This window comes from Schistocerca serialis, chromosome 8, assembly GCF_023864345.2.
Source record: "Schistocerca serialis cubense isolate TAMUIC-IGC-003099 chromosome 8, iqSchSeri2.2, whole genome shotgun sequence".
Lineage (NCBI taxonomy): Eukaryota > Metazoa > Arthropoda > Insecta > Orthoptera > Acrididae > Schistocerca > Schistocerca serialis.
In genome coordinates this window covers 65,237,744-65,309,832 of record NC_064645.1, presented here as the reverse complement: position 1 = coordinate 65,309,832, position 72,089 = coordinate 65,237,744, and positions in this window count along the sequence as shown.

Below are 72,089 nucleotides of genomic sequence, written 5' to 3'. Positions count from 1 at the left end.
AATATTGGAACACGTGAGGGAATACTGACCCTACGGCTTATCTTAGAAGCTAGATTAAGGAAAGGCAAACCTACGTTTCTAGCATTTGTAGACTTAGAGCTACCTTTTGACAATGTTGACTGGAATACTCTCTTTCAAATTCAGAGGGTGGCAGGGGTAATATACAGGGAGAGAAAGGCTATTTACAATTTGTACAGAAACCAGATGGCAGTTATAAGAGTCGAGGGACATGAAAGGGAAGCAGTGGTTGGGAAGGAAGTGAGACATGGTTGTAGCCTCTCCCCGATGTTATTCAACCCGTATATTGAGCAAGCAGTGAGGGAAACAAAAGAAAAATTCGGAGTAGGAATTAAAATCCGTGGAGAAGAAATAAAAACTTGGATGTTCGCCGATGACATTGTAATTCTGTCAGAGACAGCAGAGGATTTGGATGAGCAGTTGAACGGAATGGATAGTGTCTTGAAGGGAGCATATAAGATGAACATCAACAAAAGCAAAGTCAGATTAATGGAATGTAGTCGAGTTAAGTCGGGTGAAGCTGAGGAAATTAGATTAGGAAATGAGACACTTAAAGTAGTAAAGGAGTTTTGCTATTTGGGGAGCAAAATAACTGATGATGTTCGAGTAGAGAGGATATAAAACGTAGACTGGCAATGGCAAGGAAAGCCTTTCTGAAGAAGAGAAATTTGTTAACATCGAGTACAGATTTGAGTGTCAGGAAGTCGTTTCTGAAAGTATTTGTGTGGAATGTAGCCATGTATGGAAGTGAAACAAGGACGATACATAGTTTATACAAGAAGAGAATAGAAGCTTTCGAAATGTGGTGCTACAGTATAATGCTGAAGATTAGATGGGTAGAGCACATAACTAATGAGGAGGTATTGAATAGGATTGGGGAGAAGAGAAGTTTGTGGCACAACTTGACTAGAAGAGGGGATCGGTTGGTAGGACATGTTCTGAGGCATCAAGGGATCACCAATTTAGTATTGGATGGCAACGTGGAGGGTAAAAATCGTAGAGGGACACCAAGAGATGAATATACCAAGCAGATTCAGAAGGATGTAGGTTGCAGTAGGTACTGGCACATGAAGAAGCTCCCACAGGATAGAGTAGCATGGAGAGCTGCATCAAATCAGTTTCAGTACTGAAGACCACAACAACAACAACATAGGATCCGAAAGCCAAAATTTGAGTGTTACATCCCCAAGTCGTTCATTTTGGAAACAAGGTCAAATGGAATAAATCTAAAATTTTATCCTAGTAGTAGATACTTTGCCAGTTAAAAAGCACAATAAGTTAAACAGGAACATCTATACAACGAAACGTAGCTGTGGAAATAAAGAATAAGACACTATATTACTGTAGTTAAATATTAATGTAGTTAAATATTCTTTACGTACATGTGAATTCTTATTTTCGGTTACTAACACTGAAACACTAAATACACTTCAAAGGAAGGTAGTGGGAAATGTTATGAGTGAGCTGCAGAAATGAAAATAAATGAAATACGAAAAGTAATAAACGAACATACCAAATTATATGTAAATGTCAGAAGTAATGTAAAAATGTGATTTTTTGTCCATCTTTACTCTAGGATTCAGGATAGATTAACGAAAAAAATATTAACAGTAGTTTGGATTATATAAATAAAAAATCTAAAAAATTTTATTACAATAGTTAGTAGATAAAATGATTTCATTATATATTCCTGAATAGAGGTACACGCTGATGTTTGCTTGCTACAGCTTTCCCTACTCTTAATAGAAGCTACTTTCTGACGTCTTACCATGGTCTAGGGGTAGCGTCTTTGATTCATAATCAAAACGTTTTCGGTCCCGGGTTCAACCCCCGCCACTGTCTAAATTTTGATAAATAATCAGCATTGGCGGCCGAAGACTTCCGGCATAGGAAGTCAGCCTCATTCTGCCAATGGCCTTGTCAAAGAGAGCGGAGCAGCGGACAGAGGTTCAGGGCACTCTCTTGTCCTAGGGGTGGGAAATTGCCCCTAAAGGCGGAAGAATCAGCAATGATCAACGACATGAGGATGCAGAAGGCAATGGAAACCACTGCGTTAAAGACACGTAACGTGTATCCACAGGACATGTGGCCCGTAATTGAAGAAGTATCATGATGATCTCTCCATTGGCAAAAGATTCCGGAATAGTCCCCCATTCGGATCTCCGGGAAGGGACTGCCAGGGGGGGAGGTTACCATGAGAAAAAGATTGAATAATCAACGAAAGGATAACGTTCTACGAGTCGGGGCGTGGAATGTCAGAAGCTTGAACGTTGTAGGGAAACTAGAAAATCTGAAAAGGGAAATGCAAAGGCTCAATCTACATATAGTAGGGGTCAGTGAAGTGAAGTGGAAGGAAGACAAGGATTCCTGGTCAGATGAGTATCGGGTAATATCAACATCTGCAGAAAATGGTATAACAGGTGTAGGATTCTTTATGAATAGTAAGGTAGGGCAGAGGGTGTGTTACTGTGAACAGTTCAGTGACCGTGTTGTTCTAATCAGAATCGACAGCAGACCAACACCGACAACGAAAGTTCAGGCATACATGCCGACGTCGCAAGCTGAAGATGAACAGATAGAGAAAGTGCATGAGGATATTGAAAGGGTAGTGCAGTATGTAAAGGGAGACGAAAATCTAATAGTCATGGGTGACTGGAATGCAGTTGTAGGGGAAGGAGTAGAAGAAAAGGTTACAGGAGAATATGGGTTTGGGACAAGGAATGAAAGAGGAGAAAGACTAATTGAGTTCTGTAACAAGTTTAAGTTAGTAATAGCGAGTACCCTGTTCAAGAATCACAAGAGGAGGAGGTATACTTGGAGAAGGCCGGGAGATACGGGAAGATTTCAATTAGATTACATCATGGTCAGACAGAGATTCCGAAATCAGATACTGAATTGCAAGGCTTACCCAGGAGCAGATATAAACTCAGATCAGTAGTGATGAAGAGTAGGCTCAAGTTCAAGACATTGGTCAGGAAGAATCAATACGCAAAGAAGTGGGATACGGAAGTACTAAGGAATGACGAGTTACGTTTGAAGTTCTCTAACGCTATAGATACAGCAATAAGGAATAGCGCAGTAGGCAGTACAGTTGAAGAGGAATGGACATCTCTAAAAAGGGCCATAACAGAAGTTGGGAAGGAAAACATAGGTACAAAGAAGGTAGCTGCGAAGAAACCATGGGTAAAAGAAGAAATAGTTCAGTTGATTGATGAAAGGAGGAAGTACAAACATGTTCCGGGAAAATCAGGAATACAGAAATACAAGTCGCTGAGGAATGAAATGAATAGGAAGTGCAGGGAAGCTAAGACGAAATGGCTGCAGGAAAAATGTGAAGACATCGAAAAAGATATGATTGTCGGAAGGACAGACTCAGCATACAGGAAAGTCAAAACAACCTTTGGTGACATTAAAAGCAACGGTGGTAACATTAAGAGTGCAACGGGAATTCCACTGTTAAATGCAGAGGAGAGAGCAGATAGATGGAAAGAATACATTGAAAGCCTCTATGAGGGCGACGATTTGTCTCATGTGATAGAAGAAGAAACAGGAGTCGATTTAGAAGAGATAGGGGATTCAGTATTAGAATCGGAATTTAAAAGAGCTTTGGTGGACATACGGTCAAATAAGGCAGAAGGGATAGATAACATTCCGTCAGAATTTCTAAAATCATTGGGGGAAGTGGCAAAAAAACGACTATTCACGTTGGTGTGTAGAATATATGAGTCCGGCGATGTACCATCTGACTTTCGGAAAAGCATCATCCACACAATTCCGAAGACGGCAAGAGCTGACAAGTGCGAGAATTATCGCAGAATCAGCTTAACAGCTCATGCATCGAAGCTACTTACAAGAATAATACATAGATGAATTGAAAAGAAAATTGAGAATGCGCTAGGTGACGATCAGATTGGCTTCAGGAAAAGTAAAGGGACGACAGAGGCAATTCTGACGTTACGGCTAATAATGGAAGCAAGGCTAAAGAAAAATCAAGACACTTTCATGGGATTTGTCGACCTGGAAAAAGCATTCGACAATATAAAATGGTGCAAGCTGTTCGAGATTCTGAAAAAAAGTAGGGGTAAGCTATAGGGAGGGACGGGTCATAAACAATATGTACAACAACCAAGAGGAAATAATAAGAGTGGACGATCAAGAGCGAAGTGCTCGTATTAAGAAGGGTGTAAGACAAGGCTGCAGCCTTTCGCCACTACTCTTCAATCTGTACATCGAGGAAGCAATGATGGAAATAAAAGAAAGGTTCAGGAGTGGAATTGAAATACAAGGTGAAAGGATATCAATGATACGATTCGCTGATGACATTGCTATCCTGAGTGAAAGTGAAGAAGAATTAAATGATCTGCTGAACGGAATGAACAGTCTAATGAGTACACAGTATGGTTTGACAGTAAATCGGAGAAAGACGAAGGTAAGGAGAAGTAGTAGAAATGAGAACAGCGAGTAACTTAACATCAGGATTGATGGTCTCGAAGTCAATGAAGTTAAGGAATTCTGCTACCTAGGCAGTAAAATAAACAATGACGGACGGAGCAAGGAGGACATCAAAAGCAGACTCGCTATGGCAAAAAAGGCATTTCTGGCCAAGAGAAGTCTACTAATATGAAATACCGGCCTTAATTTGAGGAAGAAATTTCTGAGGATGTACGTCTGGAGTACAGCATTGTATGGTAGCGAAACATGGACTGTGGGGAAACCGGAACAGAAGAGAATTGAAGCATTTTAGATGTGGTGCTATAGACGAATGTTGAAAATTAGGTGGCTTGATAGGGTAAGGAATGAGGAGGTTCTACGCAGAATCGGAGAGGAAAGGAATATGAGGAAAACACTGATAAGGAGAAGGGACAGGATGATAGGACATCTGCTAAGACATGAGGAAATGACTTCCATGGTACTAGAGGGAGCTGTAGAGGGCAAAAACTGTAGAGGAAGACAGAGATTGGAATACGTCAAGCAAATAACTGAGGACGTAGGTCGCAAGTGCTACTCTGAGATGAAGAGGTTAGCACAGGAAAGGAATTCGTGGCGGGCCGCATCAAACCAGCCAGTAGACAAAAAAAAAAAAAAAAAAAAAAAAAAAAAAAAAAAAAAAAAAAAAAAAAAAACCCATACATATAATCTTTTGTGGACTTGCCAGATAGCCAATCCACAAGGACGGGAGGACGAAGGGCACGCGTTTAAGCTCACGCAGGATGGCGTGAGGTCTGGAACAGGCAAGGTCCTTATAGTAGCAAAAATAGTACGTAGCTTCTGGAATACTTAACTTTAATCCATAATTGATGAACATCGGTCTGACGATACATGCATCACAAGATAAATAGCAATTGATAATGGCGCCCTGCTAGGTCGTAGCAAATGAAGTAGCTGAAAGCTATGCTAACTATCGTCTCGGCAAATGAGAGTATAATTTGTCAGTGAACCATCGCTAGCAAAGTCGGCTGTACAACTGAGGCGAGTGCTAGGAAGTCTCTCTAGACCTGCCGTGTGGCGGCGCTCGGTCTGCAATCACTGATAGTGGCGACACGCGGGTCCGACGTATACTAACGGACCGCGGCCGATTTAAAGGCTACCACCTAGCAAGTGTGGTGTCTGGCGGTGACACCACATAATTCTCATGTCCCTTCTTCTAACAATGTTTTCCGTATAGTTCCAAACTCTCCCAGCCTGTCTAAATCTTCTTCACTTCTTATTTTATTGCTCGATTTTATATTATGGAGAGCTTCCTTTTGATTGACAAACTCAAGAAAGCCTTTTGGTTTTCTTTAATATTTGGACAACCATTTCATTCCGTGCTAAGAAATCAGTAACATACAATAGTAAACTAGTTTGGTGGCCTTAAAGAGGCGATGTAACAAGTCCTGTTCTAACGATTCCAGTTGCAGACGCCTAATCGGTTATTTCCATCGCTCGTAATGACCACAGCGTTCACACACGCACACGCAAAAGCACATATGCTAGAATAACGTATGGAAGGAAGAAGGAATATACAGTCAAAGAACAGATACAAGTTGATAGGGAATTTTCAGAACATTGTTGCGACCGGCCAGAAACTTCAGACGGAGAGAATGTCCCCGGATCCACTGATGTTTAATTAATGAATTGTTTCGCCGTTGAAACACAGCGTACTCGACTGAGTAACGGACGTTTCCATTCACCGCTCAATAATTCATTGACGAGGAATGTGAAATTCGGTTTAATAATTCCCACTGAGTGTACTTCATTAGTCTCAAGCATCGGAAGAACGTAATTATTAAAATCTCAGTGGCGGAGGCGGTGAAAACGGGGTAGGCATTTGAGGGCGGGGTAGGAAGGACATGGCGGGGTGGGGGTGTGGCGGGGGGGGGGGAGAAGAGGAGGAAGGATAGGTTATTTTTGCCTGGATGTCATTCCCTTAGCGCTCTTTACGACAAGAGACAGTATACATAACACGAAATGTGGCCTGTATCGTATCCTACTGCGTTCGATACACATAAAATGTCATACAAACAAAATGTTGTCCTTGAAATATTGCCTTATTTTGACAACGTCAAATTTATGCTTAAACGACACACATTTTTATGTTTTTCGATAGAGAGGATAGGGTTGCATATTATAAATCTGAAAAATTTACGAGATGTATCACACAGTAAATTTCCCGTCGTATTTCCAATCAGCGTCCGTTCCCCACTGTGGAATAAATCATATGGAAATCTGCATCTGTACGTTTTTTGTAAAAACATGATTAATGATTGATGTTCAGTCATGAATGGCATTTTAGCTAAAAACTTATTCCGCGTGAAAGCGTACTACAATTAATCAGTTTCTGATACCACCGATCTTCAGAAATGGGAACGATGTGAAGAAACACATTAGTATCAGTTCACAGCAGAGAAAATCATTAATTCCTTTTAGTTTTCTATTTTCAATAAACGCAACCGGAATTTATAATTGAGTTATGCAACGACGAGGTAATAATCGCAGACCGTTGCCTGAGTATGATCGTAATTGGACTGATTGGACTGTGCGATTGTATTCACGTATCCGGGTTTCCTCTTTTGTTAGTCGTATCAGCGAAGATAAATATAAGTATTGAAAGCTTTCCCATTAATTTTTCCTTGGAGTTCACAAGAAACGTGAGCCCGGTTTTTAATGTCCTCACACTTTACCAGTTTATATAAAATGTGACCGATGCATGAATAAACGCAATCCAATCTTGTTTACAAGTTTCGTAGTGCCAAAAACTTTCGGATAGCGCAACGGAATATTGAAAGGTGCTTTTAATAAGAGTTAAAGCTAGACAAACATGAAACAAAAATTCTTACAACAGACCTCGTGAAGCTGATGACTATACATGTGTATGAACCACACCTTAGAGATGAAATTCATGTGATGCAAATGATTTTGCATCATTTTGACTTGTGATTTCATAAGAAACCATGACCACGGTTTTTAATGACATCACACATTACAAATTTACTAATATGTATCCCATGTGTGAATAAACGCAATCTAACCATGTTTTCAAGTTTCTTAGCGGCAAGAACTTTCGGATAGGGTATCGGAATAACGAAAGGTGATTTTAACGAGGGTTAAGGCTAGAAAAAAATGAAACCATAGTCCTTACAACAGAACTCGCACAGCTCTTCATTATATATAGTCCTATGTATGAATGGCACCTCAGAGATGAAAATCATGTGATGCAAATGATTTAGATAGCGCAGTGCTGCATAACGGTTCAGATCCACGACCGGTCATTCTGATTTAGGTTTTTCGTGATTTCCCCGTATCGGTGAAGGCCAACGCCGGAATGGTTCCCTTGAAAGGCACGTCCAGTCCCGTTACCAGCCCTTCCTTAAACCGTGCCTGTGCTTCATCTCTAATGACTTCAACATCAACGGGACGCTAAATACTCACCTTCCTTCCTCCCTTCCTTCAAATCATTTTGCACTCTGTATTCTGCAGCATTTAATAAATCGAAATCATTTGGGGTAGTGTGATAGAATTGTATCTCTAATCCTCTGTCTCCACAAGCTGCAACGGACAGGCGGCGTACATGCAAATTTAAAAACTCGGTTCTCGGACTGAATCAGCAAAGATAACACACACACTGAACACTAGTGCCACCAAAGATAACCAAAGTCAGAGCTATCGATAGTGAGACTATGAATACGCAGGTGAGGCGGCATTGACTCTGTTCCTCTGTTTTTTGACAAGGGAGAGAGCCAGATTCCAAACAGAGTTTAAACAGAAATCTCCATCCCTGTTAACGGGGTTGCTCGCTAATTTAATCTCAACTGCCTCCCTAATAACACTGTCCCAATAGCTGGACGTGCATGCCAATATCTCGGTGTTATTATATAACACGGGGTGACCAGTATCCAAGAAATATTCGGCAATAGCAGATCTACTTGGCTACTGTAATCGTGTGTGCCGTTTATGCTCAGTACATCGGTACTCCACGGTCCTGATAGTTTGACCAATATATGCCGTGCCGCAGCTACAAGGAATACGATATACACCCGCGTTACGCAATCCAAGATCATCCTTAACGGAACTCAAAAATGCTATAATTTTACATGGAGGTCGGAAAACACATTTCACATCGTGTTTCCGTAAAATACGGCCGATCTTTGTTGGACGTGTTTCCTACGTAAGGCAAAAAGGCAGTAGACTTAGGTGTTGACTCAGAATTATCAGCAATCACCCGATGTACAGTTGGTCGATAGCGCAACGCACGTTCAATCTGTCTATCACTACAACCATTATGACGAAATGTAACTTCAAGATGGGACAGCTCAGCTGGCAAAGTCTCAGCGTCAGAAACGACATGCGCCTTGTGTACCAAGGTACGAAGTAATTTAATTTCTGTGTGAATTAAAACTAGTATCAGAGAACTAAATTCATGGACAACGACAATTGTAATCTTCTTTTGTTATCTGTGATGATTGTTCTTCCTGTGCTAACCAATGAACTGTCCGGACGTGAGACGTGTGAGGCCTGTAAAGAGAAGAACCTGTTACTATATAATGTTAATTATTATTTGAAAAATAGAGTTGCTATTGTCAAGACGTGGATTAGTATTTATTTCAACTGTAATCCAATCTAATTAATGTTTTAAGTGTTAATTTTCAGCTCCGCGAATAGGAGCGCAGCCGTTAGCTCTAGTAACTTGCAGCACAGTTTACTAGTTGCTGGTATAAAAAATATGACGGTATTTATCATTGAGCATAATTTTAAATGCTAAAGAACAGAGAACAAGAGACTTTTATCTAAATATAGTAACATGATATAAAATAAATCGGGAATAACTATCAGACTATCGTCTGTCTGCCACCATCTCAACAAAAATATGTCCGCGGCAGTTTTGAATCGAGAATTTCAACAAATATAAATGTTGTTAGATATAAATGAATGGAAATAAATGTGCACCGGTGGTCCCGAATCCACTTTAATAGACACAATTCAGCTCAGACTGAAACTTTAAAAATAGTGTTCAAAAATAGTTCAAATGGCTCTGACCACTATGGGACTTAACTTCTGAGGTCATCAGTCGCATAGAACTTAGAACTACTTAAACCTAACTAACCTAAGGACATCAGATACATGCATGCCGGAAGCAGGATTCGAACCTGCGGCCGTAGCAGCAGCGCGGTTTCAGACTGTGGCGCCTTAGTACCACTCGGCCACTTCGGCCGGCAAAAATAGTGTTCACAGGACATTACGTAATATTAATTTCTTATTTACTGATATATGAAGCCTAATTATTTCTGACGATTTACATGAAATATTTTAATAGGATACATACGTCAGTGTTGTACGCGGGTAGTATTTTGTGACTAAAGAGAAAAGTGCTTCCATCTTAAGTAACAGTTGTGTAAAATCTGATAAATGATATGCAATTTAGTGCCACTCACACGGCTTTACAGACAACATTTCTACACAACGTCAAGTGGAGATGTCTTTAGCAGAGTGACAAATAGTAGCCGGATAATCATTTTTGAGATCAAACGAATTTTTACGCTGACAATATGTAACGGGTTTTATATTTTTTTGATGTACCTGAAATATCATTTATAAGTAATTAATGTCACGAAATACTATAAACCGGTTCCGGCACACTAAGTCTCCACGATCATGTTCGTTCTCATATGGGGAGTTGTGGCAACACGTATTGTAACCACAGACATTGCCGAAAATGTTCGTTTTGAAGGTCCAGGTGTTATTGTGCGGGAAAGCATAATGTGGGAAGATGTACTGACATCCCAGTCTTTGTAGGCGGGCCGCTCAGCGTTATAGTGACACTGTACTCCTTCCCCAAGCGTTTCTTTTCAGGGGTGCATTTCGCCTTGATTTAATTTTTATGAATGATAATGCACAATTGCGTTGAACAGTACAGGTGATAGAGCTCTTGGAATGAAGGGACATTCGGCGAATGGACTGACCTGCCTGTTCCCTCTACTTAAGCCACATCTGATACGTGCTGGATGCTTTGGGGTGACGTACTGCAATACGTCCACGACCAACCATTATCCAGCAGTTGCCACCCGCAGTGATGGAGGAATCGAACTCCCTACCACAAGAACATTTTATCGTCCCGTTTTTTAATGTCTAGGGGGACCATCATTAATCACAATGACATTAATATATAATTGTCTCTGAATAAAAATATTGCGTTTCTTGTACTATACTGTACCAGCTCTTTCTATGTGAGGTCCAAGTTTCATGGAGCTACGTTACTTAGCAGTGACGCACCATGTGGAAGTTCATTTCGTCCATAAGTGTCGCATACCAGTGAATGTTGCTATATTCTAATCGCAGTTGGCCTTTTGTATATGTCCATACTACTTCTCGTTCCAGTTCTTAGTATCTGTAAATGGCTTATAAGCTGTCGTACTTGTTCTGGTAAAGATGTTTCACCATTCCTTCCTCAATACCCTTCCCTCTACGGTTCTATGTACAAACGTTTTCAGCAGTTACTCGTGTCATAACACAATTCCCATTGTGCTACCTATTCCATTCGTTGTGTTCTCTACCATTTGACTCGTAGCAGAACGTCTTCATTTGTTACCGAAACAATGAGTCTCACATTCAACGGTGTGCTGTAACTCCACATTTCGAAAGCATGCAGTGATTTCATTTTGTCATCCACATTCTCGGCGTTTTGCACCCATTGAGGACTTGCACCAAACACAGCCTTTTGCGAAACTTTTTCTCGCATCAAAGTTCATGTTCGTGGTTGTTGGTAACTGTTACACGTTACAGGAAACCTTTTATGCTTCTGCAGTCCTTACAAAGAAGTACAGCTGCGAGGACGCGTCGTACTTAGGCAACTCAGTCGGTAAAGCACATTCCCGCGAAAGGCAAACTTCCCGAGCTCGAGTCTCGGTCCGGCACACGGTCTTAATCGGTCAGGAAGTTTCATTCCAAAAGTATGTTCGGCAATTTTTTTGAAAGAGAAAATGATACGCCAGACGTATCAAACAAACGCCATATTAACTGACACTAGTTGCTGGTTGATCGGCGGAAAGGGCGTCAGCAGAGGTGGAATGACGCGTGCACAGTGAGCTGAACAAGATAAGAGTGGCGTAAGATCGGCGCGCCCGAGATTCATCAAGTACGCCTCACGATGGCAGCACTTACAACGTGCTCGCCATTGGAAGTGGGTGCTGTTAACTAGTATGAATGGGCACGTGGGAACTTCATGTCCGTCATTGATGAACGTGTTTGGTGAAGAGGTCATGTCTTGTCAAATGGCTGGTCGCTTGTGTTACATGTTCAGGGAGGCAACCTGCCCTGCGTTGAAAGTCCCACTGCCGGGACATCAGTTCCAAACCAACTCTGAGCTTGGGCTGGCTGTGCGACAATTTCTTGCATCGCAGGGCACAGAGTTTTACCTTAGTGGTTTTATTTCAAACTGATTGCATGATATAACTAATTTGTTAATGTCGGTTCCAACTATGTCAGAAACATTGCAGGAAGTTTAGATCATGATGTCATGGCGCATTTTTAATTTTGGGAGTACAGTTTCCATGCGAGAAACACTGACGAAACTTACTTTCGGAACATCCCTTGTGCAGTGAAGAGAGAAATTGGTACACCTGCCTAATACTGTGTAGGGCCCCCGCGAGCACGCAGAAGTGCCGCAACACGACGTGGCATGTACTCGACCAATGTCTGAAGTAGTGCTGGAGGGAACCGACACCATGAATCCTGCAGGGTCGATAATCCGTAAGAGTACGAGGAGGGAGAGGGGGGGGGGGAGGGGGAGATCTCTTCCGAACAGCACGTTGCAAAGCGTCCCAGACACGCTCAATAGTGTTCATGTCTGGGGAGTTCGGTGGCCAGCGGAAGCGTTTAGACTTAGAAGAGTGTTCCTGGGTCGAATCTGAAGCAATTCTGGACGTGTGGGGTGTCCCTCTGCCCTCCTGTAATTTCCCAACTCCGTCGCAATGCACAATGGACATGAATGGATGCAGGTGACCAGACAGGATGCTTACGTACGTATCTCCTATCAGAGTCGTATCTAGACGTATCGGGGGTCCCATACCTCTCCAACTGCACAAGCCCCACACAATTACAAGGCGACCACCAGCTTGAACAGTGCCCTGCTGACATGCGGGGTCCATGGATTCATGAGGGTCTCTCCATACCCGTACACGTCGATCCGCTCGATACAATTTGAAACGTGTGTCGTCCGACAAGGCAACATGTTTCCAGCCATCAATAGTCCAATGTCGGTGTTGACGGGTCCAGGTGAGGCGTAAATCTTTGCGTCGTGCAGTCATCAAAGGTGAAAGAGTGGACCTTTGGCTCCGAAAGACCCTATCGATGATGTTTTGTTAAATGGTTCGCACGCTGACACTTAATGAGAGGGCAGCACTGAAATCTGCAGCAATTTGAGGAGGAGTTGCACGTCTGCCACGTTGAACGATTCTCTTCAGTCGTCGTTGGTCCTGTTCTTGTAGGATCTTTTTCCGGCGACGTCGGTTGTTTTACCGGATTCCTGATATTCACGGTACACTCATGAAATGCTATCTCGGAGATGCTGTGTCTCATCGCTTGTGTGCCGACTATAACACCACGTTCAAACTCACTTCAGTCTTGATAACCTGCCACTGTAGCATCAGTAACCGAACTAACAACTGTGCCAGACACTTGTCTTACATAGGCGTTGTCGACCGCAGTGCCATACTGTACCTGTTTACACATATCTGCAATTGAATACGCATGCGTATTCCAGTCTCTTTGGTGCTGAAGTGTATGGTAGCAGGACTGTTCGTCTGTACGCCCCACAGGCACCGCAACCCACCTGCCAGTCGGTGACCAGCGAGTTACCGAATAATAGACGCTTCGGAAATGGACGTTCGTGGCATCTGCAGCGGCCACACAACAACAAACCTGCTTTGGCACGTATAAACACTGTCCGTCTTGCGAGGCTGGTCATTCAGTAAAGGCCTAATGGGCATTTCGTGTACCCGTGTGGATATCTGTTGCGAGGTTGCCACCAGTCAACCCTAACCCTGACAGGAGCCCCTTATTTTCTCCGTCATCTGTTTACATATGTGTGGCGTTCAGTGCGTAACGTAATGCATTTTTTTTTCTGAAACCAGGTTGGTTTCATTCAGGAATCCAGTGAACCTTAGGCCTCCTTACTGGGAAGCCCAATTCGCCCGCATGCTACCGCTCTATTGGTCGACGTTGGAGCCAACGTCTTGGTGCATTAATAATCCCCCCTCCCCCTTTTCCAACCATCGACGTACTGCCGCGAGATGCATTCAGCGAAATGGCTGGAAGCCGGAAAGTGTCGCTTCCTGGTTGTAGGGTGGATGCGGAAGCACGGTCCAATGAAGTTTTGTGAGCTCCTCTCAGGTGCACAGACTCCTGTGAGACCTTGCGTTGTCGTGGAGAAGGAGAAGCTCGTTTGCATTTCTGTGGCGATGAACGCGCTGAAGTTGTTTCTTCAGAGTATTGATGGCATCATAGCACACTTCAGAGATAATAGTTGCACCGTGAGTGGAAGACGTCCAGCAGAGTAACACCTTCCGAGTCCCAGAAAACCGTCGCCGGGACTTTACCGGCTGTGGGTGCGGCTCTGCACTTCTTCTTCGGAGGAGAGGTGGTGTGGCACCACTCCGAGGATTGTTGTTTTGTCTCCAGCACGAAGTGATGAACCCATTTTTCGTCGGCCGTGACAATGTCTCACAAAAAATTGTCACGATCGGCTTCGTGACGGGCAGGCAATTACTATTCTTCGTTGCTGTTTACGGTCTTCCTGTAAGGCGGCGAGGAGCCCAGGGGGCACAAACAGTTACCTCAACTGGTGGACGAGTGTGTTAGCTCTAGTACCAGAGACGTCCTACTGTGCAGTGATTGAGATCCGTCGATCAGCTCGAATGAGAGTGTCTCAGCAAGAATCTCAGCCGTGTGCGGCTGGCCAGCAAACGGCGGGAGATCGGACACGTCTGAGCGGACTTGCGATGATAACGGACGTCTCACTCAACGACTCACCGTGCTTTTGTTCACTGCCAGGAATCCGTAGACCTTCTGAAGGAGTCTACGAACACCTGCGATGCTCTGGTTTCCCTTCGAAAAGAAAAAAAAATTAATAACAGCTTTGTGCTTTTAACGCACCTCAGTTCCAGACGCCACTTTAAAGGCCACATATAGCGTCGCCCCTTCTCGGAACTTCATGAAGCTACAGGGGTTGAAGCTGTTACATTCCGCGATGTCCTGCAAGAAACTGTACATTTTCTTAAACTGAAATTGGGTGACAAAAAAAATGTGTTCCATTTAATATTGAACCTACCTCGTTTTTCTTAGTATCCTATACTACCACTGTCAACCAATTTCACTCTCCGTCTCTTCGGTTTTATCACACTCAACAAAGTATTACCAATCAGTATACCAATCCTAACGCACAACAGTTTATGTAGTATCTTCTTGATATCTTATAAAATTTTGGAGATGGTATCAAATAAGGTCAAAATCTCTGCCGGAAAGATCAAGGTAATGTTTTCCTTAGGGTGCTCTCCGATATAATGCTAGCAAATCCCCTACAAATTATCATTTGCTGTTTAAAAGTTGCTTCTTTCTGGTTTAGGATCCTGATTCGTATAAGAAAAAAATGGAAAGAGATAATATTTAAAAATTGGAAACGTTTGTGGACCATTTAAAGATTACCAGAAACACATCTACATTGACATCGAGAAGAAAGAATATACGCATGCTCTCAGTGTCGTTACCTCTGGGTGGTAGACTGGGTGAATAATGAATATTCAAGAAAGACGATTTTATTACAACGGGAGTAGAATAGAGAAAGAAGAAAAGGTACACAAGAGACAGAGTAGTGCAACAGGTGTGAGGGTTCTCCGTTGGTGGCTTAGCGTGAATGGATAACAATTTATTGACAGCAGAAATCTTCATTTACTTCCCACACTTGTGTGCTGGTGTACATGTGCACATCATGCGAGTCCTGCATGGTGGGAATCATGCAGAAGGACGTCAGCGCACAACGTGCAGTGATGAGACTGCCGGCTGCTGGTATGTCTGGTTCCGCACGGCGGCGAAAAGATTCTGTGACGTGTGCATACTCAGCTGGCTGGCAGTGCTGGCTCAGTTGCAGGTTGGAAAGCCGCTGCCACTCTCGGTCATACACGAGCCTGCCTGGCTGGTGGTCAGATCTGAGGGACAGAGGCATCTGGGAGGCAGCATCTGGTGTTGGTGGGCGACCAGTAGGTCGGTGGCTGGGAGAGAGACAGTTAGACTCTCAGCTCACCAATGCTACAGCTACGACCACAGCTGAGTGGCAGCACCCTCACAACAGTAGCCCATACCATGGGTCAGTGACCGGACTGGGCAAACGGCCACCATTTATAAGCATCAAAGTGGGTTTTTCGTGTTGCTGCCTCCTCAGATGTCACATATATTGTGTGTCAAAGCGTCCCTGGTTTTTGTTACTCGCTGGTCAGCGACTGGCAGGTGGATTATGGCGCATAGGCGACCGATGTGCTGCAGTACGTGCCAGAATATTATAACAAGTGCCCTCCTTACAGCGACGAGATCCCTTGCCTTGGGCTGACGCCATTACAGTAGCATCTACTGCCCAAGGCAAACAGGCTCTCTATAACGACAAACAGTAACTACCACTGACGTAAAACAGAAATATTCAGGAAAGGTTGCGTTTAACTCACAGCTGGATCATTGTGAACTGCAGACAGCGTGGAAGACAGTAATGAAGTTACGGGAAGCCTTCGAAATCTGGAAATGAACCAGAGTGCTGGAGGTGAGGTGGATTGATTGAGTAACAAATGAAGATGTCCTACGACGAACCAGTGAGAAAATACCGTCCGTTGAAGAACATTATGAAAACAGATCATACGATGGTGAAAATGTAACGACTTAGGTCATTGTTCAAAAGTGTAGTTGCTGTAATGGTAGCTGATGAGGCAGTGCTAGACATGAGTACCTGATGCAGATGGTCGAAGATTTGGAGTTGCAACAGCTATACTGAAAAGGAGGGGTTTGCACGCAGGTGGTAGGAACACTGACAAGTTGTATCAGTTTAACTTTAGAGAACATTTATGTTACCACCTCGCGGGTCGATTCTCCCTGGCATGACCCGCTGACTATGAAAAAAGCCCACTGAGTATTATTGGCTGATTTTACCTGCTCGCCCAACTGCTCCTCGCCAGGCGATGGATTCAAGCTGGTTTATAGTTCGCCCCTTGACCACTGGCGCATATCCTGAAACTTGAGCCATGATTTGGCGCCTCAAGTTCACTCTAGCACGTAGCAAGTATGTTTCTGCTGGCACTCTGCTACCAATGTGAACAGCTGCAGTGTAAATGTGACAAGGTTCCTAGGGAGCAGCGAGACGTGATGTAGCAGTGGGGGGGCAGCAATTTATCGGCAGCAAGTAAAGGGGCGCCAGCAATGGGATTGCAGCTTAGATATACCCATACGATTGCACTCGATAGCAACTGCAGAGATCATAAACTTGGAACGATATTTAACAGTACAGAATGTTGCAGTTGTTGGCAGAGCCATACTGAAAGAACTCTGTAACCATGGCAGAACCTCGTTCCCTCTGCCTTCTGTAAAACTACTTCTCTTGTAATTTTTGTGTAGAGGCTTAGCAGATTCTACGACCTCATCAATAGGTTTAACGAAAATAAAGCATTGTTTAAAAATAACACTTAGATCAACTGTATTAATATAAAAAATAGCTCCTAACAAATTAAATTGCATTATGCAAATAACAAATTGTATAAACCTTACAAAAAGTTTAGGAAATAAAAACAAAATCAGTATCTATTAGTTTTCATACGATGTATAACAGAGAATGATTATATTTCTTCCTAATAAACTAGAGATAATTTATAAATTACTAATTAGAAATACAACAAAGAGAGTTATAATGAAGGGTTCAGTGAATATCTCTTTACTGGAACTTTTTTACTACAACATTGCACTGCATTTCCATTCTTTGAGCGATGCAGACTCATTAACTATGCAGCTAAAATCAAGTTTAGAAGCTGCGTGGTGTTCTATTGACAAGGCAGCTAAACTTTACTGCATTTACCCACACTCCAATTTTAGTAGTTTTTTACTGTTTTTTAATTTGATAGAAACTTCGGTCTCAAAACACTGCAGACATTGGCATTGAATTAAATATGCTGAAAGCTATTTCACTGTTTGGATAGTGATCTTCTAACCCACACTTTGAAGACGGTCTTCATTGTATCCAAATGGAAATCTGTTTCAACGCTCTTCATCAGCTTCTTCAAGTGGAATTGGAAAGCAGCTACTCCGTAACTCCGCCGCTGTGTGAATATATTTTCTGTGGCGCGAAAATCAGTTGCCCCTTTTCCTTAGCAATATAAAAATCCTTCTTTTAAGACGTTTCCTGATGTGGAATTGAACTCAGATGAAATGTTGTGATAGCCGGCCGATGTGACCGAGCGGTTCTAGGCGCTTCAGTCTGGAACCGCCCGTTCACTACGGTCGCAGGTTCGAATCCAGCCTCGGGCATGGATGTGTGTGATGTCCTTAGGTTAGTTAGGTTTAAGTAGTTCTAAGTTCCAGGGGACAGATGACCTCAGATGTTAAGTCTCATAGTGCTCGGAGCCATTTTGAATGTTGCGATACACGACAGATATGATTTCCATTCAAGGAATTATCCTTTTCAGTACTTCGAAGCACTGATTCCTTACAGCCCACAGTCAGCAGTAACCGGAAAAAGCGGAAACCTTCAGTCAAATAGCATATTTGGTTCAGCATCTGTTAGCCGACTTTTATATATCACAATGCGGCGACGAAGTAGCAATAAGAATGCTCTTATTGAGAATGACAATTGTGTTGATGGCAGCAGTGTGAACCAAAAGCACTGTTGGCATATAAAGCACCTTAGTGACAGCGGAAATCTCTTAAAGACGCTACACGGACGAAATGACACTGTAAAAATTAATGGCACACTGTAAAAATGAATGGCACAGTAGAAATTATGCAATGTGTGGAAGGAAAAGTTTCTTCTCGTAGGCATAAGAGATGAACACAAGATGTGGGAGAAATCATCTAGAATGAGGTATATCTCAGCCACCTTTCATGAAATTACTACGATACCCGGCATCGCTCAGGGAGCTGATATGAGATTGTGTGCTAGTTGGAATAAAAGGATAAACTGAGAAGTATAAGGAGTAAAAAAATTTATTGAAAATATATTCCAACTATTTTAGCCGGCCGGAGTGGCCGTGCAGTTCTAGGCGCTACAGTCCGGAGGCGAGCGACCGCTCCGGTTGCAGGTTCGAATCCTGCCTCGGGCATGGATGTGTGTGATGTCCTTAGGTTAGTTAGGTTTAGGCGACTGATGACCTCAGAAATTAAGTCGCATAGTGCTCAGAGTCATTTGAACCAACTATTTTTAATACTTGTTAAGGCGTACGAGGTAATTTTTTTTTAGTGGAAACACGTTCTAGCTGTTTACAATACTTGTTTATAAACAAAATTTTTCATTTTGTTATCAGGGGTGCATATGCACAATTCTTTTTCGAATTTCCTACTCGAGAGAAAGCTACGTATAGTTGACCGTGAGAGAACCAGGAGTCTTTGAGGTTGATGCCGCAATGTTTTAAAGTTTGCCCATGCGCTTTGTTAATTGTAGAGCTGTAGGCTAATTTGATTGGAAATTGCAGCCTCTTAAACTGGAATGGCAGTTCAGGAGAGATCAGTAGTATTCTAGGGATAAATAGTTTGTATCCTTTGCACTTTCCAGTCGTAAGTTCGTCTTCGATTATGTTTGACAGTCATGCTTGTTCCATTACACAGTTTTGGTGAATTGAGATTTCTGAATAGTATGATCGGAGGTCCTATTTTAAGTCGAAGGCATTCCTGGTACTTGCAAAGAGTTTCGAAACTCTGTAGGGATGTTTACACTTTCTTCAACGTTTACCATCGTGTCGATCGATTTGTATATTCTCCCTTTTTTCTTTTGAATATTAAAGTTGATATCATCGACAGTATTACTTTTAGTTGCCAGAATTTCTCTTTCAAATAGCCAGTCCGGATTTCCATAGTAGTGAACATGTTTCGATAAATTTGGTTGATGATTTCGTTTTCGGCAGTGACTATGTTGCAGAAATCACTGTTGAGTTTAATGAGGTCGGTCGTCTAGTCAGTAGGATAAGGCCTTCGCCTATTTTTGAAATTTGTTGAGCAAAAAGTGCTGTTGTTTCGTTTTACGGTACTTAAATTCTCACATGACTTATTAGACTAAGTATTTGTATGTGTTACCAGAGATGTGATTTTTCAAGCAAGCATTGATCTCGTCTGCTGGTGTTGACTTTAGGATAACTGGAAGTGTTCGTCCAAAATCTCCTGAGAGTATGAGTAGAGCTCCTCCCATCACTTCAGAGTTTCCTCGCAAGTCTCCCAATGTTCTGTCCATGGCTTCAAGTCGTTTTTTGTGGGACTTTCTCCATTCGTCCCAGAAGATAATTTTAGCTTGCTTTAGAAGTTCACCCCGTCCAGATGCTCTTGAGATTTCACATACGGGAATTGTTTTTCGGGTATATTCAATGGTAGCTAAAGGACGAAATGGGCATTTCATCGTCCTTCCAGAAGTATGGTTGCAATGTCGGATGACTGCAGTGCAAATGCGATGTGTTGTTTAGCACGTATTTCAGCCAGCAATAGATATGTTAGACACGGTTTCCCCTCACTGCCTGGAGCATCCAAGTAGATAATTCCGCCATTGTTGTTGTCGATCCTCTCCGTAATAATGATGTAAATTTCCTTTTGATTGTCACAGAGCAGTGGTTTGTTGTCAGCAATCTATTGAAGTAGTTCGTTGAAGCGACTGATTAGTTGACCCTATACCTGGTTCAAATGGTTCAAATGGCTCTGAGCACTATGGGACTCAACTGCTGAGGTCATAAGTCCCATAGAACTTAGAACTACTTAAACCTAACTAACCTAAGGACAACACACACATCCATGCCCGAGGCAGGATTCGAACCTGCGATCGTAGCGGTCGCGCGGTTCCAGACTGTAGCGCCAGAACCGCTCGGCCACCAGCGGCCGGCTGACCCTATACCTGTCTACACCCCTTATCTTATGGGACTCAACTGCTAAGGTTATCAGCTTACACTCTACTTAACCTAAATTACCCTAAGGACAAACACACACTCCCATGACCGAGGTAGGACTCGAACTTCCGCCGAGACCAGCCGCACAATCCATGACTGCAGCGCCCCAGACCGCTCGGCTAATCCCGCGTGGCGATATCATCAGCATTCGTAAAAGTAATTTCCTGTTTTTCATGTAACCTCCCTGTTTCACTTTTTACATTAGCCCATAGAGATTTTAAATTGTTGAGCGAAGTCCTTATCATATCATCATTTCTAAGACTGCTTGCGTTTCCAATTAGCTGTAGATATATTTGCCTATAAGTATTTACATATTCTATAAGCTGGTGACCGATGAGTCTTTTCATTTGAGGACTGGGCGTCTTTGAAGTCCTACAGGAAATCATAGTACCTGACGTGGCCCAGGAACTAGAAATAGTGTTCCAGCATGAACGGGTTCTAGTCAGTTTCCTAGGAAAACCGATTTCAAACTTGGACATGAATATCGAAGATAAAGCATCATAAGCATTGTTAGTATTAGACTGTGGAAGTACTTCTAACCAAGAGTCACTACTTGGACTACCAACAAAAGTAGACAATTTGCCACAGGAAGATTTCTTTTGTAAGAAAGATGTACTTTGCTTTCCTTCGCAGACATAGCTGGAATTGTAAGCATGAGGTCATTATGCCGAGATGGACCTAAGTTAGTATTAGTAATTTCTATCTCTGTGGTATCAGTATTTGAATTATGTTTTCTATAAAACTTTCCGTTCTGTACAGTAAATTAAGAAGCAGCTTCTTAGATGCCAATGTCAGTATTGAATTCACCACAGACAATTATGGTGGCTTTTTCACTAATCACAATGTTCAGAACAGGCTTCAGTTTATTATAGAATGTGTCTGTGTCCCACTAGATGGTCTATAAACTGTTATAATTACTTTATTATCCAGATACCAATGCAACTGAACATCAATAGCTTCAAACTGCTTTTCGGTACTCAAACCTCCTGCCTCACACATATCTTTTATATTCCACGTTAGATTTAAGGAAAGTACAGTCTCCACCACTTTTGACATCCTTTCTACAAAACTGAATAGCCAATTAGTAAAAATTAATTTTAACAAAACCCACTGATTCTTAATCTCTGCACCAATGATCCATGATACAGGAGGAGGAGGAGGTTTAAGTGGTTAACGTCCCGTCGACAACGAGGTCATTAGAGACGGAGCGCAAGCTCGGGTTAGGGAAGGACGGGGAAGGAAATCGGCCGTGCCCTTTCAAAGGAACCATCCCGGCATTTGCCTAAAAGGATTTAGGGAAATCACGGAAAACCTAAATCAGGATGGCCGGAGGCGGGATTGAACCGTCGTCCTCCCGAATGTATCCATGATACACATTCAGTAAATATCGACATCCTTAACAGCACCTTCAGGTTCAAAAGATTCATTGATCACACTCTGGATAGTGTAGTTTAAATTATGACAATCATTAGAGCAGAGATTGGTGACAGTTGTACTTACACTTTGCTGAGTCAAAACTGATGCTGTATTGAGGCGAGGCACCAAAAATGTTTGAGAACTATCGGTTTTCTGCGCCTCCAGGTCTTCCTTTGGGCGAGCGGCCTACGGCGCTGCAGTCATGGACTGTGCGGTTGATCCCGGCGGAGGTTCGATCCTCCCTCGGGCATGGGTGTGTGTGTTTGTCCTTAGGATAATTTACGTTAAGCAGTGTGTAAGCCTAGGGACTGATGACCTTAGCAGTTAAGTCCCATAAGAATTCACACACATTTGGACATTTCTTCCTTTGGGCTGCGTAGTGGTGGTGGTGGTGCTGAATCAACAGCTGTGAGCAAGGAGACTCCAACTATTACAGTTGTCCGCTCTCCAAGTGCTGGAGCAAGGACGTCTGCTGCCCGTGAAGGTTCACTCACTGCTAACGACGTCTTCCCTGCCACCAGTGAGGTGTTCTCTGGTGCCAGTGAGATGTCCTCCGCATGCAATTTAGGCCCCTCCACCGCTCCTGTTACGCTCAACGACAGCTCGCTTGGTGCAATTAACAAGGAAATTCAGCAAATAAAAGAGTCATACATCAATTCGCTATGCATACTCAAAACGACCACAAACAGCCTAACACTACTAATTGACGAGGGCACTCTCGCCCGGCTGTATGCAAAATATAGTTACACTTGCAAGGTGTGACATAACAAGGATGGCGTTGCCTCAAAGACACTTGGTTAACAAGTTTAAATCGCTGCCCAATGATGGAGGTAGATGCCCACTATAAATATTCCAAAAGATTTCAGGTCAGAAGAAATTCCAGGCCATATTTCCATCTGTTAAGTGGCTGAGGGGCTAGTGACTGGAATGCAGATAATGTAGTCAGCACCAACAGTCCACCGGCCCGGATGGCGCTTCTGCCACACTGAACACTCCCGCTGGGCGGGAAAACATGTCTGTAACAACAGAAAGCAACGAACAGTTTACTCCGCATCCAATAAACCAACTCTCAGCAGCATGCCGGGTTTGCACGTACATCGCCAATCAGTACACCATAGCCGCAAACTTGCAGAAGCGCTTCCACCGGTTACGCACAGACTATGGAAAGATATTCTTGTAGAGCAGCTGCTGTAGGTACCGCAAGTGTGTGGCTCAGATATGGCTCTCATGTGGCTCACTCACGAATGACCCATATCAACTTATATGGCTGGATCAATCACCCAAAGCATTGCCCACGTCTTCGTTCCACCTTTTGAAGAAGAATTTCATTTTTGGACATTTACGAGAAATTGTGGCCGCGAGAATGTGCTTAATAATGACGTTCTGTATGCATTTCTGCATTGCTTCCGGTGTAGGAGTACACAGGACTGATAAGAGTGAGCATATTGATGAAAGTCAAGTGAATTAATGAGAGTCAAATTATAGTAATCTAATCCAGTACCAGCAAGCAAGAATGGTTTAGAGATACTGTCTTTGATTCGTAATCAAAACGCACTTGGTCCCGAATTCGAACCCTGCCACTGCATAAGTATTGAATAAAAATCGTCAACATTGGCGGTAGAAGGCTTCCCCACAAACTTATTCAGCCAACGGGCTTGTCAAAGAGGACGTACGAGCAGATAGAGCTTCAGGACACTCTCTTGTCCTTGAGACAGGAAACTGCCCACAAAGGTGGAAGAATCAGAAATTCAACAGCATGAGGGCGCAGAAGGCAATGGAAATCACAGCATTAAAGATACAATGTATGTCCACAGAACAGTAGGGGGTTGGAATGTCAGATGTTTGAACGTGGTAGGGAAGCTAGAGCATCTGTAAAGGGATATGCTAGGGCCCAACCTAGATATAACGAGGTGGAGGAGGGAAGTGAAGCGAAATGGAAATAAGAAAAAGATTTCTGTTTCAATAAAAATTGGGTAATACCAGAAGCTGCAAAAACTAGTATAATGCTGGAACAGCAAGCTAGGACAGAGAGTGAGTTACTGTGAACAGTTCAGTGACAGGATTATTCTCGTCGGAAACGACGACAAACCAACACCGACATCAATAGTTCCGGTATACTTGCCGAAGTCACTAGCAGAAGATGAGGAGATTGAGAAAGCATATGAGGGCATTGAATGGGTAATTCAGTAAGTGAAGGGAGATGAATATCTAATAGTCATGGGGTATCAGAATGTGGTTATAAGACAGGGAGCAGAAGAACGGGTTACGGGATAATATGGGCTTGATAGTAGGAACGAGACAGAAGAAAGAGTAATTGAGTTCTGCAATAAATAAAAATTATTAATAGCGAATACTCTGTACAAGAATCACAGGAGGAGGAGGTATACTTGGAAACGGCTGAGAGATGTGGGAAGATGCAGTTACATTATGTCATGGTCACGCAGAGATTCAGAATTCAGATGCTGGACTGTAAGTACCCAGGAGCAGATACAGACTCAGATCACAATTTAGTAGTAATGAACAGTCTAAAGCCTAAGAAACTAGTCAGAAAAATTAACGCACAGAGAAGTTTGATACGAAAGTGCTAAGAAATGAAGAGGTATGTCTGAAGTTCTGTGAGCCTATATACACTATAGACATTACGAATAGCTCAGTAGGCAATACATTTGACAAGGGATGGACATCTCTAGAGAGGTCACTCACAGCACCACAGGTACGAGGAAGACAACTCTGAAGAAACGAGAAGATACGCTTCAGCTGATCGACGAAAGGAGGAAATACAAAAATGTTCACGGAAAAATAGGATTACAGGAATATAAGTCATTTGGATACGAAATAAATAGCAAGTGCAAGAAAGTTAACGAAAAGTGGCTGCATGAGAAATTTGATGACATCGAAAAAGAAATAATTGTCGGAAGAACGGATTCAGGATACGGGAAAGTCAAAATAACTTTCCGTCAAATTAAAAGCAAGAGTGGTAATAATAAGAGTTCAGTGGGAATTCCACTGTTAAATGCAGAGGAGAGAACGGGTAAGTGGAAGGAGTACATCGAATGCATCTACGGAAAAGGGGGGGCGGGGGTCGTACCTGACGACTTTATAGAAGAAGAAAGTGGAGTCTTTAGGGAAGAGTTAGGGAATCCAGAATTACAATCAGAATTAGAGCTTTGCAAGACTTAAGAACAAATAATGTACAAGGAAAAGGTAACACTTCATAGGAATTTCTAAAACCGTTGAGGGAAGTGGCAACAAAACGACAATTCACGTTGGTGCGTCGAATGTATGACGCTGGCGATATACCATCAGACTTTCGGAGAAACGTCATCCTCACAATTCCGAAGATAGCAAGAACTCACAAGTGCGAGAATTATCACACAATCGTAATAAGAGCTCACACATCCAAGTTTCAGACAGGAATAATATACAGAAGAATGGAAAAGAAACTGAAGCATCTATTAGATGACTATCAGTTTGGCTTTAGGAAAGGTAAAGTTATCATAAAGGCAGTTCAGACGTTGCGGTTGATAATGGAAGCCAGATTGAAGGAAACTTGCATTTATCGACCTGGAAAAAGCGTTCGACAACGTAAAGTGGTGTAAGATGTTCGAAATTCTGAAAAACGTAGGTGTAAGCGATAGGGAAAGGCGGGTAATATCCAGTATGTATTAGAACCAAGCGCGAACAAAAAACTGGAAGACCAAGAACGAATTACTAGAATTAGAAACGGTGTAAGACGAATTCAGCCTTTCGTCCCTACTGTTCAGTCTATACATCGAAAAAGCAATGATGGAAATAAAAAGAGGTTCAAGACTGGGGTTAAATGCAGCGTGAGGGGATATCGATGATAAGATTCGATGGTGACGTCACTGTCCTCAGTGATAGTGAAGAAGAACTGCAGTATATGTTGAATGGAATGAACAGTCTAATGAGTACAGAATACGGATTGAGAGTAAATCGAAGAAAGACCAGAGCAATGAGAAGTAGCAGAAATGACAACAATGAGAAACTTAACGTTACAATTGTTGATCACGAAGTAGAAGAAATTAAGAAATTTTGCTACCTAGGCAGCAAAATAACCTATGACGGACGGAGCAACGAGGACATAAAAAGATAATTAGACCTGACAACAAGTGCATTCCTCGCCAAGAGAAGTCTGCGAGTATGAACATACGTGAGGAAGAAATTCTTGAGAATGTACGTCTGGAGTACATCATTGTATGGTAGTAAGACATGGATCAGATAAGAATCGAAGCATTTGAGATGTGCTGCTACAGAAGAACGTTGAAAATTAGGTGGACTATATGGTAAGGAATGAGGAGGTTCTCCGTAGAATCGGCGATGAAAGGAACATGTGGAAAACAATAACAAGAAAAAAGGGCCAGGATGATAGGATATTTCTTAAGGCATCAGGGGGTAACTAACATGATACTAGAAGGAGCTGTAGATGGTAAAAACTGTAGAGGAAGACAGAGAATGGAATACATCCGTCAAGTAGCTGAGAACGTACTGTGCAAGTGCTATCCTGGGATGAAAAGTTTGGAACAGAAATGCAAGAGTGAAATTCGTGGAGAGATGAGTTCGATTTCAAAGAAATAGTGAAGCTATTGTTTTAATTATGTGTATTATCCAGTAGAGCTAGTAAGACTATGTTTGGCCAAGGCACCTCATGGTCTCCATACTGGTCAGCTGGGAGGTGTAAAAACAAAGTCATCTAATGTCTCCTCAAAGAGACGAGCTGTGACCGTGGCATCGAAGCCTGAGCGTCAGTGCAGAAAGCTGAAAATATATCTATTTGGCAATCATTCAGAGAAACGGAGATGTTGGCAACCTCGCTATGAATCGGACAGGATTGGTAACAGGTGTAACTGTGGTTCCAGAAGAGGCTGCAGGTCTGCGAGTCGCTCTTACAACGGTGGGTGTGACTTTGAGAGATATGAGAGAGAAGAGGGACGTGATGTACCAGCGGAACTTGTAGAATTGTGGATGGTCGGTTCAAGAAATAATGGACTGTGTGCGAATGAAACCACAATGCAAGTAATTGGTAGGTTGAGGGCAGATTGGATAGCAGTGTAAGTAATGAATAGCTGCTTGTGACAATGTACATTAATTTTACAGTGTTAATGGAAGTACTGCTAGGAGAGAAAAATGACGGGGAGTTTCAGGTTTTCCTGTACTTAGAGTGAGGATTAGCAGTGAGGAAACTGAGTGTGATCCTGACACTGGCAGTAATAGTGTTTATGAGAGCTGTCTGCGGAAGAATGTACGGCCTGAACTGACGATGCAGAAGGAGACTTGCATGTATTATCATGCTCAACAAATGAATACAGATATCTTCTTAGAAGATATCCAGGGAGTAGTTAATGAAATGATGCTTTGGGAAACAGGGGAGGAACCCGTCTCAGTCTTGAAGAACAAGTAGCCAGGTGTTAAGAGCACAGTAGTATCCAATTTTGCACCCATAGAGAGCGACAGACACCCTGTAATAGTACAGAAGGCAATGAGAGAATACGAAGGGCAGCGGAAAGGCGAAGAGCAAATCATAAAGGCGAACTTCATGATATAAGTTTGACTTCAGTGGCTAAGGTACTGAGTAAAGCTCATCATTTATCCAGGAAGCAAAATTGTAATAAACTTTTTAATGTATATAGTGGACCACTTTGAATCAGAAAAGTGCCTCATACAAACGTGATGAAGTGGAGACGCTATGCACGAAAAGATTTCGTGGTGTACACCATGCACGAAGTATTAAGAAATTTCGGGAGTAGTCTGATCAGACACAATCTGAAAGGTAAATTCTAAGATAGGCATAACATATACAGCCGATTCGACTGATGGGATGTAAATCTCCTACAATGTGCTATTGGAATTACTTTTTAAAAATATATGTACACTAATTTATCTTCATGTATTAGTCACGTTGTCGATAATGGAATGCTCTTATGACTTGTTTTCATTTCTGTGATGGATTGAAGGAGATTATTTTTCTGATGTCGAAAGAAGGATACACGAAGTGAAATTATGACTGACAAGACTCGCAGAAAAGGTTTTCTCGATTTTTCGTTGCCAATATAGAAAAGTCCGTAGTGCTGGTTTTTTGCGCGAGTTCCTACCTCTTGATGCAGAGGTGAATATAATTGTGTAGATGTCGTGATCACTTTCCTCCCAGAGCAGAGGATATTTTTTGAGCTCTACACAGAACGACCATTTGTAATGGGCCCATGGAAATACACAACTGAATTGAGAGATGTAAGCCTACATAGCTAAGGCTATGCAGACGAGAAGGTATCGTGGAGGGACAAAGAAGAAACATCGAAACAAGTAGCATATTACAAACAACAGTCGGGCATTTCGCCATTCTATAGTCAGATATGTGTTAACAGTGGTTATGTCACTATGGAATTTATTACTGAATTTCTTGTTTTACGCTTTGTTTCATCGTGTACGCCGTCACAAGTCCGGGAGTAAAATACAGGAAAGGTCACGACAACGAATACAATTCCTTAAAGTGTTTCTTAATGGTTGTGTCAAGAGTTGCAGTTATTTATTAGGCGACTAGTTTGGAACCCTTACAGGTTCATTTCCAAGCCTGGCCTACTGAGGCTGCACTGACAGTGCCTGATCTTAATAACCAACATTGAGTGGCAACACATACTCTATAAATGTTGGCAGGATGAATGCCACAATCCACAGTTCCCAGGTACCAAGTCAAAATCAAACTGAAAATGAACTGTAAGGGTTCGAAACTAGTCACCTAATAAATTACTGAACTGTTGACGGAGTCATTAATAAACGCTTCAAGGAATTCATATAAAGTTGCTGTTCTCTGTCAATGAAATGTTGAAATTGAAGAACTGAATACAATGTTTCCTTTTCGTTTATGCGTGCGTGTGTTTGTGTGTTTGTGTGTGTGTCTGTGCGTGTGTGTGTGTGTGTGTGTGTGTGTGTGTGTGTGTGTGTGTGTGTGTATAACTGTTATTGATGTGAAGTGGTAATTAGCTGTGTCAGTATGTGCATTGTTAGACAAATCTGTTATGTATTGATTTTGTATATCTATTAGAGGGTAAAGAATCAATAATAGTAGTGATGAGGACGTAGGTATTATACAGTTGACAGTGTTGTCTAGATATCAGGTTAGCGTGAAAGCTGCAACGAAAAGATGACCCAGTCCTGTACCAGAGGAAGTCAAGCATGATGCAATCGTAGAGGCTGTAGGTAGGTTTGTTTTACTTACATGAGTTGCATGTTAGTACTAGAGTTAGTACTTATGTTCAGAATTAAACAGAACAGGTGACAGTTTTAATGTGAAACGGTAAACCTACTTGAAAGTTTAACCTAATTCTCCCAGTTAACACTTAGATAGTTTCCTTTGTGTTTTCTGGTCATTTACTGCGCCCCCTCCCGGCTTCGACTGAGCCTTTAGCGGACCCTATGTCGTAGCCACCTCGGTAGGCCTTGCCCAGACTGTACGACTTATTACGTCTTTCCTGTGCTCGGTTACTGGACTCGATCCTTGAGTGCTGCGCCAATCGTAACGTCCGTGTTATAGGCCACATGTGTGTATTTGTGTGCGTGTGTGAGCACTCACGCCGAAGTTTCGAGGTCTGCATCGAGAAGAATCCCGCACGACGGTGGTGGGTGTGGGCCAACTCTGGCAAGGCCGCAATAAGACCGGCGGTCTCTGGCCGCCGGCCAAGTGGATTTACTACCCTCGAGGTTTACGGTGGACGGGGCCCCCGCCGTCTCCAAATTCAGGGGGCGTGCGCGATCAGCGGTACATCGTGCCGTAGCGGACAGAATACAGAGAATCCGCTGCCCCACATGTTTGGTCTCGCACTAATCTCTTCCACCAAAAGCATTCTAAGTCACCAACAAAAACGGAAGACCTTCAAGTACTATCAAATCTACTCACTAAGTCTGATTCTGTGCACAAAAATGTCTCCACAGTACGAATATTCAGTACGTTACTGACGGTACCCTATGCAATAAGATCAGTGAACTGCTGTATGCGAATAAACCGATGCAGATGATCGGAAAGTAGGTAACAGTACAAAAAAAAAATGGCTCTGAGCACTATGGGACTCAACATCTTAGGTCATAAGTCCCTAGAACTTAGAACTACTTAAACCTAACTAACCTAAAGACATCACACACACCCATGCCTGAGGCAGGATTCGAACCTGCGACCGTAGCAGTCCCGCGGTTCCGGACTGCAGCGCCAGAACCGCACGGCCACCGCGGCCGGCGGTAACATTACAGTTCGATTGTGTGAGAAGATATCTGGTGAATCAGGATTCCAGTTTTATAAGCTAGGTATACACGTGGGAAGTTTTCACCTTCAGACAATCTTTGCTAGTAATACGTGCCGTGTAAAGAACGCCGTGAATCAGCTCTCAGGCAGTGTTTGAGAAAGTGTGGCAAGATTACAGATAGAGTTTGCTTCCGTAGGGATCCACACCCTCAAAGTGTTTAATGAAAGAATACATTGTCCATTGCAGGCAGTACTGTGCTTTATTAAAGTCTTGCTATTAGCTAATTCCGGCCCTGAGTCATTATCATGCAACCCAACGTAGAAGAGAGTCGCATGTCTGCATATATTGGCATGCATAAATACAGCATTCCGTTACTCAGATCAACGTTACCAGATTTACAGTGCAATAACAGTACTTACATTTACAACTGTGGTGTATTACATATCGTACTCGTCACATACTTTCATCACATAAACAAAACCAGGCGTCGTACTCCATCGTAACGTACTCAAAGTGCTGCAGCCTGACAAGTGATATAGCTGCTACGATGTTGTCAAAGATGCACTTATTGCCAAACACAGTAAACCTATCGAAAGCTATGCGCAATAACATTATATTTACAGCTGGGTCGGGCGGAGTGTCCGAGCGGTTCTAGGCGCTACAGTCTGGAACCGTGCGACAGCTACGGTCGCAGGTTCGAATCCTGCCTCGGGCATGGATGTGTGTGCTGTCCTTAGGTAGGTTAGGTTTAAGTAGTTCTAAGTTGTAGGGGACTGATGACCTCAGAAGTTAAGTCCCATAGTGCTCAGAGCCATTTTTTACAGCTGGCGGGCCGGACTTACTTGAAGTATTGTATTACTCGATGATCTGTGCCTAAAGTTCGCTTAAGGGCATACACATCATTTACAGTACATTAAAATCATATAAGAAGACATAAATAAAGCGAAATATTGACAGAAAAAGAATCTGTTTATTAATGGCGTACCAGACTTAAAGAAACTATTGTAGCATAGATCATCAATGACGTGAAGTTACTTATACGGAGACTAGCTTACTGACATACTCTACAGGTGAATGATCCATAATTTTAAAAATATTTTAAATTTATGTTATCAGTGATAGATTAGTGGGATCAGATGACAATTAATGACAAGCAAATCTGTGCCTATAGGACAGCAAGATTGAAACCTCGTTTCGACGGCATTCTTCACCTCTCGAGAGCTGCTCGTGGTTCCTCCAGTACAAGAAAAATTGTTCTGGTACTGGCAAGAGCTAAGTGGTCATATTGCGTCCAGAATTCGTGTAGTATTGTACAGTTTACGCGCTACCACAACTTGGTAACATATTTTTCCGTACTCGTGCACGTATTACATGAAAGTACTCACAAGACTGCGTGTTCAGAGTCGTAATTTGTGGCAGTGGCATGTTTCTGAGCGAATGAATCACCCGTTTTACCTCATACACGAACATCACCAGCAGCCAGCCTGTTTCGAAAGTTCTAGACTTGAACAATGCACCGCATGGAAGACCTGAAAAAACCATCACACATACATAATATATAGAACTAATGCCAGAGACTTCATTCAGACGTTCAAATCGAATATGAAAGAATACCAAGCCCCTAGTCTTTGATTTAGAGACGAAAATGGAAATCTCGGCCTGACCAACAATGAAACCTGCACCATCATGTCTTGTTATTTTTAAAACCTACTTAATTGTGATGAACGGAAAGGAAGATTTCCTGTATGTGCCCCGATCCACAAACTACCCAACTCATCTCCACCTGGTAAAGAAGAGATCAAAGAGATCATCAACAACCTTAAGAATAATAAGGCAGCTGGAGAGGATTCAATAGTGGAGGAGATACTGAAGGTAGTTAATGACACTCTAGATGCACTAGTCCAACTTTTTGAGGAGATCTGGAGAACTGGCATGATACCAGCTGAATGGCAGTCAGCGTTAACCCATCCTCTAAACAAAATGGCGATAAAAGATTGTCAATAACTGTAGGGGCATCTCATTAGTATCTGTTGCATAACAGATTCTCTCCAAAGCGATACAGAACAGAATAGTAGGTCATATTGACCAACGTATTGGAGAATATCAAGCCGGTTTCATGAAGAGTCGTTCTTGCCCAGAACAGATCTTTAACCTGAAGCACATCATCAGGTACAAAAAATTTGGAGGAAATAATTACGTGGTCGTGTTTGTTGATTTTCAAAAGGCATATGACTCCATCTACCGACATGCATTAATGAATAATTTGGAAGAGTTTGGGGTAGATGATACATCAAGAAAGCTGATCAAACATACTCTCACTAGCACAGTGTCAAAAATAAAATTTATGGGTGGGATATCAGAATCCTTTACAATTAGAACGGGCGTAAGACAAGGAGACGGACTATCCCAACTCCTTTACAACTGCGTCTTGGAAAAGGTCATTCGAGAGTGGAGGAAGTTGTTAGCCCAAGAAGAAACAAATGAAGAGCGGTTCAGACTTGGTTCTAAGAACAGAGGGGTGTACATTGACTACTTGGTCTTTGCGGATGGCCTGGCCATTTTTGCTAACAACATAGAGTCAGCAGTCAACAAGATCAATAGGCTGTCAGGAATTGCTGAAAAAGTTGGACTCCAGATCTCTATTCAAAAGACAAAATATAAGACGAACATCTGTGATGGACCTGAATGGATGATCAACAGTCTGGGAAAAATCGGACGAGTTAAGAATTTCAGGTATCTCGGTGAAGGCATCCACGAGAATGGATTAGAAGAAGAAGCAATTAATGCCATGATGAAGAAGTTAGACTAGGCATACCAACTGACAAAGAATACCTATAGCAGAGAGTCTGTGAATATAGGGGCCAAGTTACGACGTAATAATGTTGTTGTTGTTGGTGTGGTCTTCAGTCCTGAGACTGGTTTGATGCAGCTCTCCATGCTACTCTATGTGCAAGCTTCTTCATCTCCCAGTACCTACGGCAACCTACATCCTTCTGAATCTGCTTAGTGTATACATCTCTTGGTCTCCCTTTGCGATTTTTACCCTCCACACTGCCCTCCAATACTAAATTGGTGGTCCCTTGATGCGTCAACACATGTCCTACCAACCGATCCCTTCTTCTAGTCAAGTTGTGCCACAAACTTCTCTTCTCCCCAATCCTATTCAACACTTCCTCATTAGTTATGTGATCGACCCATCTAATCTTCAGCATTCTTCTGTAGCACCACATTTCGAAAGCTTCTATTCTCTTCTTGTCCAAACTATTTACCGTCCATGTTTCACTTCCATACATGGCTACACTCCATACAAATACTTTCAGAAACGACTTCCTGACACTTAAATCCATACTTGATGTTAACAAATTTCTCTTCTTCAGAAACGCTTTCCTTGCCATTGCCAGTCTACATTTTATATCCTCTCTACTTCGACCATCATCAGTTATTTTGCTCCCCAAATAGCAAAACTTCTTTACTACTTTAAGTGTCTCATTTCCTAATCTAATACCCTCAACATCACCCGACTTAATTCGACTACATTCCATTATCCTCGTTTTGCTTTTGTTCATGTTCATCTTATATCCTCCCTTCAAGACACCATCCATTCCATTCAACTGCTCTTCCAAGTCCTTTGCTGTCTCTGACAGAATTACAATGTTATCAGCGAACCACAAAGTTTTTATTTCTTCTCCATGAATTTTAATACCTACTCCGAATTTTTATTTTGTTTCCTTTACTGCTTGCCCAATATACAGATTGAATAACATCGGGGAGAGGCTACAACCCTGTCTTACTCCCTTCCCAACCACTGCCTCCCTTTCATGTCCATCGACTCTTATAACTGCCATCTGGTTTCTGTACAAATTGTAAATAGCCTTTCGCTCCCTGTATTTTACACCTGCCACCTTCAGAATTTGAAAGAGAATCTTCCAGTCAACATTGTCAAAAGCTTTCTCTAAGTCTACAAATGCTAGAAACGTAGGTTTGCCTTTCCTTAATCTAGCTTCTAAGATAAGTTGTTGTTGGTTGTTTTTGGGGGGAAGGAGACCAGACAGCGAGGGCATCGGTCTCATCGGATTAGGGAAGGAAGTCGGCCGTGCCCTTTGAAGGGAACCATCCCGGCATTTGCCTGGAGCGATTTAGGGAAATCACGGAAAACCTAAATCAGGATGGCCGGACGCGGGATTGAACCGTCGTCCTTCCGAATGCGAGTCCAGTGTGCTAACCACTGCGCCACCTCGCTTCTAAGATAAGTCGTAACGTCAGTATTGCCTCACGTGTTCCAGTATTTCTACGGAATCCAAACTGATCTTCCCCGAGGTCGGCTTCTATAAGTTTTTCCATTCGTCTGTAAAGAATTCGTGTTAGTATTTTGCAGCTGTGGCTTATTAAACTGATAGTTCGGTAATTTTCACATCTGTCAACACCTGCTTTCTTTGGGATTGGAATTATTATATTCTTCTTGAAGTCTGAGGTTATTTCGTCTGTTTCATACATCCTGCTCACCAGATGGTAGAGTTTTGTCAGGACTGGCTCTCCCAAGGCTGTCAGTAGTTCCAATGGAATGTTGTCTACTCTGGGGGCCTTGTTTCGACCTAGGTCTTTCAGTGCTCTGTCAAACTCTTCACGCAATATCGTATCTCCCATTTCATCTTCATCTACATCCTCTTCCATTTCCATAATATTGTCCTCAAGTACATCGCCCTTGTATCAACCCTCTATATACTCCTTCCACCTTTCTGCCTTCCCTTCTTTGCTTAGAACTGGGTTTCCATCTGAGCTCTTGATATTTATACAAGTGGTTCTCTCATCTCCAAAGGTCTCTTTAGTTTTCCTGTAGGCAGTATCTATCTTACCCCTAGTGAGATAAGCCTCTACATCCTTACATTTGTCCTCTAGCCATCCCTGCTTAGCCATTTTGCACTTCCTGCCGATCTCATTTTTGAGACGTTTGTATTCGTTTTTGCCTGCTTCATTTACTGCATTATTATATTTTCTCCTTTCATCAATTAAATTCAATATTTGTTCTGTTACCCAAGGATTTCTACTAGCCCTCGTCTTTTTACCTACTTCATCCTCTGCTGCCTTCACTACTTCATCTCTCAAAGCTACCCATTCTACTTCTACTGTATTTCTTTCCCTCATTCCTGTCAATTGTTCCCTTATGCTCTCCCTGAAACTCTGTACAACCTCTGGTTCTTTCAGTTTATCCAGGTCCCATCTCCTTAAATTCCCACCTTTTTGCAGTTTCTTCAGTTTTAATCTACAGTTCAGAACCAATAGATTGTGGTCAGAGTCCACATCTGCCCCTGGAAATGTCTTACAATTTAAAACCTGGTTCCTAACTCTCTGTCTTACCATTATATAATCTATCTGATACCTTTTAGTATCTCCAGGGTCCTTCCATGTATACAACCTTCTTTCATGATTCTTGAACCAAGTGTTAGCTATGATTAAGTTATGCTCTGCACAACATTCTACCAGGCGGCTTCCTCTTTCATTTCTTACCCCCAATCTATATTCACCTACTACGTTTCCTTCTCTCCCTTTTCCTACTACCGAATTCCAGTCACCCATGACTATTAAATTTTCGTCTCCCTTCACTATCTGAATAATTTCTTTTATTTCATCATACATTTCTTCAATGTCTTCATGATCTGCAGAGCTAGTTGGCATATAAACTTGTACTACTGTAGTAGGCGTGGGCTTCGTGTCTGTATTGACCGCAATAATGCGTTCACTATGCTGTTTGTCGTAGCTTACCCGCATTCCTATTTTTTTATTCATTATTAAACCTACTCCTGCATTACCCCTATTTGACTTTGTATTTATAACCCTGTATTCGCCTGACCAAAAGTCTTGTTCCTCCTGCCACCGAACTTCACTAATTCCCACTATATCTAACTTTAAGCTATCCATTTCCCTTTTTAAATTTTCTAACCTACCTGCCTGATTAATACAGTTATAATACAGTTGTAAAATCTGAGGGCTTATATGCGTCCAAATGACCATCAACAGACAAGGTCAAGCTGAGCGGCTGGAAAAGCGAGAGTGTGGGATACTAAGGAAAATCCTAGGTAATAGATGGGATGGTGGAAAATGGCGAATGAGAGCAAATAAGTACCTGTACAGCAAGACAGAACCTATCACAGCATCCATTAAGAAGAGACGATTGTTATTTTACGGTCATCTCATGGACGGTGAGCAACTAACTAAAAGAACATGGAGTTTCATCCAAACTAAGAAAACATGGCCAAGATGGTTCGAAGAATGTGAAAAAGATCTTAGGCAGGTTGGTATTTCAGAAAGAGAAATTCCTGACAGGAACAAATTTAGAAGATTGGTGAACAACTACCAAGGTTTTAAAATGGCATCAACGTCCAGAAGACAGAGAGCACCGTTATCCGAAGAGCATAAAAAGGCACTTCTTGGTGGGCTCAGAAGGTACTGGCAGGAAGTCAAAACTGGAACGAGAACAAGACCTATAGACTAAAATGAATTTGGTTGTTGCCACGCAGTCCATAGAGTCTCAACCCCATAATAAAAAAAATAGAACTAATAAACGGAAAAAGATGTATTCACATAGAAGACTCGATCCCACCTCATATAAACGGAAGACTAGGGCGCCATCCAGTGGGCCACGTAGACACGGCCATTAGGCTGTGTATAAACGCTTTAGCTGACACTGCTGCCGCTGTGAAGTGAGTGTCAGGGGGCGTGACGGCAAAAACTGATAAAGGAAGCTGCCATGAAGTGGACTTCGGACACAGTCGTCCATTTAATTCGTTTGTACGAGGAAAGGCAACCGCTGTACAATGTGCAATTACCGGGCCACAGGAGACGAGATAAGAAGCAAGGTTTGTTGGTTCCAATGACCACAATTTTTAACAGCTCCTCACAAGAAATTTACCAGAACGTCCGTAGTTTTTCAGGAGGAAGGAAAGTTTTTCTTTATGTATTAATGTTCTTAGGTGATTTTTAATGATTTTAAATGCGAAATTTATACAGAAATATGTACCCATTTTCAAAATGTACCTAGTACACTGGGCTTCATTTTATGAACTAAAATAATTAATTATGAAATATTCTCTATTGTAGTAAATAAAACGGTCATTCAAAAGTTACCATGAAAAATAGCAATTCAGTTATACAGTGGAATACAGCGAAGCAACCACAACCGTGTATTCTGGCGGTCATGGGCTGTTGCCCACTGCTGCCTTGATTTGCTGATAGTTTCATAGTGATGCCCAACAGTTGGCAGCACTTGTGCATGACGAAGGCGTGGAACAATCACAACTGTGCGTTTCAGGTTTCCATTGGAGAAAAATATTTCTGTTGCAGGTAAGACATAGTAAAAGTTAATGTAGACAATTGTAGTCAGTCGGTCTGAAAGGATTAAGAACTCAGGTAAAGTAGTTTTATAAGATTATTACTGTAGAGAAACAAGCGACGTTATGTTTGAAATGTCTGAAAGTAATTACTCTGGAACACGGAAACCTGCTGCTTAACGTCAAGTAATACAGATGCGTCGATATTTTTTCATTACATGGTATTTATTGATTGTATTGTGTGTATGGAAGACTTTCGGGAATTTGCAAGTGGTTTCCTAATTTAATATAAGTAAATATGGTAAAAAAACGTGTGTCCCAGGAAGCTTGGTTTATCAGATATCTACCCTATTTGGTTTCTGAACGAGTATGGTTATCAAGATGGAAAATAAACATGTCGAATGCTAGAAATCTTAGCGTCACGATCACTCAATCTTTAACAGTACAGTCTTCATACACAACAGCGTGCTGTTTGACCGCCTTGCGTCCAATAATAAGGAGTATTTCTTCCATATCCGTTGCTATCATTCTCGTAAAGTGTCGATATTGCTATGGATTTTTCACCAAGAGCACGTTCCAAAATCATCCCGCCGACTAATCCACTCTCTCTCTTATCCCACACGAAAACAGCCGTTTACGCTTTTGTTTGCCACCAAAATTTCTAACACTGCAGCTGCACACCGAAGCTCTTCCAACTTCTCTACCTTCACGCACGAAATTGCGACTGAAAAATCTCGAAGAGGGTGATCTCTGTGTCCTCGTACACCCTCTCAGCCGGCCGGAGTGGCCGTGCGGTTCTAGGCGCTACAGTCTGGAACCGCGGGACCACTACGGTCGCAGGTTCGAATCCTGCCTCGGGCATGGATGTGTGTGATGTCCATAGGTTAGTTAGGTTTAAGTAATTCTAAGTTCTAGGGGACTGATGACCTCAGATGTTAAGTCCCAAAGTGCTCAGAGCCATGTGAACCATTTTTGAACACCCTCTCACCCTGTTGTGTATGAAAGCTTCCTACATCTGCTCTGTCAAGAGTCTCAGACACTTACATAAATTAGTTGTAAGTAACTATCAGGCAGTAGCTTTCAGCGAAAATTCGCCACTAGTGGAAACAGTTAGTCGACTACTGTATTAGAGTACCAAAGGGCCTGACAGCAAAAGACTCTCACATGTGTCCGAGCCCTTACAATGTTATCATTAGCAACACGAGAACGTCACCTGCATCACTGATGAGACACAACATTACGAAAAGTGCCCACCTCTAAATTGAATACCTGGTCTTGTTGAGGGCACATGTCGCGCTATGGAAAGTATATAAGCGCAACAGCTACGAATTGGGGAATCATCCTAGTGGCGCTACGGACAGAAAATACAGAAATCCACTGTCATACGCGTGTTTATCAAACACCTGGCCCAGCACCACATCTGGAATAAGCCGAAGCTTCTCGACTGTGGTGAACATCTATGGAAAGTGGTTGAAGGAAAAAGCAACCCTTCACACTTGACGTCTCCATCAGTTGCGACGGCATCTTCCAGTAGGATCACTTATCTACCACAAGAACATAATCGGTCTACAGAGATTTCAGAAGGTTGATAGCGAACTTACATTGATGTCCTGGTCACCAAAATCACTTGCCACTGCGTGACCCGTGCACAGACGTCTGGTGCCGCATACCTTCGGGAATCTACAAACGACATACTGAATCCACGCCACGCAATACTGCTGCATTTCATCCAAAGGTATACCAACAGGCTATTAAGAACGTGGCTCATCATGGTATGTCGCAAAGTGACGGCAGTCACTTGTAATGATCACACATTTGGTGTAGTGATCCAGAACACACTACTGAATGCCACAACTGGTTCTGAAAGCCACAACAATGAGGCATGGTGAATTCGTTTATAGAATAATATGTCCATAAGAATGTAATTTATGTTGTAGACATTATGTAAGGCATTCAAAACTGCGTCTGCACAACTTATAATTTCTTCGTTTCATGAGCGAATTGCGTCTTCACAGCCGCGAGAACTCAAAAAAAAAAAAAAAAACCAACTAGACAGTTTCGTCTTCTAGTCGGCGGCTATAGGTTGAAAGAAGATACCTGGGACCCTGAGTTCCTTCCGTGGCATTTACACACTGGCAATAAAAATAAGAGTTTAGAATCTATGTTTTGCAAAGTTCAGTTTCGTACACACTCTTGACGTCTCAATATTTATACATGAAACGTGTCCTATGTACACCTATACGGTGTACGTGTTACGTCAAAAAAATTGTGATAAAAAGTGTTTATTTTAAATCTGCCATTACCGGAATTTTGAAAATATAATATCGGAGAAATTTGTCGCCAAATGGAAATACAGTTCAAACTTAATTTTGTGTGACTGAAAATGTACAAGAACATCCTTGGCGCTAGGATATTCCGCAGTCTAGTGAGCAAATACTAAAGTTTTTCTGTGGGAACGTAAGTAAGTTTATGAGAGGCCACTTTAACGTTAAAAAGGGGACAGTGACGCGGAATTAACGATAAACAGTCTCTTAGCAAGTGGATTTAATTTTAAATTTAAATTTACTCATCAAATATTTTGGATATGTGGTGCACAGGTAACAGAATTTAACGGCTATGAAATGAAGGTTATCGCTGGTGCGCTAGATTTACGATAGTATTTTTTTTTTTTTTTTGAGAAGTTTGAATGCTATAAAAAGACTGTGCTACCGTTCATATTGTAATCGAGACGAGCAAACACGTTTAAAGTTATCGTATGATGATAAGTTAAAGTGGATGTATAACAGAAAGGCATAATTTATTTATTTTCTAAACTCTACCGAATGAACAGCATTGCTTCTCAGAGATAGCAATTGTCAACGAAGCCATCAGGCTGTAACATCTCTGATGACATGAAATTATGCCTGCGAGTGTGCCAGCTAGCTTTTAAGTGAATTTAACGGACACGAATCACTTAATTTCGGAATGCAATGGACGAAATAAGATACTTGAAAAGATTTATTGTATCAATTAGACCTCGACCACTAACACATTGAAACTTGGTTGAGAAGAGGTCTCTGCTCGTAGACATAGCAACGGCAATCAACGTAATACATAGAATATTGGTTTGCTACATTATTTTAGCATACGAGAGGTATCTGGCACTGTAGTGAAATTTGTTGCCCACATTCAGGTCTGCACCGACAGAACGGAATCTGCTATGCCCAAAATTACTTCGGAAACAGCAGCAGTATGACTTAATACAAATAACTTGCAACTAACGCGAAAACTAAGGCAAACAGACTACAGCAGCTACCTGCTACGTGGTCAACAAATCGTAGCCATGATAATGTGGCGACCGTCAACGAGGACCAGTAGTGCGGGAAAGAAAAATAAATGGAATACCAGAATAAAGTAATCTCGAAAGAAAAATCCATCCAGAAGATATTTGGAAGAAACAAGGCGGCAAGAAAGAAGTAGAATATCAAGAGATCTACGAAGACTCAAGGAAAGAACACGAAGAATTTGGGGGGAGAGAATTCCGTTTGTGCAGACGGAAATCGAGACGGCCATCAGCTGCCTGCGATGTGGGTCGGATCTGGCGCAGTTCACCGTGCAGCACTTAGAAGGGGTCGCAACGCCGCGAGTTCGTGGTAATGCAGTCTCCCCACCACCTGGAGGTTGAGGTAGCGGACTCATCAAGCTGCCGTTGCCCACCGGGAGTTGCTGTATCACCTCGCCGGCGCGATCCTATTACCTTCGGCCCTGACTACAATTGGCGAAATACGTTCAGAGTGCATTCCCTTCGTGCGTCCGTTCTTGTGGGCATTAGTGTTTTGTGTCTTTCTGTACAACAGACGGTATTAGGGAAACGGTAAATGGTATAAGTAACTGAAACTATAAACAACTGAGTAGAATTATAGAGTTGTACCACAAGGTTTGGAAAGACGGATAGACGTTAAATAGGGATTCGCTAGCAATAATTATAGTGAATATTATAATACAAGTAGTAGATTTAAATTGTTATAACGGAGATCATAGGCTTAGTGCACGATTATATTCGCAAGACGAAGAAAGTCAGAGAAATGTTGGCCCCAACAAATGGTGGTTTACAAGAAATGCAGAGCAGTTCATAAGAGACAGAAGGTACAATGAGTAATATTAATGTAGGTTGATTCTTACACATAAGAAGACAGCAACCGGCCACTATTAATATTGCTATTTGTTTAAGTAAATAGCGCCGTAACCGGTTTCGAACTGACAAGTTCATCATCAGACGGCTGTTCACAAGGTTTGCAAGATACACTTTACATAATCGTCAGTTTTCGATTTTTATTCTTCCACTGTGGCGAAATATTGTTCGTGTGTTGGTGCCCTACGGTAGAAAACAGTGTTAGAAGCGCCCCATGTGAACACAAACCTCCAAACGATGAAATACAGAGTAAACAGATATGTGAGGTTAAGTGGTTATGGTACTTACATCGAAAATTCTGCGCGACTTTGTTGAGAAGTTGCAGGATTGTATTTTTTAAATATTCCAAAATATATGTAACTTCGCAACAAAATCGCACGGAATTTTCGAAGTAAGTACCATACCCACTTAACCTCATTACTTGTTTACTCTGTATTTCATCGTTTGGAGGTTATTTATGTTCACATATGGCGCTTCTAACACTGTTTTCTACCGTAGGGCACCAACACACCAACAATGTTTCGCCACAGTGGAAGAATAAAAATCGAAAACTGACGATTATGTAAAGTGTATCTTGCAAACCTTGTGAACAGCCGTCTGATGATGAACTTGTCAGTTCGAAACCGGTTACGGCGCTATTTACTTAAATAAATACCAGTATTAATAGTGGCTGGTTGCTGTCTTCTTCTTTGTAAGAATCAACCTACATTAATTGTACACAGCCACGGTCTCACCATGTCAGTTTTAGACAAAATAGCAATGGGTAATAATTTTCTACAATTAAACAGTAGAACAGATACTTGTAACACTAAGCATGAAACAATGAACCGGAGATTACAAGAGATGGAGCACAAACTAAATAGTAGTCTGCAAGAAATAACTCAGAATTTATCCATAATTAACGGTATCTGTCAAAACAGAGTACGAGAAGGAAACCATATCAGTGAGTTAAAGTTACAAGCGATTAGAGATCAGTTAGCATAAGTTTGAAAGGGAACACTCAGAGAAAATATACACTAACACTGCAAGGTTAAACGTACACATTCATGACTCTAAAGTGTAAAAGGAGCTCATGAACCACAAAACTGATAGATTTCCAGAAGAACTTGAAAGATATATACACATGTAAAATTTTGTAAAGCAAATTTTATATTGAACCAGAGATAGTCAAATGTAGTATCGATTGTGTAGTAGTGTCGGTGCTCAATACCGACCGCTGGTTCAAGGTGTTACGGGTAATGTGTTAGAGAAACTTTAGACAGACAGATGCATGGAGGACTCTCAAGTGTAAAGACTTGTTGTATCTGCTACAGGCAATAATGATTTTTTTCTTTGCAAGATAACACACTGGAAATAACTAGGGTAAAGGAAGTTGTTTTGTTACCAATGCAATGCGCGTATTCGTTAGTGATGATTGAGACAATGTATAGCACCCACATCCAATAATTCTGAAAAGCTAATTGTTAATGTAGAATCAGTTTATTGTGTGTTAATTGTGAGCATTATTAATTTTCAAAGAGTCAAAATACAAGTTCTAAAGTCAGTGCCATATTGTTACTTTCCACAAGTCAATACCACTTCCCAGATCCATGTCGTTTTGATTAACTATTTTGCTCAAGAAGTTATTATCTCAGTCACATTCGGTTTAGTTAAAATGTATGCTAAGCAACACCCTTGCACATTAGCTGTATGCTAACTATATAATTTAAAGAACTAACAGAGAGCAGTGCGAAGAGAGTCACCATTGCGCAGATAAAGGTAAGAAATTTTATTATTTCAGGGATGGCATTGATTGAGCACAGGGACCATTATTTTCAAATTCATCAAGGTTTTCTTCATGTCAATTTCAAATAAATAGTGTTGCATCAAATTCAGTTTTTGTGGTAGGTAAATTCATGCAATTTTGGTCTGGTTTAAAGTTATTTCAGTTTACATTCTCGCAGTCAGGAAAGTTCAGTACAGGGCAAAGCGCATAAGAGACGAGATAAAATACACGTTCGCATGCCATTTCCATTCTAACAGTTGGGTTTCAGATTACTCTCAGTTACGTTACTACAAACGTTCATGTTCCAAAGCTGATGATTTTAAGATGTCTTCGGAGGAAAATGTAAAAGAAAAACTTAATCAATTATAACGATCAGTACATGATAGAGTTCAAGATTTGATGGAAGGAATCCAGGCGATTACAGACAATGTGAAAATCAAATGTACCTAGGAACAAGAATCCAACATGGAGAAAATACGGACGGTTTTAATCAGTTACATGGAGAAGATGAAAATTTAAAACTACAAATGAAAATTGACAGGCTTGAGTTTGAAGCCACGCAATATCAAGTGAAGAATATGCATTGCTCGCAAGGACAAGGAGAAGCTCTTAGACAACCAAAGGGTTTTAATAGAAAATAAAGTAGGTATAGAAGACTGGGAAAAATTGAATGTATAGAGTACAACTCGAAAAAGTAATGTCTGTACGTCTCACAATACGTTTGGCGAAAGTGGGACAATAGTTGAGAAACAATAGCTCTTACGCTCAATAAAGGATTTCTTGGAGGAATGGCGGATCGGATGGGCTAAAAAGATACTAGCCTTCAAACCAGTTAACGTGGTTCATCTTGTCTTGATTTTAAAATATTTTGATGCCGGTATGCCTTCGTCATGGAATGATGATAAGGAAATATATGTCGCTGCAGGTAAGTTTAAGGAAGAGGCACGGGAATGTCGAATTCTTAGTAAGAAGGAGACTGTAAATTAGTAAGAGTTTTGTAGAGTATTTAAGGAAGAATATTGGAAGCAGACGACCAGTAGAAACTGTACTTTGAATCGGATCCGAAACTGTATAGCTGGAGATGGGACCGCTAGAATTGATATTTTAAATGTGCTTTAAACCGAGCTAAGTTCTTGGATAAGCCAGTAGATGAAGAGAAATTAGAGTTTTGACCAGTCGCCTACCTATTTCCGTGCAGGTAGAATTGTTGTCTAAAGAATGTAAAAAAAAAAATTCGTTGGTTATGGTATTATTTAGGACAGGGAAAGGAAGAGAAGGAATGGCCCCTTAGGAATAGAAATGGGATTCGAGATAATAAAGAAAATTATAATACGGGACTGGAAGTGGTTAACTGTCAGTTCTTTGAGACCAAAATAAGAAGATAGAAGATTTCAGAATAAGAGCAACGGGGATCAGAATCTTGAGCAACGGCAAGATTAAGATGGATGTAGACCTCCAGTAATCAGCTACAAGTCGTTAGAGCGATCACTGAACATGTGGGAAATGAGGAATGTCCTATGTAGGGGCCTTTCCATAGGACCAAGGCTTAAACAGGCTTATGAGACTAGCTAGGCTTATAATACGACAAGAACGGCAACTTATTAGCAGAAGAAGGCTGTCCAGTGCAGGAAAATACAAATATAACTTTTGGTGAGCTAGGGAAAGGGGGGGGGGGGGGGAGGGGGCATGAAGCAAGGATAATACTGGATTCTGGAAGTGTCATTAGTACAATAATTCGGAAGTTTTACGAAAGATTAAAGAAGGAGATAAAATATCCTGCATGCCATGTAAAGGAAGTGTATGTAGTTGGTATTATGGGATTAAGGGTAAGTATCTTAGGGAGAAAGTTGTATTGCCTGTGGTAATCAAATGGTGGGAATGTGATCGAAAGTTTTTGTTTCACTGTATCGGTTCTATTGGGACTCGACTGGTTAGGAAAAAAATACGCCATGTTAGATTTTTGCAACCATCGATTAATTATATCTTAGCAAAACAGGGTACCAACAGTTCTTTTCCTACTGCATGAAACAGAGGAGAAGGCCAGTGGAAAACAATGAGAAGTTCTTTCCAATTCATGCGTGTGGACACAGCGTGACACTAACGCCAGTAACCAAGTTAACGAGTTAGAGGAGGAGGAAATGGAACAGCAGTTACAGGAAAAGCTACAAAGTTGTTGATTGCCAAGTCACTGGGAAAAGGAAGAATCTTTGACGTCCCTTAAAACCTTACTCGGAACATACTTGTCTCACGCACATTGAACGATGCCTTTGAATTTTTTCCATTTTTTCTCCACATCTTCATCCTCATCACCGAACATTTGATGCTGACTGTTGAAATATTCTGAAATTTGTATCCTGTGAGCCTTCTTGAGCAAATGTATCTTCCCACCTTTCTTAACATTCCAAACTTTTACATTGCAGTGGGAGACAATTACCGTGTTTTCTAAAAACTGTCCTTCAATTCCGATGTGTAGTGTAATTTGAAAGTGACAACATTGTATTTTCAGTCAGTTTGCACTCTGATGTTTTTCTTTTAAATTACTGTGTGCAACTGAAGCAGTTATTTATTCTTCGTTTCATCATCTAGAACTATTTGGTGGTCGTCGACACCCGTACTCTTAACACGGGAGAGGAATGAATTTTTGAGCGCCCATTATGCATTTTGTACTGATAAATTAATTTTTCATGGCATTTTTACTCGATGCTCGGTCATTGTGGTGGTTCACCTAGGGTAAACTACAATGCGCAACGCAATTAAAGAGTTATTTATTGGAAACGCCATACTTGTCTCTCACTGCGACACGGAAGCTTGAAATTCAGCACAACAGGTACAAAAGTGCCTATAGCGTTGACATATGCGTGAATTAAATAGAAAAAGAAGACCGCTCCCCCCCCCCCCCCCCCACCCGGGTTCTTCAATACCCTCGGTGCGACCTGAACACGTTTGCAGGACGCTTTGTAATACCCATGTACCGAGACAGCCATTCGCTGATTCCTAGAAGCCGGCATGGCAGGCGTACTTTCCGACACCCATTAAACTTCGCATACGGCCAGCGACAGCTAGCTCCCCTGAGGTGTTTCGAAATGTTTGCCTGTCAAACTGGCATCTACCAATTGGTGAATGGCAGATTTTGTACAGGGATTTGTTTAATTTGCTCAATAAACGTGTGCGGATACCTCTGAGGCTGTTGCCACTCTTTGCCGTTTTATTAATGCGTGTGTCAGCGCCGCACACTCCCGTCTCCCTTCCCGTTACCCCTCCACGACAACACCCCAAGAGGGTCCGAAACAGCAGGGCTTAAAAAATCATAAACACCCGTTGCTGCTTCGGATCACGCTCAACTTTCATGAATAGCTTTGAAAGGCTCCTAATCGTTCCAACATGTACACCAGAGTAAAAATTACTGTCACGCTACACTCCAAACGGTTCATCCACAACAGTCAGAGAGTTCATCTCACATCCAATGGTGTTGCAGCTCCATGACGTCCTTAGATGGTTGGCTCTGAGCACTATGCGACTCAACTGCTGAGGTCATCAGTCGCCTAGAACTTAGAACTAATTAAACCTAACTAACCTAAGGACAGCACACAACACCCAGCCATCACGAGGCAGAGAAAATCCCTGACCCCGCCGGGAACGTCCTTAGACAAGGACTAAATGTTCAGGGGGTTATCATCACGTCAAAGGTTGGCAAGAATGTCGCCGTATTGCTCATTGCACTGCGATGTTTGGCGTCAACACACCCAGGGAAGAGGTGGTTTCACTGACACCTTTTATGAGATCTTTTCGTCTCGATTCGGAATGGAGGTGTGTCTGAAACTTAGGCCTCGGCCACCCACAAAAAATTCAATGATGAGCGCCGCGATTCTGACATCCATGGAAGAGGCATCGAGAGGTGTGAAATATGGATAAGATGAGATGTATTACAGAATGGAATGATACACTAGCGGCTGCCCCATAAAGCAACTCTAACTGTATACGTTCATTAGCAATCATCAGGCACGAAATCCAGATACACCCTAGACAAAAGGTGCTTTACACCTTACTTATAAATATTGGCCACCTCGCAAGTTCCCTCTTATTTTGTTCATTTTACTAAGTGATGCGACTGGTTTCCTCTTGCATTTTATCCTTCAATATGGCACATACTTTTAAGGATAGAGTGACCTTTCGGTACTCTAGATGAGACTTCTTTACCATGCAGACCACTATACGAGGTGTGTTAAAAAAAAGAGGGGAATTTCTTCTTTTTTTGTAAAGAGTTTTTATTTAATAATATACATCAATATTATTCTTTTCAAAATAGTCACCATTAGATACGGTCGATTAAGTCAGCACTTTTTCCAGTACTGGAAACACTTCTGATACACCATTTTTGTGATAACTTTAAGCTCTCTCAACAATACGTTTCTGTTCTCATGTATGCTTGAAAAATTATGGCTCTTTTATATTTTCTGTATCTTTGAGTACAAAAAAAAATTAACATGGCACCATTTCTGCCGCATATGGAAGCTGAGGTAAAATTACACAACTGTTTTTGGTCACCAATTCACCAACAATTGTATCATCGTGGTGCTAAATTCACGAATTGATTCGCCGCAAATGCAGGCGTTTCGCTTTGTACCTCGCTTGACACAAACGATATCGAGCTTGTAAGTTGTACCCGTCAACGTTCGACCTATTTTCAACAGCTAATGTTGCACAATGCCGTTAAAACTGAAAAATACATTTAGCATAGCATTCACTTGTGATACTTTTTTGCGGTCTTTTTCCGATCAGAGATGTTTCCACTGGGACGACTTAGCCTTAATTTCTACGTTACATCCGTAAACCCCTGAGTCACCATCTGCCATTTATGGCACACTAGTTCTGTAGCGTGGTTTACTTTAACTAGTAACTCCTGAGGAATTAACATACACAGATGTTTTTATTCGAAATTCAAGAATGTAATAACAATTTTTACTGTTACATACTTCATACACAAAAAATCGGAAAAAATTCAGAATGTAAGTCAACATCTTGAGACACTTCTCTGATTGTGATTTGTCAGCCGTTCATAACCGTAACTTATATTTTCTTCTCTGTTCCGGCGTGAAGCCGAGCGCCGGCACCCCAGTCGGAAACGAGAGAGCACAGAGGGCTGCGAAGAAGAAGACGTCAGCCAATAGCAGGCTGACCGACCCCTCTCCAGGAACACAACGCAACGGCACCGCCATCTATGTGGAGATGACATAAGGGCCGCGCCGGCTGGTTGCGGCGCAGTTGTACAGAAGCGTCGAGATTAGATACTTCAACAGCTTATGAATTGTATATACTGAAGAGATTTCTTATTTGTCTGTCGTCCTTTGCTTGCGACACATCCATGTAAATACGAAGTTCAGTATTGTAATCTTTTCCTTTTGTAATAAAACTCATTAATACGGTTTGTTTGAATGTTGTATAGTGATGCGAGAAAGCAGGTTTTCTAGACACCCCATATTCGACGATCAGACAGGACTCAACATTCTCAAATTTAGTGGATGATGATGTGCTGAGGTGCGTGGGCCACCCTTCATTTCCGTTGTCTTCATGGCCTTCTTCCTAGTGCCTTTGACACTTTTCAGACATGTGTCGCAGAACAACAACGAAAGCGTCTCGCGAATCGAATACAACACGCGAAAATTCAAAATTCTCCTTACTTTTTGAACATGCCTCGTATACAGGTGGATTTCCGGCAATCTTCGTTCGCCTATCCAACTTTTCTATTCTGCTGATAATTGCCTTATGCAACTGCACCGATTTCTCTTTGCGAGGGATTTGATTTACTAGCAGGTGAGTTGAAAGTAAGGAATAGCAAATCCTTAGCGCTTGGCTTGCTTTAATACGTACTCGAGGAAGATTCTAATAATTGTATTGAAACAGAATGCTGCTATAATTGATGTTGTTTTATTGCTGCAGATCATGCAGCCGCAAAAGGCCTATTTCTGCTTGTGGCCATCTTCAGGCTATATCCATATCGCGTCTTGGCGCTGTCGCTGTCTTATAATCGTATTGCTGCCTAAGGAACATCACTTGGAGCTGACTTTAATCGTTAAGTATTAACTTCAATTATGATTGCTTTTATTGGGAACTGTCACCTTAGGTCGTTTATCGATGTTATATACTGCTGTAGTTTTGACAGTTATGTTTCCCAGCAAACCCAGCTATGCTGTATGGTTACAAAATTAAAACGGTATTCTACAAGCTGCGACATAGTCGCGAATTGAACTGTGATCCGATTATGGAATAAATTTCCTTTACTTCACGTCAGTGGTCACTAATCTTTTTGTCATCAGACTACCGGTTTCTGTCTATAATGACCATTCTCAGATCTCTCTTACGAAAGTATGCCCTAATATACTGGAAGCATAGTGGCATCTGCAGTCTGGAACCGCAAGACCACTACGGTCGCAGGTTCGAATCCTGCTTCGGGCATGGATGTTTGTGATGTCCTTAGGTTAGTTAGGTTTAACTAGTTCTAAGTTCTAGGGGACTAATGACCTCAGCAGTTGAGTCCCATAGTGCTCAGAGCCATTTGAACCATAGTGGCATCGCTAAATTCTAAACACAAAATCAGCGCCAGCATGGTGAAATATATAAGTGAGCCATATATATAAATTTGACGTTCCTAGCGCTGATTTCGAGTTCAGTATTTGACGATGCCGCTATGGCTCCAGTGTATTAGGACATGTTTTTATAAAACAGATCGACACCTGTAGTCTCATGACAAAAGGATTTGTGACCATAGACGTGAAGTAAACAACATTTATATAACACTGTTTCCCAATAACAGCAAACATAAGTAAAGTTAATGATTACCGAATAAAATTAGGCTGCATTTGAAGTTCCTTATGTAGCAATAAAAGTAGGAGGCAACATTAGTGCCACGATGCAATATGGATACAGCCTGGAGATAGCCATAGAGCTGAAATAAGCAATAAGGCATCAATTAAAGCAGCATTCTGGTTCAGTACATTACAGGCGATCTCTCTGTCGGACAGAGAGAAACTAAATAGTCGATGAGCGTTTTCCATAAAATTTCGCAATATTTGCTTTTAGTGGCCCACTTAGCAAATTACATTGATACGCTAACCAAATTTATGCGCTGCGAATAAATCAGATGATCACTTTCGAGGTTGCCACCGCTTCTAATGACCTCTCCGTTGACAAGACGCCAACTTTAATCTTCCTTTGATCCCTTCGAGCACCGTATTGCTCTTTTCATGCTCGATGGCGACTGTGTTGACTCGGACAGAGCAGCTGCGGCGGCAGTACGGCAGTGTGGTACAGCACGGGCTCTGGCAAATAAACCCGACCTGCAGGGGAGGAGCCCGGTGTAATTTTACGTCTGTTTACTTTGTCGGCCCGGAAGCGCTCCCCTCTGTTCTTCCCCATACGTGCCCTCGGAATGATAGCATTCACACGAGGGCTCTTAGGAGCAGAAGCACCTGCAGCCTCGTCACGGCATGTTTTTCAGTCTGTTGTTCCTGTGAGCTACTTGTGACGAGGTAACAGTGCGACAGTTCGAGATGAGTAAACAGCAACGGTCATCTCAAAGCGGCTATGATTGTTTTTCTGCTGATCGCGTAGACTCCTCCGAAGCAACCTGCTTTCACTGTGCCTCTGAGTTGAACGAATAGGTTGTTTTAAAACGAAACCCAAAGTGGTGTGATAAATGCGCTTGAAAAACAGCTGTGTCATTTCTATTAAAATTTAAATTCCTTTGCTAAACAGGCACAGCATGGTTAAGATTATTACAATGTAGCTGGCGAAAAAACTTTAACTGAGTAATCATTATTAATAAGAAATAACTGGAAAAGTACGAGTAGAACTCAAGCCCGTGAGGGTTGCGCACAAACTTAACTGTGTACACGGAGGGTCCATGTGAATGTTTTGATGAGTGAGTTTGCGAGTATGGAAATATGTGACATACTTCGCCTCGTATTTTAACTACATTGACTTAGAAGGTTAAATTTTACACTAAACCAATAGAGCGTAGACCTCAGTACATTCTAAGAACAAAATAATAATAATAATAAATTTCTCACAACCAAGTAAGAGATACCCCAGATTACAACCAGAGCACAGGAATGAACCTTCACTACCGCCAATTCAAGAAAAAATTTATAGTCTTATTAAAGAAACTAAAAATAGTAAGTCATCGGGAGAAAATGGAATTGCAGCTTAACTACTGAAGAACCATGGTCAATTCCTTAAAAGAGATCACGCTAACCGACAGTCACATATGGAAGTGTAACATTGTTATTGATTCGAAAACAAAATTTACAAGGAATTAAGAACGTAAGAGAAAGGTTATTAGAAAATTTCTGGAATCGCGGTACAAACAAGATGGATACAGACTGCAGACCATCGACACAACAGAAATGAATATCAAACATCAAAACTGACCTCAGAAAGAGATGAATGAAGTTTTTTGGACACCTAGACAGATTACCTGTAAACAAACTAAACGCCCAATGGGCTATGTGAAATCACTTTAAGCATCAACACCCTGGGTAACTGAAGTTAGGAAGGATCTGACGAAAGCAAAAATTGACATAACGAACACATCAGACAGGGATACATCCAGAAGCAAAACTGATACGTTTAACGTGAATCTTCAGGTTTTGGCGGCGTTTAAGTTTACTGTACTGATACGTAAAACTGATCTGATCTGTAAACTGATACGTTTAAGTTTACTTCAGAGACCGAACCAAAATCATACTGACCAAAGTGGACCGAAGAAAGAAAGAAGGCCCTTGGGGAGAAAATGAAGAAATATTGGAAAAATAAGAAGAACCCTAAGAAAGTCTGAAAATCACCTGGTTATCTTCCTCCAATGGGGACACTTGCTAATAATAATAGTAATTCTGATACACCAGAAAGGAATTAACGGAACAGGATGGAAATCGGTAGGTGTGATGTCCATGTACAGATAAACAAGTGATTACAGTTTGAGAAAGTTGGAAGATTTATTCAAGGGAAAGAAGATCACAATTTGAGCAAGTCAATAACATGCTGGTGCACCTACGGCCCTTATGGAAGCAGTTATTCGACTCAGTATTGATTGATGCAGTTGCTCGATGTCGACCTGAGGGATACCGTGCCAAATTTTGTTCAATTCGCACGTTAGATCCTCAAAATCCCAATTTGGTTAGAGGGTCCTGCCCATAATGCTGCGAACATTCCGGGGAGAGATCCAGTGCCTTTGCTGGCCAAGATAGGGTTTGATAAGCACTAAGACAAACAGTAGAAACTCTCGAACTGTGCGTGTGGACTCTATCTTTCTCATGTGTAAATCCAAGACGGATTGTCAGGAGTGGCAACGAAACGGGGCGTAAAATATCGTCGACGTATACCTGGTTGTGATCCGTGACACAGTTGAGCACAGAGGTACGTCGACGATAATCATGCCCCGTTTTGTAGCTATCCGTGATAAGGTGTCCTGGGCTTACATTTCAGCAAGATAATGCACGCAATCAGACGATGAGATGTCCAACTGCTTGTCATTGTGCCTTGGCCACCAAAGTCACCGGATGTCTCCCGATCTGAGAAAGTTTGAAGCATTATGGGCAGGGTTCTCCAAACAGCTCGGGATTTTGACTATCTAACGCATTGGACACAATTGGGCACGATATTCCTCAGGAGGACACACAACAAGTCTGTCAATTAACACAAAGCCAAATAACTGCTTTCATAATGGCCGGAGGTGGACCAATGCGTTAATGACTTGAATGAATTATAAGTTTTCTTCTGAAATTGTAATCATTTGTTTGTCTGTATATGTACATCACATCTACCGAATAGGGCGTACATGACCTTATCTTTTGATTGCACTCACTCAGAAACTTAAATTTTTCACACTTCAAAGGTACCGTAGTGTTTAGTGTTTGTCGTCGCTTTCAACATGTTAGCTCTACCCATTCCTGACGAGGCGAACTCCCCATCACACCACCTCAGATTTAGTGGTAAGGCGACCCAGTGGATAGTCCGTCTAAAACTGAACACAGATCGAGCATAAAAACAGAAAGAAGGTGTACAGGACTGTGGAAAGAAAGCAAAATAGAAACAGTGAACGGTCAAACCTCAACAAGTGCAATATTTACAAAAGATTGATTAACCGTGACGTCGTGGTTGAGTGACTACGGTGTTGGACTGTAAACTGAACGAGCCGTGTTCAAAACTCCCTCGTGCCATTTATTTATTCATTTTCTTCACCACATAATGAACTGTCCGTCCTGTTGTTGAAATGTCTGTTCTCTTTCTGTAGTTCTGGCAGTTATCATACTATACACTGGTTATAGAATATGAGTTATACGATAAGGCTACGTCACCGTCGCAAGTAAATGTGATGAATAGTGCGAGCAGGCGAGATATCACATAAAGAAAAGAAAACAACAAATAAACGGGTGTCAACTATGTTACAACAAGGGAATTCAAGTGTCCAAGCTTCTAAAGCAGAGCGCAACTTCAAAAAGTTGAAAACGTATATTTCGACAGAGTACAGAGAAATTGTGTTTTCGTGAAACTGTTGCGTTCATTTGTTGCAGCTTTTGTGACAAACTACTATGTTTTCAGCATTTTCTTGGGAGTGATCGGATTCACATTCATACGAACACCTAGATCGGGAAAGGAGGCATATCTTACCAGTAGTACAAGTTAGGTGCACCTACAAGAGATTCCTATCATACCACCCACGTATTGTCACTAATGCCGTGTCTCACACACGAGACGCGTTTTCAGATGGAGGATTCTGTTGACCTGTCGCCTTGTCATCAATTGTTTGCCGTTCCCGTTCGAAAGCCACTTCCTTTCGGCTGATAATAGAGTAGTTGTGCAGAATCAACTGTCATTATAGGTCCGTACCATACACCTCGCTGTTGCAGACGGAAGCCAGCCGGGATGGGCGTACTGTTCTAGGCGCTACAGTCTGGAACCGCGCGACCGTTACGGTCGCAGGTTCGAATCCTGCCTCAGGCATAGATGTGTGTGATGTCCTTAGGGTAGTTAGGTTTAGGCGACTGATGACCTCAGAAATTAAGTCGCATAGTGCTCAGAGCCATTTGAACAAATTATTTTTAATACTTGTTAAAGCGTACGAGGTGATTTTTTTTTTTTTTGTGGAAACACGTTCTAGCTGTTTACAATACTTGTCCTTAGGTTAGTTAGGTTTAAGTAGTTCTAAGTTCTAGGAGACTGATGACCTCAGGTGCGAGAGGGAGGCTTGAAGATGGGGCGGCCGCTTGGTAGTTCAACACAGTCAACACAGTGACCACTTAACACCACTTAACCACGACGCAACAGTTGCTACAGACTCCACTATGTTGTACTTCTTGTGCTTGGACCGTTAACTGTTTCTATTTTGCTTTTTTCCACAGTTAAGCACAGCTTTTTCCTGTTTTCATGCTTGATCTGTGTCCAGTTTTTGACGGGCTATCGATTGGGCCTCCTTACCATTAAATCTGAAGGGGGTGCGATGGGAAGCTCCCATTGTCAGGCGAACACCCAACATGTCTATCATTCAGTGGCAAGCCAAATAACTGCTTGCGTAAGGACCAGAGTAGGACCAACGCGTTATCGACTAGCTCAATTTGTGAAAATCTTTCTCTTGAAGGAATTATCCACTTTTTCTGCTATTTAAATAATTTGTTTGTCTGTAAGTGCACATCACATCTACCGATTAGAGTGTACATGCCCTTATCTTTTGATTGCGATAGCTTAGAAGCTCAAATTTTTCACACTTGCAAAGATACCATAGCATTTAGTCTTTGACATAAATTTCAGCTTGTTAGCTCTGTTCCTGAGGAAAAGTGGGCACATCAGACAGACGGGCGGACAAATGTAGAATGAAATGAAACTACAAGAATGTCAAATCAAACACCTTTCAGCCATCTAATTTGCAAATTGTTATTTTTTTGGGCTACTAGTTTCGGAGATTCGTTACGCCGTCTTCAGGCACCCTGAACGACGTGGAGTCCCGTAACCATCTCTGACAAGACGGTACAAATTATGTGTCCATTTGGAAGTCACATCTGGAAGCTGGCGAGATCTGGAGAGACTGAATAACAGTCTCTGACCGTTATTTCCACCAACCTGTCATCTTCTAAAGTTGTGTCCCCAGCGCGGAAGACAGCTCGTCGGTCGTGGGATCTTCTTCGGTGGAGGATGTTACGCTGTCAGTTCGAACTCGTAATTGTGCTTTTTGCGGGATGCCACTTGCCCAGATTAGTCTCTGAATCTACAGACGGCAAGATCTGTAGTACTGACAATGATGGTAGGCGACACTTCTCATTAATAAATCCTGTTTTGATACCATTCAAATATTCACACATTTACACCGTTATTTACAACACTCGACATAGCTTTCTTAATTGTATGGTAACTTTTCCATCCAACTCCGAAATGTGATACACATGTCCAGCTTTCCGGTACGCACTAGACAGAATGAGTATTACATGTTCAGAACTAAGTTGTGCCCGATATGGAGTACAACATGAAACTTCCTGGCAGATAAAAACTGTGTGCCGGGCCGAGACTCGAATTAGGGACCTTTGCCTTTCGCGGACAAGTGCTCTACCAACTGAGCTATCCAAGCCCCGTCCTCACAGCTTTACTTCCTCCAGTACCTCGTCTCCTACCTTCCAAACTTTACAGAAGCTCTCCTGTGAACCCTGCAGAACTAGCACTCCTGAAAGAAAGGATATTGCGGAGACATGGCTTAGCCACAGCCTGGGGGATGTTTCCAGAATGAGATTTTCACTCTGCAGCGGAATGTGCGCTGATATGAAACTTCCTGGCAGATTTCTTCCAGAGCACTGGCCCGCTAAAGGCAAAGGTCCCGAGTTCGAGTCTCGTCCCTGCTCACAGTTTTAATCTGCCAGGAAGTTTCATATCAGCGCACACTCCGCCGCAGAATGAAAATCTCATTCTAGAGTACAACATGTCCGGCTCTGAAGAACACCCTAAACAGAGTGAGTATCACATATTTACATCTAAGTAACGCACGAAACTGAGACACAAGTCTGACCCTCCAGAACGCCCGAAACAGAGTGACTAGCGCAGCCGAAGTACTTCGTCTCTCAGGCGCACCAAAGCGACCAGAAGGTGTCCGAAGTATTTAGGTTGCAATATCGGTTCTCTTATGTTTCTCAAAATTATTGAAATTTAACTAACAAAAACGTTAGAATCGTAGGGCATGAAAATTGTCATACAGAAAACTGGGTTAAATACAATGAAAAGTATATAAATAATTAATAAGAGAAGTTTGGTTTTCTGGAGCGTAGCACCCGAACGTGCCGACCAATCAGAAGCAAGTTCAGTACAATTGGCGGACTCTCCCTCGGGACTGGTGCCTACTGTGCCATCTGTCGCTTGTACCTCACTCCACTTTGTACCATATGCTACTTCACATGTATCAAGCTGCGTCAAAACTAGCTTCTAGCAAAATAAAATACTGGCCGCCACAGCCAGGAATATCACATTAGACATAGAGAGGTTTGATGGTCTAAGGGTTCCGTTTTTACCGAATGAGCTACGGAACCCAGAGAAAGATAGCAGACTGGTCGTATATCTGTCAGCTACGTTTCTGACCACTGAGGCGGACGGGAAGTGGGGAGCTCGGCTGGTGTCGCGGCCCAGCTGGCGGTTCCCAGCGAGCAGCCGGGCGTCCGCCACGCCGCACACTGTTTGCCGGCAGCGACGCCGCCGGCCGCGGACGCGGGATCTGGCAGGTTAATCAGATTTTGCGGAGCTCGTACACCTAAGCCGGCCGCCCTAACAGGATTACGGCGCGCAGAGCAGCGCAGCGTGGGCGCTGCCGGACGCTGACACAGCCAGACCGACCGCGCCAGGGCTCCATGGCGGCGGCGGCGGCGGCGGCGGCGGCGGCGGCGGCGAGTGCAAAGGACGCTAGTCAGGGGGAGACACCGCCGGCGCGCCAAGCACGGGATCTGCGGCTCGCCGCCCCTGCCACCCTCTCCGATACCTGCCCGCTGCGCACCGCCGACGGATTGACGCGAAACGGTCACCTGCGGCCCAGTTGTAGATTGAGCGGTCATGAATTATGGGCTCGCGTATTTACGGTAATTCTTAAATAAGAACAGGAAACGACACGATGCTGTCCTCTCTAAAGAGCAGCTTTCTAATAAATTATGTAAGCAAATAAGCAGGAAAAGTTCTGTAAATAACTAAAAACGAATACACGCAAATATTGTGTCTATTGACACACAATCAACATGTATTAGAAAATGCAACCAGCTCTTTACTCGCGTGAAGTGTTGAGTGTTATTGACAAGGAATATCAGATTGATTCGGTGTTTCTGGATTTCTGGAAGGCTTTTGACAGTGTACCACACAAGCGGCTTGTAGTGAAATTGCTTGCTTATGGGATATCGTCTTCGTTATGTGACTGGATTCGTGATTTCCTGTCAGGGACGTCACAGTTCCTAGTAATGGATGGAAAGTCATCGAGTAAAACAGATGTGATTTCTGGCGTTCCCCAAGGTAGTGTTATAGGCCCTTTGCTGCTCCTTATCTATATAAACGATTGGGGGACAATCTGAGCAACCGTCTTAGGTTGTTTGCAGATGACGCTGTCGTTTATCGACTAATAAAGTCATCAGAAGATCAAAATAAATTGCAAAACGATTTAGAAAAGACATCCGAATGGTGCAAAAATATACAGTTGACGCTAAATAACGAAAAGTGTCAGGTCATCCACATGAGTGTTAAAAGGAATCTGTTAAACTTCGGTTACACGATAAATCAGTCAAATCTAAAGGCCGTAAATCCAACTAAGTACTTAGGATTTACAATTACGAACAACTTAAATTGGAAGGAATAAGTAGAAAATATTGGTGGAAGGCAAACCAAACACTGTTTTATTGGCAGGACACTTAGAAAATGTAACAGACCTACTAATACGCTTGTCCGTCCTCTATTAGAATACTGCTGCGCGGTGTGCGATCCTTACCAGACAGGATTGACGGAGTACATCGAAAAAGTTCTAAGAAGGGCAGCACTTCTTGTATTTCCGTGCAATAGGGGAGAGAGTGTCACTGAAACGATACAAAATTTGGGGTGGCCATCATTAAAACAAAGGCATTTTTCTTTGCCGCGGCATCTTCTCACAAAATTCCAATCACCAACTTTCTCCTCAGAATGCGAAAATATTTTGCTCACACCGACCTAAATAGGCAGAAACATTCACCGTGGTAAAATAGGGTAAATCAGACTTCGTACCGAAAGATATACGTGTTCGTTCTTTCCGCACGCTAAACGAGATTGGAATAATAGAGAATTGTGAAGGTGGTTGGATGAACCCTCTGCCAGGCGCTTAAATGTGATTTGCAGAGTATCCATGTTGACCTAGATGTAGATGTAGATGATAGTTTCAGAGAACTCTTACCTTAGTGAAGGCTGTTACAGTACACAACGAAGGTTATTCTGAGATTTTACTATGAGTGAAAAATGATTAGTACAGTGAAAAATGTTCTTTCGACATCGAGGCTTACGAAAAAGAAGGGCAACGGCGCATGCGTCGCGAAGGGAGGCCTGAGCTCGCTCGCTCAACCGAGCAGGCAAACTGCGTTTCTACACCTGTTAACTCGTAACTCTGTGTATACACACAAAAGAGAACTGCATCTTCTACTGGAACCGTTTTTATGGAGTCTTACGGTTATTAGTCCTACAATGATCGGAACTCAAAAAGCCTACTAATAATTTTTTATGGCTATACTGGGGCACAATAAAATTAAAATCAAGCCAAAATGATTATCAGTTGCACAAGGCAGCACTTCTTATATGGAATGAGGACTATTAAGCAGAAGAGACTAAATGCTACAACCAAGCCGTTATAACATTTATATCGAGTATTGATGTCAAATTGAATTTTGTTGTAGTTTTGTTACTCAGTAAGACTTCATAATAGCAGATTCCAGTACAAGATGCAATTCTCGTTAGTTCTAACACGCCCAGCTGCGAGTTAACAGGTTTACAAACGCATTTATCTGCTGCGCTGAGTGAGCGAGCGAGTTCAGGCTTACGATAGTGACGTACGCGTCGCGGTCTGTCTTCTTCGTGGGCCTCATTTCGACATCGCATGACGTCACAGGCCCATATGAGATCACCGCAGTTATTCTACGGTGAATTCCTCTTCAATAACTGTGTCTTCACCAGACAGCCTTTTAAAAATTTGACACAGTATTTTGTAACCGGAATTTTTCTCTATCACCAGATTCCGTCCCACAAACACAAGTGCTGCTACCTTGTGTGTTTCTGGCGTCAACGTAAGTAAAATTTCGTCTGGCAGACAAAGTGAATGTTTCACTGAATTATTTCGAGCTTCTAAATGATTTAAAATGCCAGGCATGATGGAGAATTGATTGCGAATGTACTGTTCTTGTTGTTGGATGCTATTTTTGGGAAAACACTTGGGCTGTAGCAAAATTCACTGCGTCTCCTGCGTTTAGGGAATTCAAAACGTTTTTCACTTCCATGTAGTATGACACAACCTGTAGCCACGTTCCCCACCGAGTTAACACTGGCTGATGAGGTGACGCCAAATTTGGAACATACTCACGGAATTCTTCAGCTCTAATTGGTGACATGACAAACACTTTCTTCACATTAGAAACAGGAAACTCCATATCGTTATACTGACTTCTGATAGTTTCAGAGACAGAATGTAAGCCGTCAACAAGGCACGTCAGGTGAACTTAATTTTGTGGAACAAACTTTAAGTCCAATTCTCGCTTTAACGATATATGGAGCAACATCGCTCAGAAATAACTATACATTGTCTTACCGTATCCCTCCTGGCCACAAGAAAGCTAACGTGTCACTGAAAAATTTGGCATCAGTGCAATGATTTACTCGGTCGAGCATTTTTAAATTAAGAAGAATTGATTTGCTCCCTGCTTTCATAGCACCAACTACATACAAATATTCCAAATATTCCAAATTTATTTCTTGAAAGCACCGTGGCATATACTTTTACGCAATTTAGATTCATCTGATACCCGTTTTTGTTTGACTATTTTTCTAAAAATACACCAAGGTACACATCATTCAGTTTCCACAACGAAAAGTCGGAACCGAGTAATGCTAAGCACAAGTCTTTGAAAATCGTTTCACTATAACTCCACTGTTCGCCAGTATTGCTTTTAATCGGTTGCTTGTAGATTTATTCTTAAACCTCCCCTTACTCCCTGTACTACTAATGTGATGCGCAGTGTCATATTTTTTCTTCGCAGAAACACTCTTTTCTCAGAGCAAACAAAATTATATTCTGCTGTCTTCTGTGAAAATATTTCCTCGAAACTCATTTACACATTTGCGTAAGATTACTGTTGAGAGGTTGTTGTGGGTGGCATTCCCGAATTACAACAGCGAGCAGTCATGCACACGAGCGCTGCAAAATACACTGCAGCTTGGCACTCCGGCATTCACCGTCCATGCCAGTGACATCATTCCGACGCGATAACTGACTGCTCAGTGACAGAACATTTTTCTCCCTGCAGTACTATTTCACAATATCCTGGCTATACCTTAGCATTGCTTTCTCACGCATTCGACCAAAGTTAATTTTTGCAGGAAGAAAGTCACTAATAGAGAAATGACAAACAGGAGTGCAATACCCACTTTAAAATCACAGTGTTCTGTAAATTATATTGTTTTATTTAAAAATGATAAAATAAGTAAGCGAGAACGTTTTACAGCAAAATAAGCATAAATAAGTAGAAACAGGTATAGTTAAAACTTCTTCTACAGGTAGGTCTTACGAAGTATAATATTTCTTCTTGTCTCTAAAAGTATAGACTAAAGTATAAATTTTGGCTAGAAATGCAGGCTTTAGTCATCGCAATTTATCACTCAAAGGATATAGTGTCTACCAAGAGACTTGGACGCATGAGATGTCTTCAAAACGTAACGGAAGTTTTTAGTTACTATTATGTATTAATCCAATTGACATGGCTTTTTTTTTGTTTTGTGAGAGTACTTGTAATGTACAATATTACATAGTTGTGCTCTGCTAATTGTAATACCACTTACCCTATCATTGAGCGAACAGATCTGTAAGGTGTCAGGCAAATCAAACACCTTTCAGGGAACATTCGTTCACATTTCTGTTGAACGCATAAGTTGGTTTTTATCATCCTGTATTAAAATATTTCCTTTTATCAATAGTACAATTTATAAACAATGTTTTGTGAGTAGAATAAAATTTCCAATGGTAAACTTAACTGCTTTTTCGACGTAATTTTACCAGCTAACTAAAATAGGAAAGCCTTGAACCCCTCCCACTAAGTTTAGTTAGTATTAAGATTCTTTTACAGGGACTGCAGTGGAGCTGATGCTGAAATCATTAAATATTTGATTATATCATCTCTAGTCTCACTGAACTCTTCTGAACTCTACATATCATGTGTGGTCTGACGTCTCCTTACCAGCAACAGGTCCCAGGTTGAAACTAGTCAATTCCCTAAAAAACACGTTCAGAGCGTCGTTGCGCGAAAATGGTAGGGAGACACGTCTTAGAACAAACAGACACCATCCAGAATGTTAGAGAATGGCGTCCCTGCCAGGATGGTAAAATACCATGATTGAAGGTCGACTACATGCCTAACTAGGTCAGAAAAATATCTTGCTGAAAAATTTTCGTAAAAAAATTATTTTCCTGAAGTTATACATAGTCGAAAACAGTAGCTGCAGCGATAGATAGTAAAATAGTATTCAATAGAAAGCGGGACATTCTATCATAGACAATAGCATAATTAAGTTAGGAATTTTAATATTGTTAGAATTAAGGTTTCTCTCCAATGCAAGCGCACAGGTGGCGGATACATCGTTGACAAGTTGGTTCTGTCCCAACAAGTAAGTGAATGGATTGTCAGTCTTGGGTTTAGTAAGTGTCAAGTTGTGTGTGCAAAAAGTTTATGAAACGCGTAAGATCGTATGAGCGCATGTTAACGCGAAGTAGGGCGCGTGAATTGGTTTTAAAACAGAAAATAAGGGAATGAGAAAGATTAGCAATGGCAGATCGAGACCTTGACCGAATTGAGGTAGAGACCCAGCAAGAAGACGGACAGAGAGTAGAGGACAGTACAACACACGATGCAGTATCGCGAGAAATAGGACAGGTAACCACAATAAAGAGGATAATGTACGCCAAGGCATAGAAAACGTAGGTCAGCATACTACATAGGAGCAGGAAAGTAGAGAGACAGTCGATGAGGATTCGGACTTGCGTCTTGAATACGTAGAACCCATAGCGCAAGTAATCAGAGCTCCCTCACAACAGAGCACAAGGAATTCGAGCAGAAACGTGTCACATCACAGTTCAATGCAATCGGTCGTAAACCAACACTTGAGCGAAAACACAGAACGTGGGACGTCGGAAGAAAACGCAGAATTATTACAACAAATTACGGAAACCATGACAAGGCAAAATAAAGAACTGGCGAACCAAATTCAAATTCAGAATGCAGAAACCACGAGACAAATGCGTGAGATTAAAGAACAAAACAAGAAAATTCAGTTACACATAAGTCATATTGAAGACGAGGCAAAAGAATCTCGAGAAGTGATAGGAAACGTAAAAACAGGTCACAATCAATTGAGAACAGACATTGACGAGGTACAAGTGGACGTACAAACATTGCGTAATGACTCTCAGAACGAGATCAAAACATTACGTAACAACACCCAGGGAGAAGTCAGGAAACTAGAGAAACAGATAAACGTAATTACTAGACAAGCAGCAGGTACAGCGCGTGAAATTGTTGAAAACGGTGTGTTACACAAACATATCAAAAGAGCAAAGCTGAAAAGATATGATAATCGCATAGTCAAAATAGAAGCGCAAATGAAGCAACAATTTCAGAAGTTGCGAGCAGAGTTGCTGCAAAACATTGAAGAGCGTAGTCAACAAGATCGAACAAGCACTGAGTCTGCAACAACATCCGTATCTGTAACAGCACCGGAAAAACAATCAATTAATGAAGATATCATGCATTTTCGATTCCAATCACAGGCGGAAAGTAACATACGTGAAATCAGACAGCCTGCAGCGCAACAAACACGTTTCGAAACTCTTGATGAATAAGCGGCACCACAAACACATGCGGAATCACAAATGTATGTTTCAAGACAGTCTGGATCGTGCAATGAAGCGGCAAGGTTAGCCAGACAAGATACCGAACAAATACGTGACAATAGAAATCCAGATCGCGAAGAGTACAGTGCAATGCATTCAGCTACACGTTCACAACCGATGGAAGAAAAATTATTGCTTACCACTCCAACGATACTACGCAAGGGTACGCGAAAGTTACAGTGGAAAATATCCAAAGGATCTACCACAGCCGGAAAGAACGATGGGAGAAATGATCAGAAACAAAAGTGGCGGAGAATCGCGAATTTCATATGGAACTATCACGAAGTACGACAACGATCATTTCCTCACAGTCAGAAAATTTCAACACTTTCGACAAGGAAACTTATTACATCCACGAACTTTTATTGATCAATTCCGAGTAGGATTACCAGAACACTGGACGCTAGCACACAAATTAGACTTTATATGTGCACACACGTCAGGAACAGTCGCAGAAACCATGCAGAATGTTGCAGCGACATGTCGATCGTACGAAGATTTCAGAGAGAAGTTTCTCTCACGATATTGGTCCAGCGAAGCACAGAACGGACTGAAGTACGAATTATTACAGAACCCATATTTTGAAAATTCAGGAGAGAAGAGTCTCGTGAAATTTTTCGAAGTAATGGCAAAGAAAAATCAATGCTTAGATGTACCATACAGTGACGGAGAGTTGATTAAATTATGCGCGATGAAGTTACCATTGAAATACCAGCAATCATTAGTAGGTCGCGAAGCATTTAAAGGAATTCTGAGGGAACTAGAGTTTATATTTTCGGAAGATGACGCAAGAAAAAGACGAAGCGCACGTGAAAACGAAAGCAAAATGCATTGGAATCCACAAGACACAATACGAAGAAACAATAATTACGAACCACGTGATAACTTCGCACCAAGAAACGACAACAGATTTTAACAAAACAACGGCTATGGATTTAGAAGAGAATATGGCAATAACTATAATTCACCCAGGAACGGCAACAACTATTGCAGAGCGAACAACGACAACCAGAACGGGTATTGGAGAACCAATAGACCGACAAATTATCAACAAAGAAACCAATATCAACAAGCGGAGCATGAAAAGAGAATACAGATAGAAGAGGTAAGAGGTAAGACCACCAAACCCTGAAGAACGTTCGAATTGACAGCTAAGCGCCCATGCCAAAGAGAATGACGCACCGACCCAGGATAATTGCAGCACCTTGAACAGAGAAGTAAATACCTTATCACGAGAAGAAGGAAGAAACAAAACCGCAGGGACCAGATGAAAACGATGGGACGAAATTAATTGGGAGAATACTGACGAGGAAGATGAATTACCAGAGGCATGCACAACGAATGTAGGAGGAAAGGACGAAGTAATGAGTATTGCAGAGCTGTTTGAGATGGAAACCAGGGAAAGCGAATATAATGAGGATAATGCGTAGTCAACAGAAGTTGAAAATAAGTTACTAGTGGGCACACAACCCAATGTATATAATGAAGCAAGTTATGAAGCGACAATTAGAGCACTTAAATGCGATTATGTGGAAGTAGCGACCAAGAAGGAGAAGATAGACGAAGCTGAGGAGAAAGTAGAGGATGTTGATGAAAGCGTAAATGAAGGAAGAAATAGAGAAGAGGAAATAAAAGAGAGAGAAGTAGCAGTCGAAGCTTATCCTACAGGAAGTTCGAATTCACAAGGGTAATTCCTGAAAAGACTCATTTATGATTCAGTGGAGGATTCATTGATTCAAGATGAAGAACAACAGAACCAACCCTTTCAAATTCAACCAATTGTGAAGGCCATGGTAAAGCATATCCCAGTCAATATTGTGACTGATAGCGGAAGTGAACTGACCGCGATCTCAGAAAATTTATTCATGCAGTGTAATGCCAACGAGGAATTGCCAGTTCTGAAAACACGTAAGATTCAAGCAAGAGGTCCTATTAGAAACAATGCTGCGGAAGTTACGAGACAAACAAGGTTAACTCTTTCATGCCAAGGTCAAAAGATCGAAGCCAACTTCGTGATTATACCTAAACTAACTGTAGATATTAACATAGGTGCAGATTTTTTAAATGAGAGACGAGTAATAATAGATATGGGGAAAGGTAGTGTAACATTCGGGAATGTCACACTTCTCTTTGAGTAAAAGGTAAAATTAGAAGAAATACCAGTTATAAACAAACAATTAAGAATGATGCGAGATAAAGAGAATGAAGAATTAAAATGGTATGCACAAAAGGGGGAATCGCCTCAAGTCATGTTAGAAGTCCATAGAGAAATTGACGAAAAATTTCAAGAAGTTCAAGTAAATAATCAGCACAATATTTCAAGTTTATGTTTCAGATAAAATCATCAGGATAAAGAAGAATGAAGACAGAGGAAGGTGGGGAAAAGAAAGTAGTTTCAATAAAAACAAAGACAAAAATAACACCAATAGTAGCATAGATTAAGGTGAAGGGATAAAGCGTAGATAGTCTAACACCGTGAAATACTAAAATGCTATACACCAGGACACTACACAAAAATAGAAAACGAATTTGAGGATTCTTGTAGAAGTTAAGACTCAAACTATCTTAGTATTGTAACACGGAGAGGGCGCCGAAATTTGTAAAGCTTTTTAAAAAGGCGTAAAACAATGTAGGTACTAGACATATGTTAGATGAATATAAGTAAAACTTTTTATAAGAACCATTGTAAAAAAACTCCAGCAAACAACCAGATGCAACGACCCACAAGTTGCAATGAGAGAAGTATCAAGAAAGGAAAGGACGTAATTAGCAAGACATGATTCCTACAAGGCAGAAGCATCGATAGAAGGGAAATGACAGCAAGACCAACGAAGGGCACTTGTACCCAAAGTTGGCAGTAAATCTACTACTAAAAGGGACCCATGTAGGGACAGACAAGCAAACACCGGACTTTCGCTGGTCATAAACCTGGGATGCCCTGACTCAGTGGAGTGAGCAAAAAATGGCCCGACGAGAAGACCACTTGGGCAAGCCACCACTGGCAAAAAATATGTGTAGAAGTCACACTACTGCTATTAAACAGCACGCTGATGCCCGAAACTGAAGAAAACTTCCACAATGTAGAACTGACACGTCCAAACAATTTATCAAATTGTTACTAAGAGGAGAACTTCAAAGTGACTAGTTATCAATAAATATTCCCATATCCTACCCAGAGAAGGACCAAGAATCAAGTAAGAAGCAGAGAAAACGCAGGAAGAACAGAAGTTGAAGATTCACAAGACTGAGACCATGAAAGAAGATGGGTGAAGAATAGACGACATACCTTCCCAAATCCCTATCCTATTGCAGACTAGTCGACTGCGAAGTATTACAACGAAAAGCAACCGCTTTCAGTGACATATAACGATGACATTCATGCATACAAAGCCAGTAAACCACGAGATTCCGCACTCCCAGCTCCATTCGATTGTGAAACCTTCACAACAGCAGTACACCATTGCAAAGCCAACAAGGAATGACGAATGAAATTGTACATCAAATACTTGCCCACATCCATCTCGCTCAAGTCCATCAACTTCGTGCAGAAATATTCGTCAACCTCAAGCATAAACGTTCATAGGATCATGAAAATGGTAATGTAGGAATTGTGCAAAAGACATGTGTAAAAAACTGAATAAGTAAAGCACACCAGACAGCTAATAAACTACAAAATAACAGCCACTGACTATGGACTAAAGTAAAAATAGACTATCGATAAAAATAAGTCATTAGTTCGGAAATGGACAGTGTATAAAGAACAAAAGTAAGGCATAATAAACACTAAAACTATATGCTACTTATTTTCTCCTCATAAAAATAAAAGAATAACTACATTTTACTTATTTTCTCCTTACAAAAACGTGGAATAAAAAAATTATCTTGTTGTATGTTTTCCCTTTTTTTAACATTTGTACCATTTGTTAGGATAATATCTCAATACTTACGTAAGTATATTTCTTTGTCAAAGCAATTCTTGGAAATAATTCTTATTTGTTAGTGTAACAATGTTGAAATGAGTGTCTAGAAACAAAAAACATTTTACTTGTACATGATATTTAGAAAATGTGTTAGGAAAAGATTTTACTTAATTATATTTCTAAGAAAATCGATGTGAAAGATTCCTCACTTTCGACAACAAACTTCTTAAAAAAAAAACTTCCCACTTACATAAAGGAAATAATTAAAAATTAGTTATGATAATAGCATAAAAATATTTTTCTCTTGTCAATATAAACATATTTTTGAGAATAATGTGGAAGAATATAAAAATATAAATTAGTAATACAAACTAGCATAAAACCAGAATAACGTGGCTGAACAGTAGGCAACAAAATTTCGATATAGGAATAATTTTTGACTGACTTAGACAATGATTTTATCATTGGCTAACTTCAGTGCAAAAATTAAAATCGGAGGGTGGTGATAAGTAAGGTGTCAGGCAAATCAAACACTTTCCATGAAAACCCTGACATGATAAGCAAATCCGGCAGTATGTCACATAGTTCCGAATAAATCCTAACATTAAATTAACCAAAGTAATACGATCAATGAGTGAACAAATGGAATACCACAGACTAACACGAGAACACCTAAATGCATGTCATACCTTCCCACCATGAAACAGACGCATTTCCGAGAGGAGAAACGAGAACAGAAGCCGAGAGCAGAATCGTGTGGGCTAGGAGGCCCTACGATAAGGGACAGACACCCACGTCCCACCTGACCGCCAGGACCACCCCCCAGCCCATGTTAAAAGATAGAGCCCTCCAGAAGAACAGTATAGATCTTACGATAACACTAAAAGGGTCACACCAGCTGCAAGATTTAGCGTGAGACTTTTTCGCGTCTCTGTTACGTTGCAAACGTTAAAAACATTGCGTCACCACGAAAAGTATAACGTTTCCCATTGGATAGACACAATTTTTGTAGGCAGAGCTTAGGGTTAACATAGAGACCCTGATTGGTCAGTTGAAAACACAGCCAGATAGCTTTTTTTAAACCAACTTTGGTTAATTGTAGTAAGGAGAAGTTAGGAGAGAGTTGCTTCCGAGACGGTGAGGTGCAGGGAGTTGCGCCGCCCGCCACCCCCTGACGCTGCCTAAACACCAACAAGGTAATGAACGCATGTGATGCCGCTTTTTTGAGCGCATAAGGCTTCACTCAGAACTGCAGAAGTCTCATCTGTTACATCCCCTTTTTACGTAATACTATTGTCGGTTGTCAATTAAATCTCATGGTGTTCACATTTGATACTTGAAGTAAAAATCTGAAACGCGATGATTTTTCTGTTATATATTTACTGAGAAGACACACCAGCCACTGTAATTTATGACAAGTTAGATAAATAATTAAAGATAATTAAGGGTCACTCTAGACCATTTTGATAGTTTTCTCTTTTATGAAACCTAACTTAAATCTAGATTATAGATGTGATATGGCATAGGTCATCCTTCAATCCATCGTAGAACTTGGAAAACCATTCAAGGAATATTCGTTCACATTTTTGTTGAATGCAGTTGGTTTTATCATCCTGTATTAAAATATTTCCTTTTATCAATAGTGCAATTTATAAACAATGTTTTCTGAGTAGAATAAAATTTCCAGTGGTAAACTTAACTGCTTTTTCGACGTAATTTTACCAGCTAACTAAAAATAGGAAAGCCCTGAACCCCTTCCACTAAATTTAGTTAGTATTAAGATTCTTTTACAGGGAGTGCAGTAGAGCTGACGCTGAAATCATTAAGTATTTGATTCTATCACCGGTAGTCTCACTGCACTCTTCTGAACTCTGCATGTCATGTGTGGTCTGGCGTCTCCTTACCAGCAACAGGTCCCAGGTTGAAACTAGTCAATTCCCTAAAAAAGACGTTCAGAGCGTCGTTGCGCGGAAGTGGTAGGGAGACACGACTTAGAATAAACAGACACCACGCAGAATGTTAGAGATCTAAATATCATACAAGGTGAGTGCATTTTAGGTGTAAAAATTCGCCTCTCTCCTAATACAACTACGCTTGTACGTAAAACTTAAGCACGAAATGAACTTTGGCGTATGTGTCACTGCCAGGTGCCATCTCTCGATGAAACTTGGGACGTAGACTGAAATAACAGCTACAGTATACTGCAGAAGGTGTAAGAGAGACACGCGGTTAGACGAACGGTAAAGACACTTTCAGTGAAAGAGAGTAATTACCGTGATCTATGATGATCCCCTCGACATTACACAAGGCGGGACGTGATGCTTGATTCTGTGCATGCTCACCACAGGTTTCAGTGAATGTTCTGCAACCTTCTGCCAAAAGCTCCTCAAACTGCGCTGTTCAATGCGGTCGCACTTCATCATCTATAGAAATGAACTAAAGACCGAATGCAACCCGGAAAAGACCCACATGGGGAAGGAAGTATAGAGCCGCATCGGTGAGCGTACGGTCTCAAATATTTTGTGGTTAGTATGGCGATGCTAGTGTAAAGCTCCCCACACCATAACAGATGGACCAACAAAACTATCATCTTCAACAGTGTTACTGAGCGCATTACATGTTCCCACCACTCGCCATTTGAGGGTATGCACAGAATTACATTTGTGTAACAGGAAAAAAGGGACTCATGTCAAACTGCAGTTGCGACCGCACTGAGCAGAACTGCGAGCCACGCAACCTTAGACTCTACAGGAGAATGGCAATTTCATGGGGGTGGTTTCTTTGACCATTGACATCCACACGTAGGCGGCCTTCTTTTGCAGTGAAGTCAGGAGCACAGGGACTTCGCCAAAGAGTAACGGTAATGGCGTCGTCCTGTTCTTGGATGAGAGCAGGTTCAACCTGGCGTTGATTCTCCTCGTGCCCTCAAAAGGCGAGAGTTGAGAACACGTTATGCGCCCAGCAACATTTTCGAATATGACCGTTTTGGTGGGCCAGGTTTCACGTTGCGGAGAGGCATAATGTTGCATTGGTATACTGATGTCTAGCTCTTTGAACATGGTACATTCACCGGTCAACGGTCGTGTCACACTCTAGAATCAACGCCACGCTATTTCTGACACACGCATACATACACGTAAGTCATTGTAGGCCGCCATTGCTTGTACCTGAGGCAACTGTGAAGGAGTTCGGTGATTTAATCACATACGAGGTATTTGCAAGAAGAAACGGCAATTTTGTAGTTTCGCTTATTTCGTTAGTGCAATTCGCGTGATTTTTTCATTGTTATGGTCCCAAAATCGTCTGAAAAACTATGCGTACAATATTGGCCGTATCGGAAATTTAGCCTCTTCCCAAATGTCAAAAACGTTATTTGTGCTTTGGTGGCATCGCCGATTGCTCAGGTTGTGTAAAAACGGATCACAGAATTTACATTGAGTGCAGCAAACCTTTAGAAACGATAAATATTCTCTTTAATGGGTCTCCAATCAGTAAAATATGGGTTTACGAGAGATGTTTGCGCTGGCGCCGTCTCGCAGAGAAAATCCTGTCCTCATGCAGCACTTTGCCAGTATCTCCCCGCCCCCCCCCCCCCCTCTTTTCTCCAGCACTCCCACACCAGATCAATTTCGTACATACGATTCATTAATGAACCGAACTACCACGCATTAAACGGCTTCAAACTTTTGATTACTTTACAGATGAGTTAAAGTGTCATAGACACTCGATGTTAAGCATTAACACCTTTATGGTTGAGAAAATACCCCTTAATTAAGTTGGGTTTTGTGTTTCGGTTTCTTACCCATTATTCTGTTACAAAAGATTAGTAGCGTATTATCTTCGCTACATGTATCTACAGTATCTCACATTTCTGTTCAAAGTACCGAGTCAATTATAATGACATTCACGTTGAGACTTAATTCAGCGATTGTAGGACGTGTGTGGTAGAGTCCTAGAACTAAAATCACAGCTGGCTTCATCAACAATCGAATCCAACACAAGTAGTATAAACAAATTACAAACCGTCCTCGAGCCTGAGAAGAATAAGCAGCTGTAAAATGGGGAGACAGAAACTGATGTGTTGGCAGAAGAGCCAACACCGTGTAGCTAGAGGAGGCCGAAATGCACGCGTTTAAGCTCACGCAAACTGGCGTGAGGTCTGGAACAGGACAATGTAATTAATATAGCCAATAAGGTACGTTGCTGCTGGAACACTTAACTTTAATCCATAATTGGAGGACGTCGCTTTTGTTGATACATTAATAACAATCTCAATATTAACTGTTAATGGCGCCTTGCTAGGTCGTAGCAAAAGACGTACCTGAAGGCTATGCTAACTATCCTCTCGGCAAATGAGAGCGTATGTGTCAGTGTAGCATCGCTAGCAAAGTCGGCTGTACAACTGGGGCGAGT